Below are 71,562 nucleotides of genomic sequence, written 5' to 3' on the forward strand. Positions count from 1 at the left end.
CAACCTTCCAAACTTGCACTTCTCTGAATTTTGATATGCAGTTCTCTAACCAAATTACGAGGGGCGTTCATTAAAGATTTCCCCTGATGTACTTCCCGTGCACTGAGACAAATGAAACTGGGCACAGATATTAGTCCTTCTCTACATAGCTACCAGCAAGAATCAAACACTTCTCCCATTGCTTTATTTAGCTGCGGAAGCCTTGTCTGTAGAAGTCAGCAGTTTGCGTCAGAAGCCACAACTTGACCTCAGAAATCAGCATTTCATCATCTGGAAAAAGCTTGCCCTTCAAAAATAACTTCATCATTGGAAAAAGGTGGAAGTCCGATGGTGCAAGGTCAGGACAATAAGGGGGCTGAGGAAGGATTTCATGGCCACAGGACCGTGCTTCTGTCTGAGCAACATGCGAGTTGTGAACTGGGGCATTATCCTGCAGGAGGCAGGCACCTTTGGTCAGCATACCACGTCTCTTGATTCTGATGGCCTTCTGCAATTTCTGCAGCAGTGAAGCATAGTATGTCCTGGTAATTGTGGTGTCCTTTGCCAGGAAATCCATCATCACTACTCCATGCTGGTCACAAAAGACCATGAGCATGACCTTGCCCACTGACAGTTGGGCACGTGCCTACTTTGGAGGTGGTGAGGCAGATACATCAAAAATGAGAGGGCCATTTCAGACATTTGGGGGGTGCACAGAATGGGGCAAATATTTTTGGAACCTCGGTGCTGGCAACAGTTTCTCAGAAACCGCTAGATCATGGCTACCAATAGCATCTACCACTGTGCACTCTCCAACACAAGCCATTGGCTCCTGGGAACAAATGCTGTAGTGACACATAGTGTTGCTCATGTCTTAGGTGGTATTCTAAGAGGAACCACAAAATGTTTGGCAGTGTTGAAAACACAGAAACTGATGAAAACATTGGGCTGCTTTCACCTCCCAAATTCAAGTTGAAAGTTCTCCTCACTAACTTTCAGACTAAGCTGTGCTTCATTCAGAGCAAACATTATTCAGATGTCTGCCTGGCGTCACCTCACCAGGATTTCAGACAGGGATCCATCCCAACCTTAGATGGAGAAGCCATTGGGGACTGAACCTGGGACCTTCTGCATGCAAAGCATGGGGCACAACCCCTGAGTTCTGGCCCTTCCCCCTAAGTTTCCTTTTCCTCAAAGTTTCTTTAATGCACAAATCCAATTCCTGCAGCACTGGAATCAAGTAAAACACCAAGCATTGCTATTGGGAAGGCAGAAATCTGCTTTATACCAAGGAAAACCACAGGTCTTTCTTCCAGGTTAGTATTATCCACTGGAACTGCTCTCTCCAGGATTTCAGGAAGGAGCCTTTTGAAACCTTCCTTGGAAATTCTGGGGGCTGAACTTCAAACCATCTGTATGCAATGCTTTCTCACTGATCTATTATTTTCCTTGGGTAGCACTGCCCACAAAGGAGGCTACCTAATGTGAATATTTTTGCATCACTGCTAAAAGGTCTGGAATCAATCCAATTAGCAATCTCTTGCCTACCCTCAAGCACAAAGGGTTAACTTACAAAGATAGCCTAGATCCTAAACCAGAAACCTAAAAGCTCTGCCCTTCCTTCTCCCAATACTGATCTCTGAAAGGAAAGCACATTTTTCTTTGTAGGAGACCAAGCAGGGTGACCTTTTTCTGAGGTCTATTTTTAGAAGAGAGATGGTGCCAAGTCAAGATGTAGGTTACTATAACATATGAATCACCCTGCTCTTTGGGAAGGAGCAGGAAGGAGGACGTGGCCACACACGAAAGAAGCCTTGCCAACAGTCTTACAGATTGTAGTGAGGAGAGGAGAGCAGGCTCAGCATTAGTATTTAATATCTGAAAAAGGATAAAGATTAACTACAAAGGCCACATTAGGCTGGAATTCTAAGGAACACAAGACTTTGATCCTTTTCTGTTACAAAGTCAAATAACATTGTCTCACTCTGCTTTAATATTGAACTAATACTTTCTATTCAGGAGATGGTGGCTATTCTCTGCAAATATTGTCTGGCTGGGCAAGTACTGGGTGGAGAGTCAATAAAGATTTGGTACCCTGTATTGAGATTGGATGGTCATCACAAGGAGAGCTCTGCTGGCTTGCACAAATGGCCCAAATGGCCCAGAAGAAAGAAACCTTTTCTAGCATTTCCCAAAGACCCCAATCCAGTGGTGGGTGTGGCCTTGAGCTGGTAGTAGGAAGGCCCTCAACACATTCTTATGGTGCACAATGCACACAATGCACACAATACACAAGCATACACATAAACATACTGTTACAGGCCACCCCAGTGTCTGCCAAGTGGTAGCAAGATTCCAGGGGTCTTGTATTCCTCAGGAATGAGGCACAGTGGAAACTGTTAATGACTGCAATTGGACTTACAGGAAAAAGCTATCATGTATAATGAGATAAGAATCCAATATCCAATTCAGAGCAGGTCTCTCCGTGGTTTTAAGTTTAGTAATAAGTTGCAATTCAGCAGATAGGTTTACCACACCTATCAGCCAATCACCCATTCCCACTACCCTTCTGAGTAATACCCCTCCCCACCTTCTCACTATATATAAGGGTCTTGTGACTTCTTTTTCAGTGTATCTGAAGAAGTGTGGATGCACACGAAAGCTCATGCCAATAACAAACTTAGTTGGCCTCTAAAGTGCTACTGGAAGAAAGTTTTTATTTTGTTTCGACTATGGCAGACCAACACGGCTACCTACCTCTAATGGAAACTGTTGTGTCTTTATGAAATATGGTTCATTTTACACGTATTTATAACCTAAGGTTTGTTAGAGAGAGTGCAGAACATTACACCCCAAGAGCATCTCTCATAAATTATTATTACATTATAAATTATTATTACTGTATTACATGAATTATTGGTGGTGGTGTTGTTGCTACTGCTGCTGTTGTTGCTTATCTCATAACCTCAGCAAGCTTGGATCCAAAGCAACAGCCTACCAGGCCCCCTGGTTTGTTGTGTGCAGCCTCCTTCACGCAGCACCGCTTGTCCTAAGCCCCTCTCTTCTTCTTCCCCAAACCCCCTGTTCCAAAACCTATGTTTTAAAAGGAGACATTTTTCCTGTAGTGATGTCACACCCTCTGTTACCCCTGGCAACCTCCCCCTCTCAATTCTTCTGTTTCTGTCCACTTCTCAGCCTGCATGGTCAATTATTCTTAATGGACTGGTACTTGGCTCTTTTGTGTTCTTAATGGCATTACACCAAGCTGCAGAAGGCTAATCTAGTCCACCACCCCATTTTCAACAGTAACCAACCAGGTGCTTCTGTTGTTGTTTAGTCGTTTAGTCGTGTCCAACTCTTCGTGACCCCATGGACCAGAGAACGCCAGGCACCTCTGTCCTCTACTGCCTCCCGCAGTTTGGTCAAACTCATGCTGGTAGCCTCGAAAACACTATCCAACCATCTCGTCCTCTGTCGCCCCCTACTCCTTGTGCCCTCCATTTTTCCCAACATCAGGGTCTTCTCCAGGGAGTCTTCTCTTCTCATGAGGTGGCCAAAGTACTGGAGCCTCAGCTTCACAATCTGTCCTTCCAGTGAGCACTCAGGGTTGATTTCCTTCAGTATGGAGAGGTTTGATCTTCTTGTAGTCCATGGGACTCTCAAGAGTCTCCTCCAGCACCATAATTCAAAAGCATCAATTCTTCGGCGATCAGCCTTCTTTATGGTCCAGCTCTCACTTCCATACATCAATACTGGGAAAACCATAGCTTTAACTATACGAACCTTTGTTGGCAAGGTGATGTCTCTACTTCTCAAGATGCTGTCTAGGCCTGTCATTGCCCTTCTCCCAAGAAGCAGGCGTCTTTTAATTTCGTGGCTGCTGTCACCATCTGCAGTGATCATTGAGCCCAAGAAAGTAAAATCTCTCACTACCTCCATTTCTTCCCCTTCTATTTGCCAGGAGGTGATGGGACCAGTGGCCATGATCTTCGTTTTTTTGATGTTGAGCTTCAGACCATATTTTGCGCTCTCCTCTTTCACCCTCATTAAAAGGTTCTTTAATTCTCCTCACTTTCTGCCATCAAGGTTGTGTCATCTGCATATCTGAGGTTGTTGATATTTCTTCCGGCAATCTTAATTCCGGCTAGGGATTCATCCAGCCCAGCCTTTCGCATGATGAATTCTGCATATAAGTTAAATAAGCAGGGAGACAAAATACAGCCTTGTCGTACTCCTTTCCCAATTTTGAACCAATCAGTTGTTCCATATCCAGTTCTAACTGTAGCTTCTTGTCCCACATAGAGATTTCTCAGGAGACAGATGAGGTGATCTGGCACTCCCATTTCTTTAAGAACTTGCCATAGTTTGCCGTGGTCGACACAGTCAAAGGCTTTTGCATAGTCAATGAAGCAGAAGTAGATGTCTTTCTGGAACTCTCTAGCTTTCTCCATAATCCAGCGCATGTTTGCAATTTGGTCTCTGGTTCCTCTGCCTCTTCTAAATCCAGCTTGCACTTCTGGGAGTTCTCGGTCCACATACTGCTTGAGCCTTCCTTGTAGAATTTTAAGCATAACCTTGCCAGCGTGTGAAATGAGTGCAATTGTGCGGTAGTTGGAGCATTCTTTGGCACTGCCCTTCTTTGGGATTGGGATGTAGACTGATCTTCTCCAGTCTTCTGGCCACTGCTGAGTTTTCCAAACTTGCTGGCATATTGAGTGTAGCACCTTAACAGCATCATCTTTTAAAATTTTAAATAGTTCAGCTGGAATACCGTCACTTCCACTGGCCTTGTTATTTGCAGTGCTTTCTAAGGCCCATTTGACTTCACTCTCCAGGATGTCTGGCTCAAGGTCAGCAACCACACTACCTGGGGTATACGGGACATCCATTTCTTTCTGGTATAATTCCTCTGTGTATTCTTGCCACCTCTTCTTGATGTCTTCTGCTTCTGTTAGGTCCTTTCCACTTTTGTCCTTTATTATGGAAATCTTTGTACGAAATGTTCCTTTCATATCTCCAATTTTCTTGAACAGATCTCTGGTTCTTCCCATTCTATTGCTTTCCTCTATTTCTTTGCATTGCTCGTTTAAGAAGGTCTTCTTGTCTCTCCTTGCTATTCTTTGGAAATCTGCATTCAATTTCCTGTATCTTTCACCATCTCCCTCGCATTTTGCTTGCCTTCTCTCCCCCGCTATTTGTAAGGCCTCATTGGACAGCCATTTTGCTTTCTTGCATTTCCTTTTCATTGGGATGGTTTTCGTTGCTGCCTCCTGTATAATGTTACGAGCCTCCATCCATAGTTCTTCAGGCACTCTGTCCACCAAATCTAAATCCTTAAACCTGTTCCTCACTTCCACTGTGTATTCATAAGGGATTTGACTTAGATTGTATCTTACCGGCCCAGTGGTTTTTCCTACTTTCTTCAGTTTAAGCTTGAATTTTGCTATAAGAAGCTGATGATCTGAGCCACAGTCAGCTCCAGGTTTTGTTTTTGCTGACTGTATTGAGCTTCTCCATCTTTGGCTGCAGAGAATATAATCAATCTGATTTCGATGCTGCCCATCTGGCGATGTCCTTCTAGGAAGCCCCAAAAGCAGGGCCTAACTGGTACTTGGGAGGCCTACTGCTAATAGGCATCAATAGATATTTACATCTCCATAAATTTGTCTAATCCAGGGGTGGTGAACTTTTCTCTGCCTGAGGACCACATTCTCTCCTGGGCCACCTTCCAAGGACCACCTGCCGGTGGTTTGTGTGGCCAGGGGCAAATTACTGTAAGTGAAGCAATGAATATCATTTTACTTTTGTACAATAGGCTAGTTTCCACACACGCAACCTCCCTATCTTACATCTATTCAAGTAAGAGGCCATCAGTGGAGCCAGAATTCTTCTTTGGATCACATTTTAATCGAAGCCTGAGAGGAACTGAAGCTCATCACTCCTTTGAAGCATGTTTCCATGAGCACCTGAACTTCATTCCCAGACCTAGGCTCAGGGAACTTCACTGTCAGCCCGATTACAAAAACAATCATCTTTCCTACTGCTTGCTGGTGTAATGCTTAGGTCAGGGCTGTGGAATTTTTGGTCCTCCAGATATTGTTGGACTACAACTCCCATCTTCCCTGACCATGCTTGCTGAGGCTGAATGGAGTTTGAGTCCAACAATCCCTGCAGTGTTTCCCATCTCAAAACTAGGTAATTGCTCCCTAAATGGTCACAACTAGTTTGTCATGCATTCAGTTTCCCTGTGTTCTTCTCCTAAACGTTTTATTTTCATGAAGTGATTTAGTGTTCTGAGAGTGACAAGAATGTTTGTTGTCTTATTAATTAGGCTGGAAGCTGGAACAGAAGAAGCCATTTCAGCAATATAGTCACAAAGTGCTTTTGAAGTGTTTCAAGGGTGGAATAAAGAAGCAGCTTACTGAACAAAAGTGTTAATACTCAAAGGAATAAAAAAAGATTCAAACTGGGCATCATAAACCACATCCTCTGCAGTATTCTGAGAGTCTGGCTTAAGTGTACATAACTATGTCCTGTCTCCTCTAGTCCTCAAGATAAACCATTTCATATGATATTAGTAATAATGGCATTTGTATCCCACCCTTCCTCCCAAGTTACCAAGGACAACAAATGTGGAAGTGATGAAACAATGCCATTAAAAAATAAAATAAAAACATATTTAAAGCATCTAAAAACAATTAATTTTATTTTAAAAAATAAAATAAAAACATATTTAAAGCATCTAAAACAATTAATTTAATTTTAAATAAGTTTAGGCTGTCTGCTGGGGAAAGGTCCTCCTGAGGCAGCTTAAAACAGATAGAACACCACATTGTGTTCTTCCATTTTGGAAGGGTTTTAGGTGTTTCTAAATTTTAATTATTTTTATCTGTTTTAAAAATGTATTTTCTGTTGAATGTAATCATCTACCATACGTCAACATGGTGAAGAATGGAAAATATGCATTAACAAATAATTAGATATATAAGAACATAAGAGGAGCCTGCTGGTTCAGGCCAAGGGACTATCTAGTTCAGCTCCTGTTCTCACAGTGGCCAAGCAGATGCCTGTGGGAAACTAGCAAGAAGGATTCAAGCACAAGAGCCCCAGCGACTGGGATTCAGAATCATTGCTGCCTCCAGCTGTGGCAGCAGAGCACAGCCCTCATGGCTCGTAACCCTTGCTAGCCCTCTCTTCCATGAATTGGTCTTTTCCTCTTTTTAGCACTTCTGCACCTGCGCAATTTAGCACTTCTGCACCTGCTCGACCGCCGAAACCCGGAAGTAACCCGTTCCGGTACTTCCGGGTTTTTGCAGGTCCGTAACCTGAAAAAACGCAACCTGAAGCGTCTGTAACCTGAGGTATGACTGTCCTGGCAGTCTTATTTTAAATTGCTTCTGAAATAGTAGTGGTGGTGGTGGTGGTAATTGTTGCTCTTGTTCTTGTTTTTGTTCTTGTGTTTATATGCTGCCCAACTGACTGGGTTGCAAATCCTATATCAGGGTTGCCATGTTTCAAAATAATCCAGGACAAAGTGCCGCCTTTCGGAAATTCCTCCCAGACATCAGTTTCACCTTTGAAATCCTGGTAATGTCCAGGGAAATCCAAACGTATGGCAGCCCTACCTATATCTACTTCACACAGATGTCAATGCCACATCAGATATCTATCTCTATCTCTATCATCTCTATCTCTATCTCTATCTCTATATCTATATCATCTATATCAGCTATAGCTATCTGGCATGCACAGCTCAGTGAACATTCTAAATATTAACTGCCATTCTGAGGTCATTTTGAGATCTAATCACAAGAAGGCAGTGATAGAAGGCCTAGTCCCGGAACCATTAATAAATATCAGTCACAAAGTCCCCGGCTTTAAATTTTATGATCATGATTATTCACAGTGGATGCTTCTGCTGGGTTCCTCTGCCCATATATTATCTGCTTTGTGAACAGGTCACCATGCATATTAACAGCAGCTCCCAGAATTAGTTTGACCTTCCTATTTGGAGATTTTTGATGAGTCAGCAGATCACATTAAATAAGCCACATCAGTTTATATATATAAAGATGAAACGTGATCTCATGCTTTGTGGTGCTCCAAAATATAAGCAGGCCTTTCCAAAAGCAGAATATCAGTAGCTAGCTATTATTATGTTTTAACATCACAGCTTCTCAAGGATAGAGACAAGATCAATGGGTTCACTAAAGGACAAATGGTGGAATGGTTGCATTTTGCGTGCTCTGTGTATCATTTGCCAAAAACTAACAATAATGAAAAATCTGTGCAGAAATTCCAAATGTAGGGTATTTAAAGGTTTCCCTTCCTTTTAATTAATTAATTAATTAATTAACAGCCCTGCCCTGCTCACAGAGGTGCAGTTATTTCCACAGTTTCCCATCCAATGCAGAGGCAATGCAGATCAGGCAAGTCAGTTGCACTTCAGGACAATGCAGGAAACAGAACTACGATTGAACCCAGGTCTGCAATAAAGAAATTTAAACCATTTTAACTGCACAGCAGTTCCCCCACCTATTACAACTTCATCAGCTCAGAACTACATCAATATTTTGGTTTTGTTTCTTTGCTGAAATGTTTAAACAAAACTGTTGCAAGGTCAGATACCAGAATGGATGAAAAGCTGGCTAAATATCCCAGGGAAGGCCAGGCTGATACTAGTTAACTCACTCATAAGACAGAGGCCACATCCCAAAGAGAAAGGTCACAGCAAAGCAAATCTGGTCAAATCCCGTAGGCACAGCCATACCCCAAAGAGAGCAAAAAGGCAGCTTTTCAGCACCCTGGAGAGTTCACGGCAGCCAGTAGTTGCTACTAAGACTCACTAGCTGGTTACTTAGGGCAACAGCTTTTTCAGCCCAAGAGCCACATTCCAATGGTGGGTGGGGACAGAAGCAAAAGTGGGTGGAGCAATGAGTATAGATTTTACCTTAGTATAGTGGGTTAGTTTATACACACTATCCTCCCACCAGACAAACAAGAGGCAGTGACAGAATTCAAGAATACATTCCAGCCAGGCAAAGATATCCGGGGGGGGGGGGGACAGGGTCAGAGAGTGGTACGGCCTGAGGGGCAGGTAGAGAGGCTTGGAGCTTGAGGTTCCCCAGCCCTGACTTAGAGCAAGCTACAACTTTCTGAAGGCTGACTGGCCAGAACCTCCTCTTCGCCCCACCTCCTCCTGAAGAGCTGTCTGCTCTTGTAGAGGCTATTCCTTGGCATGAGGCCTGTGAGTGGGAGGGGAGCCCAGAGCTGGAGGGGTCCTGTAACACCATGTTGTCTGGCCTGGATGCTCTGTGTGTGTCATGAAGTGTTCTCTAAATTAGTCTGCTCCCCTCATGTGCATTGTCCTATATCCAGTGTTGAAAAGAACCTAAGAAGAGTCAGCTGGATCATGTCCAGCATCCCGTTCTGACCGTGACCAACCAAATGCCTATGGGCAACATGAAGGTAGGAACTGCACACAAGAGCACTATCTCCTCCTCTGGTTCATAGCAACTGGAATTCAGAAGCATCATGCATCCAGCAGTAGAGGGAGAACATAGCCATAATAGCTACCAGTCATGTTTTGGTCTAAACCCCTTTTAAAGCAACCTAAGTTGGTGGCTATCACTGCCTCTTGTGAGAGCAAATTTCACAGTTTAACTATGCTCTGTCTGAAGTTCTTACTTTTGTCTGTCCTGAACCTTCTAATATTGTCTCTCTGGGTGTTACGGGGGGGGGGGGGCTCTTCTCTATCCACTTTCCCCCTACCCCTTCCTTTGTTTTTTCTAGAAACTTTAATATTGTTTTTGAGAAAGATAATGTGAACAGTTACAGACTTTAAACTCAGGCTGCTATGTTTTTCTCCAGCAATCATTAACCAGCAGGGTTCTACTGCTTCTGTGTATCCATCACTGAAAAATACAGACTTTTGATCAAAGCAAATGCAGCAGTGTAGACAAATCAAAGTTTTGTCTTTGCATGTGTTTCAGAAGGCTACAAAAATGAATTATTTTGAGATGGTAGTTGGATCCCAATGAATACTTCAGGCTCCGTTATTTTCTTTATTCATCAAAAGATGCTGGTGTTTTATGACAGCAGAGGCACAGCACTCATCTTGCTGATTCATTCTCTTGCACAGACCTATATGAAGTCCTTAGGGTAGCAACTGCACAGGCAAAACAGGAGAGGTTAGTTTTGCTGGCAGAGACACAAACCAGCAGTGCTATGCTGAAATTTTCTTCCATTCTCTCCCCTCCCCACCCTGGCAGCCATTCTCTATCTATTCATGATGGGGGAAATGCAATTGAGAGCTTGAATTTGAGAGTTATCAAAGTGAAGAAAGCACTTTTAGTGAAATTCTCATGAGCAGGATCAGGGGTTTTGTCATTCTTTCTTTATGTTTGAGGTAGCCGATAATTTCATTCTGAAATCCATCTCACCTCAGTGGGCTGCATCCTGCAGCCTTCCCAGATGCTGCTACTTCAATCAAACCCCACATCCTGATTTGGTTTGGGATCCAGGCTTTGGCACAGCCCAAGTGCACAATTGTTACAAAGGGAAAGCAGAAGGCAAGAGGCTGGTTTTCCCAAGACCATGCTGTCTTTCAGGGACTTAAACTACCCATGCCCATGACAAATTTGCCCTCTGCTGAACCTCACTGACTTTTATGACATTTCGTCTTCATCAGTTTGGGAGGGGGTGTTGTATTCTCTCTTTTGTCTGCTTGTGTGCCTGAAGGGAACTTCTGATAGCCCCAGTGAAACCCCACTGAAATGAAAGGTGGTCTTTCAGCTGCAGACCCCATTGACTTTCTTCCCTAATCAATTAGCTCTTAAACTATGAGTTGCACAGATAACCCAATACAGTATAATATCTTGTGTAAAAAGCAAAAGAATTATTTTCTCTGAATTTTTCAGGAAGGGGTTATAAGCCCAGGAGACTTTCAGGCAGTGATGCAGTACCAGGGAAGCAGAATAACAGAACAGCAGATTTGCCAAGCTAGCTTGCAGCTACCAAGAAGAAAAAGAAAACCCTATTCTTTAAAAAGAATGATAAGATGGTTCTTCCATCTTGGGTCTATGGAAACTTCAGGGGAGGATTGCACAATGATGTTATAAAAATGCAAAGCAGAACAATGGGAATAGGGGAAAAAATTGGAAGTGTAGTTAACTGATCCTGGCACAGGCAAATAAGGATTTGTTTTCCCTTTTCCCAACAGAAAGTTCATGCAATTCTTTTGTCAGCCAAGTTTCCTTTGGCAAGTTATTTTTTAAAGTGTTGATATACAAATGTATTGGTTGGAAAAGAAATGGTGAGGAACAGTGATGGGGTAGTGTGCGCATGGAATTGATTCAGTTCATATTTAAAGGTCAATCTAACACTTCTCCAAATTTAGCAGGGCAGTTCTCCAGCCAAGCAATATGTTCAGAAACACATATGCTAATGTAAAGTGTGCATAGAAATGCACATGTTAGGGAAAAAATCACACACCAAATGCATTGTATTGGGAGAAAAATAAATATTAGGGAAAATACGTTTTGCAAATATTTGTATATTAGGCAAAACTGCATGCAAAAAATGTGTATGTTAGGAGAAATGCACACTAATCTATGTTTTTAGCAGTTCTTACTTGTATCTGTCACAGGTGGCGCTGTGAGTTAAACCACAGAGCCTAGGACTTGCCGATCAGAAGGTTGGCGGTTCAAATCCCTGCAATGGGATGAGCTCCCATTGCTCGGTCCCTGCTCCTGCCCACCTAGCAGTTTGAAAGTGCAAGTAGATAAATAGTTCCTGCTCTGGCGGGAAGGTAAACGGTGTTTCCGTGTGCTGCTCTGGTTCACCAGAAGCGGCTTAGTCATGCTGGCCACATGACCCAGAAGCTGTACGCTGGCTCCCTCGGCCAGTAGAGCGAGATGAGCACCACAACCCCAGAGTCGGCCACGACTGGACCTAATGGCAGGGGTCCCTTTACCCTTTACCTTTACTTGTATCTGTAAGCCACCTTGAGTCCCATCAGGGAAAAAGACATTGTATTTTTTTTGTGTGTGTGTGTAATAATTATTTTAAAATGCTGATGGATTTTCATGAGGACTTTTTAAAAACAATCATAGCTGATGTGGAAATGTGGATAAATGAACTTTAGAAAATATGAGAAACTGAGAGAAACCTAAATCAATACATTAGGTGTGGTATAGTGTTAAGAGCGGTAGACTCATAATCTGGGGAACCGGGTTTGCGTCTCCGCTCCTCCACATGCTGCTGCTGGGTGACCTTGGGCCAGTCACACTTCTCTGAAGTCTCTCAGCCCCACTCACCTCACAGAGTGTTTGTTGTGGGGAAGGGAGGGAAAAAAGATTGTTAGCCACTTTGAGACTCCTTAGGGTAGTGATAAAGCAGGATATCGAATCCAAACTCTTCTTCTTCTCCCTGTTGGGGAAGCAGTAGCTTGAGGTGTGGCAACTGGTGTGTTGGAGGGCAAAGTAACTGACAGCAGACGGAGCCAGGGATCAAGACAGCTGGCGCCAACTAATTCTGGTTATCTCCCCATCCCCAGCAAAGATGCTAAAGATACTTAAGCAATACAGTGAAACCAGCCTGTGCCAGAGGCATAGGCCGGGAGGGGCACAAAAATCACTATTGGAGATTGACTGGTAGAGATAGTGACAATAGACCCCTTTTGGATCCTGCAGCACCTGGCAGGACAGGGGAGAGAAGAGATTGCTGGGAGGCTGGAAGTGCCATTGCTCTCTCCCCATCCCTCCCTCCCCAGAGAAAGAGGGGGCAGGGGCAGGTGGGGGGCACCCTCATTTACACCCCACACCATTGGAGACTGCCACTCTCAATGCAAGAAGCACAGAGCCCGGCAGACAGGAAGCAAGCAAGAACAGAAGCCCCCAGAGGTCTTCCCTCTGCCTGCTCACATAAGAGGATCTCCTTCCCGCCATGGTTCTTAGATGATCATTTAAATCACTAATTACATTACAACAACATTTTTTGTTAAATTATATTTCCCAGGCAATATATCCCTGTATATCTATCTATAGTTAAAGAGCTAATTGGGAGATCTTGCACATTTCCTAAGGAGCTCTGAGGCTGTAAGCCTGTGCACACTTTGGCATGAGTAAAGGCCACAGAGTGCAACCAGGACTTCCTAAATCAGGGCTCAGAGACAGCAAGGAGCTATCCCACAAGCTTTGCTCCTTTGGAGGTTGGGGCATCTTGTGGCAATCTTAATCCCATTTATTAGGAAGTAAGACCCGCCCCCCTTTGAGTCAGCAGGACTTAGGCCTGAGTAGAGTTGCACAGTTACACAACAATCCTATACACTCAACCTGAGAATAAACTCTATTCAACTCCATGGGACTTCTTTTGTAAGTAGGCCTGCAGAGGATTGCACTGTTGGCTGATTTATTTGGCATAACTGGCGGAACCCTTTACAAGCTTTGTCTTGTATGAGTATTGACAACATGCCCAATATATAAAATGGGGAGTGTGGAAGGTATTACTTTGTAAGAATTTTGGACTGGCACTCACTGGAGCCTTTGCTTTTTAAAAAATAAATAAACCTCACCTCAAAATAGTTCAGTTACAAACGACCTGGCCTGTGCTCCAGTCTATGAGGCTTGAGAGTGTTTCAAGTACTTGGGCCGTGTAAAATGTAACAATTTCTCATGTCATTATTGTGGCAAAGTGATTTTTTTTCTGAGAGGGGCGCACCAATATAGCTCCCTCCCAAGGATACACCTCTTAATGCAGTACAACTGCTCCCATTTCCCCCTCTACTGCAAAACTGTCTGTGCTAATTGGCACTGACCCTACAAGATCTGAGGCCCAGGGCCCTTTCCAGTCTTACTACCTGTATCAGATGCTATTCCCAATGGTAAGTGTGATAGCTGTGGCTGGTGGGAGCCACCAGTCAACACTCCAGGGTAATCAAGGGCTGAAAGGAGAATTCTCACTCCTATTGGTAGCAGTCAGGTGCGGGGGGGGGGGAGAGGTTCAGCCCGCAGTGGGCAAGTGCTCTGTTGCTGAGTGGGTAGTAGCTCTCACTGATGTCAGTAGCCCAGCCACTGCACTCTCCCAGGGCTGACTGCAATGTCTTCTACCTTAGCTCCCAGTGGTTACCATTTAAGGTAGAAATTCCACGGCCCTTTTGCTCATGCAACAGTGGTGGCAAGCAGTTCCCACTATTGAACTGCTTCACTAACTTGCATTGTGTGTAGTCCAGCTCTTAGCTAACACAGCACAGAACTGACTATCTTGGAGGGTGATGGAGATTTTAAAGAAGATGCTGGTTGTACAGAGATGCTGTGGTTGTGGGTTTCTTGCACAGGTTGGCTTAATTGACCTTTCTGGTCCTTCCCATTCTATAGGTTATAGCAGGCATAGGCAAACCTGGCCCTCCAGATGTTTTGGGACTGCAACTCCCATCATACCTAGTTAACAGGACCAGTGGTCAGGGATGATGGGAATTGCAATCCCAAAGCATCTGGAGGGCTGAGTTTGCCTATGCCTGGTTTTTAGCCAACTGACTTCTACTCAGAGTAGACCTCTTGAAATGAATCAAGTTAGCCATGTCTGTTAACTTTATTGGGTCAACTCTGCGTGGGGGTAGCATTGTATTCCCCCCTACATTTCTTTCTATGGAAGAAGAGAAAGTTATTACTGCTTAACTCTTCACAATTATTTAGTTCAACGTTAGCATTAGTGCTATTGCCATGATGGGAACCTTGACAGTGTGATTCCTAGGAGTTTTTGGTCTCAAAATTCTTTCCACACTAGGAAAAAAAATGTTACATTACTTATCTAGATGCATTGCACAGTTTGGTAAATAAATGCAGTTTCTAAAAGTTTCTGAACTGTGAGCGACTAAAGAACTCCCACTGCAGGATATATACCATATAGATACCTTTCTTGCCCACCTCTGTTCCTACAAAGCATAATGATGCTCTCACTTGGTGAGTCAAGCCTTTCAGCGCCCAGTTAAATGCAGGAGTATATTGAGCTGTGAGCAGGAGTGGGTGGCAAATCAATTGATTTAATCTATAGTGGGAATGTCATAAGTGGAAAATGTGCAGAAAACTGGTGATGGTGGTTAGAATAAGTGAATAAGAAGACATGAGGAAGATGGTGTGTGTCCAACATTTGACTGAGAATGCACAAAGGTGATAAGGAGAACAGTGTCCTATCCCCAATGTGGAAGTAAGATTCAGTTGCCAATCAGATCAGTTTCTGTATATGGAAGGTGAAGGAGGCACCATCTTGCCCTTTGCCACAGGCAGAATGTCTTGGACTGGCTTGTAAGCTTGCGCACCTCCAAATGTTGGACTACAGTTCACATTGTCTATGACTATTGGTTATGTTAGCTGGGGCTGATGGGACTGAAGATTCACAACATCTGGGGGTCTACAGTTTACCTACCACTACATTACAGAAACACTTCAGTTGAGTTACCTGCGCGCGCGCTCTCTCTCTCTCTCTCTCTCTCTCTCTCTCTCTCTCTCTCTCTCTCTCGTGTGTGTGTGTTATTTTATATGAAAAACGTTTTTAAGCACAACTGTGCACTAAGGATTGTTGGGGGGGGGTTATATGGACTCTGGCTGATTGGTGCCACCCACAGGTGGCTTGTGCTACAAACTTTCAAGATGGTTGTTTTTCAATGCTTAGGATTACATCCACACTATACATATAAACTACATGGCTTTCTCCCAAAGAATCCTAGAAACTTTGCAGAACTACACTTCCCAACACTCTTAACAAACTACAGCTCCCATGATTGTTTGGGGAAGCCATGCTGTGGATGTGACCTAATTCTGGAGAGTAGGAGTTGAGTTGAGCTTCACAAGGGCATGCCAAGCTGCAGCCTGTCTTCTTGACCCCTTCCTTTCACTCTACCACTTGAAGATCTTTTGATTAAAGCCTGTTTTTACAAGTCACGCAAAGGAAAACTTAATAGCTCTACAAAATCCACTTTCCCCTTTTCATGTCTGAAACTGATAAAGAATTGGAATGCCAAGTGCAACTGAACTGATATTAAAATAGCACATGAGGCTATGCCAAGAAATGCATTACTGTGGTGATAACTCATTAACTCAGCACAAAGAGATACTACATTGTTAAAAAAAAGACATTTGCTGGGTTACCCATACAAATTACATTAATATCCTGCCTTTTCCCCAAAGCACATGTATACTCTGCTCATTTTATCCTCACAACAGCTCTTTGACTCAAAGGGAGGGAGGGAGGTATGTGGGATAAATTTGATTCAGTTCACATTTAGGCCAGCTTATATAATTTGCACTTTTTGAAATAATATGAGAACCAAAACACAACATCCTTTGAAATCGGCACATCTCCATTTTTGAAATGCATTACTTCCACCAAGCAATGTGTGGAAAAATGCATATTCTTAGGTGAATTGTGTATATAAATGAATGTATTAGTGAAACTAACATAAAAAATGCATTATATTGTGGGAGATTGCATCACATTTGCACTAAAATGCTGGTGAATTTTCACATCTATTTATTTTTTAATGCAAACTGATATGGAATTGTGAAGAATTGAACTTAAGACTGGAAAAGCGAGAAACTGAAATTGAAATATTCACCCATATTCATTGGTTACCAAGATTAACCAGTGAGCTTCATGGCTGATTTAAACCCAGGTCTGCCCAGTCCCACTACACCATGCCGAGCAATTGCTGCTGAGGACAAAGTAGGGGAGATTAGAGAATCCATGGGAGGATGGAAGCTTCATCACCCTGCATAGATGATTCAGGAATTCTGTCACCAGGTCTTCCAAAACCTGGAAATACTCCAAGATGTTTATGATATGACGTTTTGGAGAGCTTCCTTTCATTAATGAAAATCTATTTAGGACATTGGGGATTAGGCTTTTGGAAGAGAGCTTAGTATAGACTCCTAGATCACAAGCATTAAATGAGCAAGACGCCTGCATTAAGCAATTTTGCTCAGTGTCGAACAAAGATAAGAGAGCTATTTAAGAAAGAGTGGTTTGTCCCCGCTATTGAATGAAAAAGAAACAATGTTGAAACAACTCAATTTATCAACAAAGAACACATGCCACATCCATTATGAGACCCTGAACACTAAACAAAGGACTGTGGTTTCCCCATCCCCCTGAAGAACCAGTTGATCTGCCTGGCAGGAAATGGATATTAGGACCTTTTAATTGGATAAATAAAAATGCTCCTTCTTTCTGTGGGAGCAGTCAAGTCCAACATTTCCTGTTCCTGTTTGGACACAGAGAGGAAGGCACTCAAGGGGAGGTAGCTCCAAACAAGGAAGACTTCCTGTGGCCAGGTAGAAGGCGTGGCCCTAGCTGACCCAAATAAAAGGGCTGGACACACAGCCATCTTCCTCTTTTGGGATTTCTCTTTGGACCTTCTCTTTTGGCCAGATTTAGCTCCTGGCTCTTAGCCAGCACATGGCTCATCTGTAACAAAGGATGTAGGCCCGTGTTGTAAGTCTGAGACTTAGCTCAGACTTCTCTACACTTTAATCAACAACTGTACCTGTAATGGCAACTAAAGCCTGCCTTCAGATTGCTACTGAATGTGAGTAAACTTTATTCTTACTTTTCAAGAATACTGTATTGTTATTTTAAGAGGGAAGTAAAGGAGAAATTATCAGGAAGAATCCAGTGTGCACAAAGGGCATCCTGAATTGCTTAATTAAAAGACTGAAACCAGCTACTCAAGATGTTTCCTATTTATCTGCAAGCTCTGTGCTAGTGTGAGTAAGGAAGGATTATATGTAATTAGAAGGGATGATAGAAGCTGGACTCCTCCATTGTGGTGATGATGACATATGGGGACATGGGGTGAGGATAGCAAAGCCAAAAGGAGGACACTTGCTATTGAATTAGTTCTTATGCATAGCATGTATCAAAATATAAAACAAGTCAGAACCACATTTATGTCAAAACAATAATACAATATACAGGTGAAACTCGGAAAATTAGAATATCGTGGAAAAGTTCGTTTATTTCAGTAATTCAACTTAAAGGGTGAAACTAATATATGAGATAGACTCATGACATGCAAAGCAAGATATATCAAGCCTTTATTTGTTATAATTTTGATGATCATGGCGTACAGCTGATGAAAACCCCAAATTAACAATCTCAGAAAATTAGAATATTAAATGAAATCAGCAAAACAAGGACTGCAAATGGAGCAAATAAAGGCTTGACATATCTTGCTTTGCATGTCATGAGTCTATCTCATATTAGTTTTACCTTTTAGGTTGAATTACTGAAATAAATGAACTTTTCCACCATATTCTAATTATCCGAGTTTCACCTGTATATTGTATTATTGTTTTGACATAAATGTGGTTCTGACTTGTTTTATATTTTGATACATGCTATGCTTTGTTATGCTGAAGATTCCAAAATGTGCTCACTGGGTCATTTTCTGTTAGTTTCCCTTGGGAAGTTAAAACAGGATATAAGCAATTCATTAAAGGAAATCTGGAGAACCAAGGGAACCTAGGAAGCTGCTTTACACTGAGTCAGCCCAGGGCCATCTTTAGCATATGCGCCACCAGGGTGCAATGATCCGCCCAGTGGCCCCAAATTTAGTTTAGCTGCCCCCAAATTAACTTTTATTGAGCTTTTGGGGGAGGGGAAATCGCTCACCTGTAACAAGGATGCAGCAGAAAAAACTGCTTTTGTTTCCTGACTCGTCTGGAAAATTTGACGCTAAGGAGTAACAGAGCGACGGGTGGGTGGGTGGGGGGGACTTTCACTCCATTGCTTTTCACTGCCACCAATCGAGAGGGATCGGTATACAGTAGTATACATTTGGCACCCCCAGAATTTGGCACCCAGATCCCCACACACCTTGCATCCCTAATAAAGACTGCCCTGGTCAGGCCACTGGTCCATCCAGCAGGGGGTCTGCAGGGTTTCAGGCAGGGCACATCCCTGGCCCTCCTGGGACCTTCTGTATGCAAGCAGGTGTCCTATCCCTGAGCTATGACCCTTGCCCATCTCTGGTGTACATATGGATTGTACCTTTGAAGCCTATGATTCTACTGTATATAAGAGTGAGATCTGCTGGTTGAACCAGTAGATTACTGGAGATTATCCTGAAGACTTGGCAAAATGCCCAAATATCTTTCATTTTGATTGTGGAACTGTATTCTACTTATTTATTGCATTTTTACACTGTCCATCAAACAAAGTGAGTGGTTTACAAATTTACTTTAAAAACACAAAATAGAACCAGTGGGGGGGGGTCAGAAATAGTAGAAATCAGCTAAATGCAATTCAAAGTGCTGGTTCTGACCTATAAAGCCTTATGCAACTCAGGACCCCAATATCTCAAGGACCATTTCTCACCACAAGAACCAGTCCAGCCCCTTTTTCATGTGCCTCACCTGAGAGGTAGTGACAGTGACCACATGAGAACTGGTATTTTCAGTGGTGCCTCCCCCCCCCCCCCATTTTATAGAATCTTCTCTCCAGGGATAAATTTCACAAAATAAAAGTTAATTGGAGGAGACAAGATTGAAGGTATATTGGAACACAGTTCAAAGAAAAGGAAATAAAGAGAGAAGATGAAGCTGTTAAGAGATAGAGGGAAGTTAAGAAGAAGGAGGAGGAGGAAGAGGAGGAGGAGGAGAAGAGGAGGAGGAGGAGGAGGAGGAGGAGTTTGGATTTGATATCCCGCCTTTCACTCCCTTTAAGGAGTCTCAAAGCGGCTAACATTCTCCTTTCCCTTCCTCCCCCACAACAAACACTCTGGGAGGTGAGCGGGGCTGAGAGACTTCAGAGAAGTGTGACTGGCCCAAGGTCACTCAGCAGCTGCATGTGGAGGAGCGGAGACACGAACCCGGTTCCCCAGATTACGAGTCTATCGCTCTTAACCACTACACCAGATGATGTACATGTAGATGAATACGAATATGTATAGAAAGAAAAATAGATTATGTGTGTAACTGTAAAGGAAAAAGACACTGTAAGATCTGTAATTTTTAAAATTGCAATAATTAATTCTTTTTTATAAAAAAGTATCTTCTCTCCAGGGAAATGTGTCCTGGCACCACTCTTTTCAGTTTTTAGGTGTTCAAGACCTTTTCATTTACCCCGGCCTTGGGTGGTGAGGCTGGGTTCTACTGTGCTATTGTTTGTATGCCCACCAACCAATGCAATAAATCATTGTCATCAAAATCTCTGAACAATGACTACATTAAATAAATCAATCAATTCAACACATTCCTGCAACCCAGAAGCCCTTAAAAGCAACCACTGGCATCTGCAGTTGGCTTTGGCATAACGGGGAGCTGTTGTAGAAGAGGATTTACTTCCCCCCTTCCCCTTGCAGGGAAGATGTGATTCAAGCTGGCTGTGTGTGAAGAAACAGCAGTTGGGGAGAAAGCTGCAGAATGGAAACGGGCAGACTTCAGGCCCGGCAGATTTACTCTGATTGTCTACTAGAACGTCAGGATCAACCAAGCAGAGCCAGGTGCAGTCCCGGATTTACGTATAAGCTAAACAAGCTATATCTTAGGGCCCCACTCTCTTGGGGGCCCCAAAAAAAATTAAAGGGAAAAAACTAGATGTACATTTCCAAAATATAAGATAAAAAATAAAATAAAACCAACATACAGCAGCAGTGTTTTGTCTTGTGTAGGCTCCTATGATGTAAGTAGTGGGCATATATAGCATATATTCAACACAAAAAACAGCAACAATTTGTTGTTGACAAAGGACAGCTGGACATATAAAGGGCCCCATTACCTTCAGTAGCTTAGGGCCTCATCAAACCTATATCCGGCCCTGGCCAGGTGGAAAAGACATTAAATTAGAATGAAAGGATGGGCTACCTCTAAGCTAGGGGCGGCATGTACCATTTCACTGCCTGAGGTGAAATGGAAAAGTGCTGCCTACACACACACCGCTGAAGCCATATGCAGGAATACTCCCCCCCCCCAAAAAAAAAAATCATCACATGAACAGCAATCCATGTGTTATGTACTGAAGTTCTCACCCTGGGCCAGCAGGGGGATACTGTAGATAGTTATGCAAATAAGGGATCGAAAGTGACGTTCAGTGATTGGATAGTTTTAGAAAATTGTTTCAGTTACGTTGTACTGGAGCTCTATATAAGCAGGCTGACTGAACCCTTCAGTTCTGTTCTGGCCTGTGAATAAACAAGAGCTGTTTGAAGAATCGCTGTGTCGTCTGATATGTTCACCCACAACACCATGAAAATCATAGGAAAATTATAGCACACAACCAAGTAAACAGGGTTGCAAACCTCTTTTAAAAAGGTAAGTAATTAACATGGAAATGAACATTAGACTTCTACTACATTGTGTTAGATTTCCAGAAGTGTATTTTACATTATGTGAAACATCAAAAAAATGTGAAAATTAACAGAGAAGAAAATGTGAGGAAAATGGAATAAAGTGCTGTCTGAATATAGTCACTAGGTGGAACTTTTAAAGGTGCAAGTTATGCAGATCATAGAATCATAGAATTGTAGAGCTGTAAGGGATCACGAGGGTCGTCTAGTCCAACGCCCTCCAATGCAGGATCAAAGTGATCAAATAAGTATGTATATGTTAAATAATTGGGAGCCAGGAACTCTTGCAGATCTTTGGCAAATCACTCAGAGGTCTACTAGTAGATTGTGGTCTACCTTCTGCCCACCCCGGCATAGAGAGACAGGGTGACATTTTTGTTTGGGCTCTGGAAGTAGGTTGTTTCCCTAAAGATCTGATTTGAAAGCAGTGGCATGTTTATAGCTGTGAACCTTCCCCTATGTTCAACCTCAATGCTAGTTCCAAGGACTGAAGGGAGAAAGGGCAAGAACCCTCCATGGGCCCCTGTTTCCTCAGTGATTCTATACCCTCCATGCTATTATTGCCAGCTGCTTCTCTTCTCCATTTGCTGTGTGCAAAAAATCAATGAGCAAACAGTCCGTGGCTCCTGCTTCTACAGCCCTTCCTCCAAACCACCTGGCCAGAGTGAGAGTCGGGTGAACAAGCACATTGCAGTGGTGGAAGAGCGGGTCCAGGGGCCCTTGTCAGTAGACCCCTGGATGGTGCATGGGATCACAGCAATTGCCCACCTACCCCAGCTGTTGACACAGACTCTGCTCTGCCTGCACATTTGCAAATAAGTGCAACTATTACAAAGCACAGAGAAAATGCAGAGAAAATAAGGAATCAAATGTGATTGATAAAAGGACTGGACAATCCAGAAACTTTTATACAGTGTGGCAAAACATTATTACATTAAAAAATCAAACAACATTAGATTATTCTCCATCGCAAGCTAGTCTCCAGGTATGGACCTTTTAAGCAACATCACTGGTAGGAATCTTTCATTTTTTATAGGTCGATATTGTCATGAGATTTCCTCTTTGATTGATCTTCCTGTAAAAGACAGACAGACAAATTTAACTTGATTAGCAGGAGAATGCTGGTAGATAAATACCCTTTAACATTTGATGAACATGCTTGAGAATTCCATGTCATGTGTTTTGTGCTCTGTTGTTTTCAAGACAATCTTGGTGTGGCAGAAACTATTTCAAAATGCCATATGAGTGATCTCCTTCCAAAGAAGCATACCTCTTTTTAATACCATTTTAAATACTGAATTTTAAATTGTAGCCCTGGGACTTACTGGTGAAGTACAGGCAATAAATGTAACAACCACAAAAAGCATGCTGCACCCCTGGAATTCTTGGTATTCAGAGAACTGGGATGAATATAACAATATCTGAGGTTTTTTTCTATTTCCAAACACAGTTCTTTCACTTTTAATGTATCTTGTCAACTGCAGATGTTGAAGCTCATAGGAGAAAATAGTTACTGAATAGTCATGCAAACAAGCTATCATCTCAAGCAAAACTTTCATTGCAGTCACATTATATGTAGTTAGGATATCAAGCTGGACAAGTCAAGTGTAGTCTTATTTGGAATACTACCAGTCAGCCCCCATTTTCAAATGGGCCAGTGGCTGCTAAAATGTTAAAGGAAAATACCAGTTTACCATCTTCTATCAGATCAGCCTTCTGCTCTCTCTCAGTGGCCGTGTTTTCCTTGCCCAGTGCAAGAAAGAAGTGCACCAAGCAAGGCAGATTCCCTTAAAAATGAATGCTGATTAGGAGAGTTTTGAATCTATTGGCATTGGCAAATGGATGAATGACATCATGCATTACACAACTGAGGTGAATAGCAGGATAAAACCATATCCAAAGCAATTTCACATGGTCTCTCACCTCTAACTACTTTCCTGTAAAATAAGTCTAACTTCAGTGATGATTATCTGGAAAGTGCCTTCACACATTTTGCTAAGATTCACCCGGTTTTGCAAGCTACAATAATTATGCAATCATGTCATGGCAGTTAAAGTTAAGACAGAGATAGAACAGAGAAAAGAGCACTTAACTTTAAACCTCACAAGGCATTCTTAAGCATCAAACACTGAGGTTTTTAATCGTCATAGTGAAATGAATTTTCTTCTGTAATTAGTGGAGCTGCACATCTATTTCAGTCACTCCAAACCCTTCCCATCCACCAACCAGGTATTATATTTCAACAAAGCAATTTTCAAGGGAAAGATGGCCAGTATGCTAAAAACAAGAGCAATGATTTAAAATTACCCCCACACACACACTTTCTTCCTTTGTAAGCCATTTTTTAAAAAACAAGCACCCAGTCTTCATTCATTCTATCATAGAATGTTGTGTATACACAGCATAAGTATCAGGAGTGAGAAGCAACTGCTGTCCTTTCCAGCTGTGCCCCAGATTGCATATAATTCAATGGAGGCCACTGAGATCCAAACCAGCCCCTCTTCCCATAGTCTTTCCCTTATTTTCCTGTACAGGTCATGTTCTTATAGTTTGTAATCCATGAGATCTGGGTGGATTACAAATTCAATTCCCTTGTATTTCCAGAATGTATTAATTTGGAAAGAAAATACTCATTTCCCATCAAAACCCTGAAATGACCCCATGTAAAAAATAAAGACATTTGCACCCACTGTATTAATGCTGCAAGGGACTTTTTAATGTGTGGTTATGACTTACTGTTGGCGGAAGGAGCGAGCCGCATTCCGGTGAGTGAGCCTGTCCTTGGCTGTGATGCTGGCTTTAGCCCTCTCACTGGTCGGAGCTGAAGGAGCTCATGGGCAGAGGGATTGGGAGAGGGAGGCTGGGGAAGATGAAACAGGTTTGAAAAGGCAACTGAAACCAGTTTAGGTTAGATTGCTTTTCAAAACCATTGGGAATTTTTTTTTTAAATGAAGGGATTTCACTCATTTTTTTTAAAATGAAGGGATTTCACTCTGCTGAAATTCATCGTTTACAACTTTAAAAAGGGACACAGGTGATTTTCATCTGTGATCTCTGCTGTGGTTGATTTCAAATACTGTGCACATATATCTTAGTCGGGTATTTGTCCCTAAAAAGTGTTAGGAGAAGCATTAAATTTTAAACTAAAAGGAAACTGAAGAAAAATAGAAGATCAAAAAAGACTTAATCCTACTAACACAGGGACAGTAAATTGTAGACTGATGATGGACTTTGAGAAAGTCCCCCAAAAAGAGTTTAGGCAAACCAAATTTAAACTGAAAACTGAAAAAAAATTCCAAGATGGAGATTTTAAAGAGAACCAGGAAAATTAAAAATACTGGACTGGAAAAGCCAAGAGAAAATAAAGATAAATGAAGGTATGTGAAGCGGGGAATCAAATTTTATTTACCTTTCAAACTAATGAGTATTTGGATGAAAAGAAGGAGCACATGAAAGGATACATGGATATGAAGTCTGCTTAAAGCAGTGGGGAATGAGTAGGGAAAATAGAAGGCTTTTCTTTTAAAAAGCCAACTAGAGAAGTCGTTTCATGAATGGAAAGTTTGGGTTTTTGGTTGTTGAAGCTATAAATGTGTGTGTGTGTGTGTGTGTGTGTGTGTGTGTGTGTGTGTGTAGAGAAAAAAGAGCAAAGAAGACAGGAAGGAGACAAAACCCTTCCTTCTGATTTCATGTTTGCTCAGGTTGCCTTGGAAGTAGAGAAAGACAGGTAAGTTAAAAACTTGCTGAATAGGCAAATAAAGCATTTTGAGGATGAATCTGGTGATGGTGACTGGAGAGTGACTGCTCAGGGACATAGTAAGTCCAGGATCCTGTGGAAAAGTGCTTCCTCTGAGGGAAGTTCCTGAGAGTGGCTAGAGTGGTGGATTAGTATCTGGAGACCAGAGTTCAAATCCTCCCTCTGCCATGAAGCTCTCTGTCTCTCAGCCTAACCTACCTCACAGGGTTCTTGTGAGGATCAAATGAGGAAGCAGACGAGAACATCAACTCCACTAAACCTTTCCAGCAGAACCTGCAAGATTACAAAAAGATATGGGAAATGGAGCTCAAATGGTAACTATGGAACAGGCCAGGCAAAATTACCCCTGATGTGTAACGTGATTATCTAGTGGTAATAACCAAGGATTTTGGATTTTATTTTATTTTCGCTAAGCATCTTCTAGGAACAGCTATTTAGCTCATTGCTGAGACAACACAAAGCGTTGACTCTATACAAAAAACTTGGATCCTCTATCACTGAAGGTAATATATTTAAAATACCAATTTAAAAACCAGATCTAGCAGTCAGCTTCCTTTGCCAGTAACTTCCCATCTGGAAACTAGCACTGCAGTTGAAGGAAGGTAACTTTTAAATACTCTTGATTTGTCAGAAGTGGTGACAGGTGCAAATACCTATCAAGTAAACTTGAAATGCTACATCACAATTAAAGTAACAATGCAGTTTCATGCATTCTGACTGAAGGGCTTCTAGGTGAGTATCTCGTGCTTGGCTGGAGCGAAAATCTCTTTTCCACCTGCAGTTCTTGTGCTAAGACACTTTAAAGTCTTAACGTTTTATTTACCTTACAAGCTAATTAGTCTTTGGATGAAGACTACTCAGTGATCTTTTTCAATGCAATGCTTTTGTACTGGTCTCTCCTTTCTGTATATTCCCATCCTAAAATGGAGCCTTAAACTCTGGAATATGTCTCCAGTGTGTCTTGCAAGTGGAGGATTCCAGTGGAGGGAGAATGAATGCTTGAGAAGCGTTGTAGTGAGTAGAGCTGTACTGAAATGACTGGTCTTTCCAGCAGCAATGGCAAGATTACATAATCAATGGGAAACGGACGTCAAAAGGTAACTATACAACAGGGCAGGCAAAACTATCACCAATAGGTAACGTGGCTGTGGTAGTAATAACTCTAAATGGCCTATGATTTCACTGACAAATGCATTAAAGGGGTGGATTGTGCTGTATCCATCACTGCTCCATGTGCATCCCTCCCGAAGTGGCGCACTCGGTGGAAGAGGACGACCATCCCAGATTGGAGGAGTGTACCATTCTTCGGTCAAGGGTATACGAGAGCTGCACTCCCCTGCTATTGTGTTCCATCTGCAACTCTTTGTGCTAAGACTCTTTCAGGTTGCAGTGACTGAGACGTAAGAAAAGGCCCTATTCCGTGTCACTACAATGAAGCTCACCTGCAGGTAGGAGAACACGTCTTCTTTTGCTCTAGCTCCTCTTTTCTTCAGGCTTCCCAGAGTTCACTGTACCTGAAGCAGATCTGTTCAGTTGATGAGAAAGATGCAATGTGCGTAAGAGCTCTTGATAGATCAAGAAAAACTCTGCAGTGAGAGTCACCAGCACTAGGACAGTGCTGATTTAGGTAGATTCACGTTGCACCATTCAGTATTTTTTTCCAGGGCAATGTTTTTTGTCTCCTTTTTCCCATTTTCTTTTCTGATGGTCTTTTCGCAGTTCTCTCCAAAGATCCTGCAACACTCAAATGAAGCCAGCTCTTCCGGCTGAGTCCCAGAAGTCACAGTGGTAAGAATTAAAAAAAAAAAAAACACAAAACTTATTTTCTGCAGGATTGGTGGAAGGGGGCTGGGGACAAACTAGTGACTCTAGATTGTAACCCAACTGAAGGTGCTTGCAGACACATGAAGTCACACCTCAAATGGACAAAGGAAAGGGTGAGCATTGAGCAATCTTTCCTCTTTCCACACCAAGCTTAATGGCAGAGATTTAAGTGTGAATCACATCTCTCTGTTCTGCCCCTCTAGATTAATGGCTTATCTAGCTTCAGTCAAAAATGGCGGTCAAAATGGTATTCCAGGATTGAAGGACATTTAGGTGAGTATCCCTTGCTTGGCTAGGGAGAAAATCTCTGTTGTGTTCCATCTGCAACTCTTTGTGCTAAGACTCTTTCAGGTTGCGGTGACTGAGTCGTCAGAAGAGGCCCTGTTCCGTGTCACCACAGTGAGACTCACCTGCAGGTAGGAGAACACGTCTTCTTTTGTTCCAGCCCTTCTTTCCTTTTGTTCCAGCTCCTCCTTTCTTCAGGCTTCCCAGAGCTCACTGTACCTGAAGCAGACGAGAAAGACACAATGTGAGTGCTCTTGCTCTTGATACTTCAAGAAAAACCCTGCAGTGAGTCACCAGCATTAGGACAGTGCTGCTTTGGTTGAAATGGTATTCCATGATTGACATACATTTAGGTGAGTATCCCTTGCTTGGCTAGGGAGGAAATCTGTATTGTGTTCTGTATGAAACTGTTTGTGCTATGGCTCTTTCAGGTTGCCGTGACTGAGTCGTCAGAAGTGGAAGCCTTTTGCAGCAGATTACTTCGTAACTCTTAAGTTTGTTTTTTTCCTGAGAGAACATTCTATTTTGTATGACTCAGTAGGGTAGCAATCATTTTAAAAAGTGCATACATATACAGCATTTGCAAATTAGTCTCCTTTTTTATTTTTAAAGGCATGTGTCAGTGGTCACTATACACAAAGAGGCCAATTTCTGCAATTTGGACACTGAGGGGAGGTCAGAAGGAGAAGATTGAGAGGAGGATCTGGATGCTGAAGGGGCAACAAAGTTTCGGGAGCAGGAAGAACCTGTGCAAGGGAGCAGTTCAGACTCCAAGGCTGAAGCAGAGGAGGGGGACAAGAGACTGCTGAGGAATCCAGGGAGTCTCCCTCTCCTGCTGCGACAATCTCCCCTCCAGCCTTGTCTCCAAGAATACACAGAATAATGAGGAGAGTGGAACAGAGGCCAAAGATGCTCAGATGCTGTTTGAGACTGCTGGGGAGAGGAGAAGCCCTAGAAGGCAGGGACCGTCAGTCCTGACAACTGCTGTACAGGGACAAGACCTACTGGGAAGCGTTGCTGAGTTGTATGTTCATTTCCTTGAATAAAAAGTTGAGTGAGCACTGAAAACTGGATTTGCTTCTTCATGCTGACCTGCCTCCCTGACAGCCTGGCCCTTTGTGTTTCCCCTGATTGTGGGAAGTGCAGCTTGACCCTAACTTTACTTAGGAAGGAGAGAGTGTTGGTCAAAGGCGTCCTGGTAGTTGCCCCCCCCCTTAAAGGCTGTAGCTCAGTGGCAGAGCACATGGTTAGTATTTAGAAGGACCCGGGTTCAGTTTCTGGCATCTCCAGGTACAGGTGGGCCCAACTCACAATCCTCTTTGATATGATCACCTGTTCAAAACTTGGCATATTGGAGAGATGGCAAAATGGATGGAACTGTTAAAAGATACAAATTTAGAGTATTTTAAGGAAGACTGGAAACCCTTTCTAGTTTAAGTAAAAGGTTATTATTTCCCATATGTGAAGATCACAGTGGATCATCAGTGGATGATCATAGACATATCTCAGCCTGACTTAACCTCACAAGGCTGCTGGGGTGAGGTAGAATGTGAGCTCCTTGGAGGAAGGGCATAATAAAATCAAAATGTAAACCTTGGTCTCTAATCGTTAACTGCCATCTTTTCTTCCTCCACAAGGAAGTGGGAATAGAACCAAGAGAACTCAAGAAGCTTGGGTTGGGCAGTGCAGAGAGGGACAAGGAGGCGAGGCCATTGTCTCACTGCAGTAGTCATCCCAGGGTGCTCCCGTTTATTTCAGTAGTGTTGGTGTCGGGAACCTTTGGGCTGCCAGATGTTGCTAAACTTCAGTCGCCATCATCACTGGTCACTGCACATACTGGGGCTGATGGGAGCTGTACTTCAGCAACACGAAGCAGGTCAAGGCAGGAGATGTTTAGGATCAGAGTTTTCCTTCTCTTAGATGGACTACCTTCCTAGGTGGATGAGCCCCTCCTGCCTCTCACTGCCCTCTACAGCACATGCAGAAACCGCCTTTTTGATGGTTGGACCCACTCTCGGTCTCGTCTGCTCAATCAGCCAGCCAGAGCCTACCTTCGCGTGCAGGGGAAGTCTCTAACTGACAGAGGGTTTGAGACCCAGGGTTTGGTTTAGCCAGCCAGTCAAAGCCGTTCCTGGGATGTGGTCTCTGTCACATGCTGGCAGCTTCTAGGAGCCACAGGTGAGAGGACAAAAAGGTGGACAAAATACCCCCAGAAGGAGCACAATGTGTTCCCCACTAGAGGGACAACCCAGTGGTGTAGCAAGGTCAGGTGGTACCCAGTGCGGAAAATTCTTGTCACACTCACACACACACACACTGAATTTTATTTCATTTTTGCCTGCAAAAATGGTTTGACTTTATTTCTTATTTTCTTACAAAGGAATGTGGATTCTGGGCCTCTGATATCAAGTAGATGACTGTGGACAGATACTTAAATCTACAGGCTGGATTGTGTTTTGTATTGTTTTATTTATATTTATTGTTTATTAAAACCTTCAAAGTGGTTTACCAAAACAAAAAACAAAAAAGCACCACAGCGGTAAAATCAAGAAAAATTAACAACCCTAATTTAAAACATATAAAAGCTAAAATATAAAAATAGATTAAATTTACTTCAACTTCCTAAGCATCTGGGTATGCTTGCCTAAAGAAGAATGTTTTAGCAGGTGCCCGAAAAGAGTCTAGCAAAGGCATGTGCTTTGTTGCAAGAGGCGGGGAGTTCCAAAGTGCAGGTGCTGTCGCAGTAAACAATGCAGTACAGATATTATGTGGAACCTGCAGTAGTGCTTGAAACTACTGAAGGGGGAGGGTTATTTATTGTGATTTCACCATGCTCTGTATTATCTGAAAAGGAAAACATTCCTTTAAAAAATAGGACTGCACAGCAGCAATCTAGTCTCATCATGATCAGTGGGACTTATTCCTGAGCCGACGGTGCATAAGATGGACTGCACTCCTATGCACCCCTCACATCCAGTTTGTACCTAAAACTCTGCACAGGCCTGCACCAGAGAATTGTAGAGTTGGAAGGGACCCCTGAGGGTCATCTAGCCAAACCCCTGGGGCAATGCAGGAATCTCAACTAGACCATCCCTGACCGATGGTCATCTGTCTTCTGTTTTCCCCCTCAGCCAGGACACCCAATAAGGGAGACTGGAGGTGGGGGAAAAGGTAAATTTTGGCAATGGGGCAGATTTGTCAGGCGTGCGCAGGAACAGCTTGAAGACTTTACACAGAGAGGAACCCCACACGGGTTTCCCCACATGTAAGGTAACAGGCAGGGAGCCAGCTCAGATAGAGGGAAAAACATTGGGGGAGGGGAGGGGGAAAGAGTGCCCAAGTCTGCCCATCTGATCCTCTTTGGGATGGGGGCACTAGGGCTCTGGGACCACCCTCCCCAAAATATTTACTTGTCTTCAATGTATTGTTACCACTGTTCTTCTATAGTACAGAACATCTTTAATTTAAACACTTTCTCTAATATTAAAATGGCAGAAGTAATCAGCAGCATAGATATCAAAGGCGAGAGAATAGTTCCTAATAGATACAAGGGAGACCCAGATACACTGCAAGCACACGGAAGTCAATAACCCAAGAGTGGCTTCTAAGGGGGGGTTGGCTGAGGACAGGGTTGGACGGAAACATGTGGAGCTTTGCAGAGGTGAGACAGAAAGGGTTTGTCAGAGGGAAACTCACTTTCCCTTTTTAAGCACTGGCCAAAATCCCTTCCAGGTTTGCAGCGCCACCCCTGAAGTGACCCTTTAAATCCACTTGGTAGTCCAGCTGTAGGCGCTCGTCTTCCAGGCACACCCACTGCTTCCTTCCTCTCCCCTTCCCGCCCCCTCCGTTGTTTCCTCACCTGCCTCCTTCCCGTCCTTTCTCCTGCCTGCCTGCCTCCTCCAGCCAGGAGTGTGCTCCCAATTTCCCAAGCCTGCAGCAAATGTCACCCCCCCTTGGGATGACACGGGGGGACTGCCCCCACTGCCCCCACCTTGCTCTGCCACTGCTTGGAGTTGCTGAGGGTTGAACCTGGGATCTTCTGCATGCCTGGCAGGTGTTCTGCCATTGAGCTATGGCCCTTCCCCAGCCCTTCAGCCCTTGGCAATCCTCTCATCTACAGGCTCTGTCTTTTCTGCCCCAGCAGAAAGAGAGATTCAGTTCTGCAGCATCATTGCCAAGTGGCAGACAGTCCTCTCTCCACAAATCAATTAGACACATCCCCGGGAAGTGCAATTAACCCAGATACAAATGAGACTTGAAGCAGCAAATGTTTCCTCTTCCCTGTGTCTTCCTTGCAGAAACACTATATTTCTACAGGGATCTGCACTCCAGTTTTATCTCTCTGGCAAAGGCAAGTCGATAAAAGGAAAAGTCAAATGCTCCAAGGAAGACACAGATTTGTGGGTGGCTGGGTGGGGGTCACATTACCTACTGAATAATGAATATAGCAGAGCAAAGCAAACAAAAAAGTTTGGTACTGAATGTTTCATTGATCACTTGAGTAGCATATGCTGCTTAAATTATCTGTCGCCACCTCCCGTCAAATCTGGCAAGTTGAGTACAAAAAAAGGAGGCTGTACTGAAATTAGAGTTGAGATCAATTTGGGGAAAGAAGGGGGTTTTCCCAAGCAAATTCAGATTTGCTCAGAAAATTTCACACCTACCCACCCAATGTTATATATTTGTTAGAGGTGGGCATGCTTTCCAAGGCTTCACTTGGATTGTCTTGGAAATTACACAATTTCCCCAAAGAGGGGGGGGGGGGATAGAGAAATCATACAATTTTTCACAGAATCAGCCAATCCAAAGGGCTCTCCCTGACTGCTTCCTTGACCCATGACACTCCCCCTTAGCAACACAGGAAGCTGCCTTATACTGAGCAAAATCATTGATCTATCCAGGTCAGTACTGTCCACAATGGGGGCGCCTTTTGCATGGTTGTGTGCAGCCCCCCAGGTCCCAGTGTGGCCCCTGGTAGTTTGGGCTGGCTTCATCCTCCCCAGGCTGGATACCTGGAGGTCTCCACCTAGAATCATAGAGTTGGAAGAGACCACAAGGGCCATCGAGTCCAGCCCCCTGCCAAGCAGGAAACACCATCAGAGCACTCCTGACATATGGTTGTCAAGCCTCTGCTTAAAGACCTCCAAAGAAGGAGACTCCACCACACTCCTTGGCAGCAAATTCCACTGTCGAACAGCTCTTACTGTCAGGAAGTTCTTCCTAATGTTTAGGTGGAATCTTCTTTCTTGTAGTTTGGATCCATTGCTTCTCTGGAGCAGCAGAAAACAACCTTTCTCCTTCCTCTATGTGCAGGGGCGCCGACTTATAAAAAATATTGGGGGGGCCCATACCAACTTATAAAAAATATTGGGGGGGCCCAAGACCTCCAAACCGCTGCTGCTGGGGGAATGAAAGGGGCGAGCCCCGGGCTGCCAACCTTAAGTGAACCTGTGAGGGCCCGCCCTTTGCGGCAGCCGTTTGGCTGCCGCCGTGGGCGGTGAATATTAATGATGTATCATTTTTGTGCTTCATGCTGTGGCCACAGACATGTGATCTGATGGTGAATTTGGGGTGACCCAATGCAAAGATCCTGAGGATCCCTGTGGATCCATGTTTTGTAACCACGTTTTTGCACCATTGCAGCCCCAGGCAACAGTGGGTGCGTGATTTTTGGGGGGCAGGCTGTAGCCATGGACATGCTATGTGATCTGATGGTGAATTTGGGGTGACCCAATGCAAAGATCCTGAGGATCCCTGTGGATCCATGTTTTGTAACCACGTTTTTGCACCATTGCAGCCCCAGGCAACAGTGGGTGCGTGATTTTTGGGGGGCAGGCTGTAGCCATGGACATGCTATGTGATCTGTTGGTGAATTTGGGGTGACCCAATGCAAAGATCCTGAGGATCCATGTGGATCCATGCTTTTAAACCACATTTTAAGTGGGGAGGGAAGGAAAAACACAGAACGGACAAGGAGCACGAGAGGGGTGTGCAGAGAAGCAGCTGGCTAAGAATGCAGGGGAGGGGTATAACGGCAAGGAGGAAAGGAAGGCAAAAGTTTTCCCTCACCTACCCACCCAAGCCAGCCAGCTCGCACGCGCTCTCTCTCTCTCTCTCTCTCCCTCCTGCCTGCTTGCCTGGAGGGGAGGGGCTTTCCCTGCTCTTTGTTCCGTTTGAGCAAACACAGCAAGGAAACAGAGGAGGGTGGGCAGTAAGACCCTGAGGCAGAATGCAGGAAAGCAGCCGCTTCCTCTTTTTGAGGGAAAAATACGGTAATAATTTTCTTAAATTATTGGGGGGGCCGAGCCCCCCCAAACGAATTTTTGAGGGGGCTCGGGCCCCCTCAGGCCCCATGGAGTCGGCGCCTATGTCTATGTGACATCCTTTTATATATTTGAACATGGCTATCATATCACCCCTTAACCTCCTCTTCTCCAGGCTAAACATGCCCAGCTCCCTTAGCCGTTCCTCACAAGGCATCGTTTCCAGGCCTTTGACCATTTTGGTTGCCCTCCTCTGGACACGTTCCAGTTTGTCAGTGTCCTTCTTGAACTGTGGTGCCCAGAACTGGACACAGTACTCCAGGTAGGTCTGACCAGAGCAGAATACAGTGGCACTATTACTTCCCTTGATCTAGATGTTATACTCCTATTGATGCAGCCCAGAATTGCATTGGCTTTTTTAACTGCCGTGTCACACTGTTGGCTCATGTCAAGTTTGTGGTCAACCAAGACTCCTAGATCCTTTTCACATGTACTGCTCTCAAGCCAGGTGTCACCCATCTTGTATATGTGCCTCTCATTTTTTTTGCCCAAGTGCAATACTTTACATTTCTTCATGTTAAAATTCATCTTGTTTGTTTTGGCCCAGTTCTCTAATCTGTCAAGGTCATTTTGAAGTGTGATCCTGTCTCTGGGGTGTTAGCCACCCCTCCCAGTTTGGTGTCATCTGCAAATTTGATCAGGATGCCCTTGAGTCCATCATCCAAGTCATTGATAAAGATGTTGAATAAGACCGGGCCCAAGACAGAACCCTGTGGCACCCCACTAGTCACTCTTCTCCAGGATGAAGAGGAACCATTGATGAGCACCCTTTGGGTTCGGTCAGTCAGCCAGTTTCAAATCCACTGAGTGGTAGCATAGTAAAGACCACATTTTACCAGCTTCTTTACAAGAATATCATGGGGCACCCTGTCAAATGCCTTGCTGAGATCAAGGTAGACTACATCCACTGCGTTCCCTTCATCTACCAGGGTTGTAATTCTGTCAAAAAACGAGATCAGGTTAGTCTGACATGACTTATTTTTCAGAAATCCATGCTGACTATTGGTGATCACAGCATTCCTTTCTAGGTGCCCACAGACTGTTTGCTTAATGATCTGCTCCAGAATCTTCCCTGGTATTGATGTCAGACTGACTGGGCGGTAATTATTTGGGTCCTCTCTTTTCCCCTTTTTGAAAATAGGGACAACATTTGTCCTCCTCCAGTCTGCTGGGACTTCACCTGTTCTCCAGGAATTCTCAAAGATGACTGCCAGTGGTTCTGAGACCTACCTCTGCCAATCGCCCAATCCCGCCTGGGGAGGCATTGCCAGGGGATTGGCCAGGTAAGGGGAGGGACCGTCCTGCCCACACAACAGAAGATGAATCTTACCTGTGAAGTGGCAGTTGGCTCCAGAGCTTCTCCCACCCTCCCCTCCCTCCACAGGTACGCAGGCTCTGCTATGTCAGGGTCGCTGTTGAAGGGCTGGAAAGGAATTTTCCTGCATTGGTAGGTTTTGCCTTCCCCGTAGCAAAATGTCACAACTTTGGAGGTTTCTGGCCTTGGGCGGAATCCTTTAGTCTAGCTTCCTAAATGGGGGGCAGGGCATGAAGCAGTGCCCCATGCCCCCTTGCGGCGGTGATACCAGAGTTGCCCATTAAAGGGGTCTTGAGGGGAGGCATTGGCCATATGCCGAGAGGTTGTCATTGCTCTCCCCTCCAATGGCGCAAAAAGGGGGGGCAGGCTCTCTGCTTGAACATATGTTCTCTAGAGCCAGCCCAATCCCCACACATTTTGGATAACCCTGAAGTCTCCCAGATCCACGGCTGGGGACTGGGAAGGATAAACGCCCAGTGCCTGAGCCAAGGTCTCCCTACATCTGAAACTTAATAAAGTTGTGGCCAATTTTAATCCCGGAGCACGTTGTCTTGAGTCATTATTCCGCTCAGGGGACACCTAGGGTTGGGGGGGACTCCACCTGTCCATGCAATGTCCGGCAGCAGCTCTCTGGGGTTTCAGATGGAGAACATTCCCACCTGAATAAACTTATTTACATTAAAAGTAACACTCCTTCAACTAAAATCTGTGTTGTACGTGAATAACACCTGCAACCTTCATCTGCTCTGACTGGTAGCAATACCTCCAAATCATAAAAATCATAAAAATAAAAAACCACATACAAGGGCACAGGTCTATAGAGCAACCACAACAAAGTGCTGAAAGACACGTGACTGTCACAACAGTGTATTGATAATGCGAAGAAGTCTACAACAAAACAGACAAAATGTGCAAAGGGCACATTTCATCAAGACTTACAAAGAACCACATAGCAAAAAAATAATTAAGAGGGTTTTGGACCCTTGCAGTGGTTATTATCCTCTTGGAATTGAGTAACTTCTCTGGAGGGATAAACATTCCCAGAGTCCTCCATGTTGGGAAAACTGGAATCAGAGCCTTGAAACGTTTGTGAGGTGTTGTCATCTGGACAAGATCTTTGAAACAGGACCTTATCCGGAAGCTGAAACATAAAGAACAGCTGCCCTTTGGCAGAACACTGCCCCATCAAAGAAGTGAGTTGTGCCAGTATGGGATCTTATGGTGCTCCAGCAATAATTTCCAGAGTATTAAATTGGCATTGTCCAATGGCATAGCACTAGGAAGGGTGAGAGCAGTCAAGAAGTGGCAATTCACCTGCAAAATGTCTTCAAATAGCTGAAGGCCTGACACAGCAAAGATGGCAGGGACTAGGAAGGATTAGACGCAATGGGTAAAAAAATGCAAGGAAACAGATTACAGCTCTACTTTCAGGAAAGCATCCTGTTGGTAAGAGGTGTTTGACACTGGGAAAGACTGCTTCAGAAAGCAGTGGGCTCCCCTTTGCTCCAGGTATCCTAAGCAGAGGATGGACAGGGATTTATCAGGGATGCTGTAGTTGTACTAACACTGGGTGAGGGGTCGGACTAGATGACCTCAAAGGTACTGTCCAATTTTGATATTCTATTACCACCTGTCTCATGCAGGCAACTAAACCAGCAGAAGCACATTTTCAGGTGTATTTCAAATGACACCTCTCCACTAAACTTGAGGCAGCAAAACTCTCATATTCTAGCCAGAGAATAGCACAAAAATAAATTGCAGTTGCAAGTGATAGGCAGACCCTATTGTGCAGGCACATCCAACAGGTAGATCACTGCCAGTCTTTAACTCTGTGAGTAGATCGCAGTTTCTTGGGAGTTGGCCACCCCTGCTATTGTGGAACCATAAGAATAATCCTGGAGCCAATCTAGGCAGCAACCAGATCCAGAATGGCTTAGCTTCAGGAAGGTGGCTCCATCACACTCATTCAACAGACATGTGGCATCCTTGGACAGCTGCCAGGCCTCCAGCACACCTGCCCTGGAGCTCCTGCCCTGAGTGGCTAGGTTTAAATTTCCACAATGTCCCTCATTTAGTGTTGCATCAGGGCATTATGGGGAATTCAAATGGGAGCACAGCTGTCAGGCAGTGGTGGGTGGTGCATATTGGGACTGGTGGGACAGGCTGAGGGACCATCAGTAAGTAGAACCAGAGCCAATGAGAGGCAGATCCAACTAATTCTAGTCTTCTCTCCTTCCTCCCTGCTGAGATCTACAAGGACAAGATGGACAGGCAGTGGTTGTAAGGAAGAAGGCAAGAAGGTGGGGTGATTGGCTGAGGGTAGATATTCTCATCACCATTTCCACCCCCTGCTCCTCCTCTTCATCATGGTTGCTACCAGCTGCTTGCTTGCCGGTAGTGGCCAGAACAAGCGCTTGTGGTTGAAGCAAGCAGGTCACAAGTGGCTCTTCTCAGTGTCTCCCGCCCCTGGCCCTCAGAAGAGACCCAACCAAGTCCACCACTGATACCAGCCCAGCCCTTGGGTCAGACTATTTGTCCATTTGGCCAGTACTGTCTGCTCTGACTGGTAGCGACTCTCCAAATTCTCCAGAAGAGATCTTTTACATCACCTGCTGCTGCGTTCTTTTGACTGCAAATGCTTGGGATTTACTTGGGAACTTCTGAATGCAAAGCATAGGTTGCTTCTCTGCATTATGTTCTCTTCCTTCTCTTGCTCAGCTTAAACAAGAAAGTGGCATTGGTTTTCTACTGCCTCCTCATTAAGAAGTTTTGTTGGTGAAGCAGAATGAAAATTATGCAACCCATTTTCTCTGCATAGCTGACCTTTTCCAAAGCAAGCCTTTATTTTAGAGAGGTGGGCATGGGGTGGGGGATTTGTAGACCTGAACTCCTGGACTCTGCTGCTGGACTCCAGCTGCCATCAGCCCCATGCAGTTTCATCAGGAATGATGGGAGCTTTGGAATGTAAGAGATTCTTCTGCTTGGAATTGTGTTTTTTGATGGGAAGGGGATCTTCTTAAAAATAAGCTTTAGGGTTAAAAACCTATGAAGGCTATAAGACATGGTAAGAAGTTCCAATAAAATAACAGTCATCTTCCAAATATGTGTATTTTGCCTTAAGTAGAAGTTGTGCCAGAACTGCAAAATATACTTGCTGCAATCCCACATGCAGTTAGTTGGGTATATGCAGTCAAATTGAATGCAGAATTGCAGCCACTGAGGTTGCAGCTGAACTGGCTTCTTTAAAAGTTTTTGCAAACAGCCCACCAATTTATTTAACCTTCATATCACCTTCATAAAAATATTTGGAAAGTAATATTGTACAGTCACACATTTATGGTCTGGAGTTCATGTTATAAGAGCAATAAATCATTGGAAATGAAAATCTTGCATTTAAAAATATCTGAAATAGATATAGAATTTTTTGCATAAATATACACTCATTTCTCCAGTATGCTATAATTCACTTAATCTGAAGCAACCTTATTGCCTTTAATGACACCACTCTGAAGAATGTGGGTTAGGAAATAGCAGCCACAGATCCTTTCAAATAATGACATTATCAGAAGAATTATATGGGCTATGAAAATAACTGCACTGAAATCATGAGACAAGTAGAGTTTTCAGAATTTTAAAAATTCAGTAAATATGCCAAGCTGAGTAAGCATTCATTGTGGTAGATGGACTTACAAGTAATCCATACATCAGAAGGAAGGAAGGAATAGTTGGTTGTGAAATCAAGCTACAGCTTAGGTACTTTTTTGCAGTGTCATCTTGCATCATAGCATTGGATTGTAGCCAACTAAGTCCTACTCAGAGAAGAACCATTGAAAACCATGAACCTAAGTAACTTATGTCCATTAACTTCAGTGTAAGACAAGTCTGGGATACAACCAACCTCCTTACAAAGTATAAGATTATTCTTTTCTTTTGAAATTGTAACCTATCAGTCAATTGTTTGATATATTGGATATATATGGGGCTTTTTAGAAGATGGAACTCACTGTAACTCAGTTCCAGCACCTCTCAGGTGGGTGCCATTGCCATTATTAGAGAACAAGGGAGGCGTTCATGGTGAGTTCCGGCACCTCTTTTTCTAGAAAAATAGCACTGGAGATGATAGAGATGATAGATGATAGATAGATAGATAGATAGATAGATAGATAGATAGATAGATAGATAGATAGATGATAGATAGATAGATAGATAGATAGATAGATGATAGATAGATAGATAGATAGATAGATAGATAGATAGATAGATAGATAGATAGACAGACAGAACATAACCTTAAGCCAGCTTGGCACATATTTCCTCCCTTTGCTCTATTTTTATTTTGCCTTTCCAGAAACTTAAGAGCCTCATTCACAGTCTAGCTAATCTGAACTATTTGGATTCATGCCAGTTTAGCCTACCATGATCAAGAACACATCATCAGAAGTTACACTGAAATCCTTGTCACTTACTTCCAAGTAAATTCCATGCAGAAGCCACATTATGTCCCTTCATTCCCTTAAATGGTTTGACATTCTTATAGCCCCTCCCACCACCATGATCCCATGCATGCTTATTTAGAAGGAAGGCTATTGACTTCAGGAATGCTTTCACCTAAATAAGTGTGCAGATGGTTGCAGCTGTCTAGTTGCAGCTGTCCAGCTGTCCCCTACCCCCACCCTCATCCCGAAGTCCTCCTGCATTCAATGGAAATAGGATTGCAAATGTTCACAATGCCTAGTGTGTGCCTTGCAAAAAGTAAATATTGGTTTTGCTGTAAATTGAATTTCTTCTTGTACAACCCAAAGAATTTCTTCTTGTACAACCCAAAGAATTATATCCTGCCCACATGCTGTCTTCCTTCCCCACCCCCCACTAGGACTAGCACTTTAAAAAGCTTTGCTGCACCATTCAGACATCGATTTCTGCCTTCATCTACTACCCCTTCTCTTCCCAGTGCTAACTAAGCAGATTGCTTCACCCCTCAGCATCTTGGGAAATATCTCAGTATTACAGTGATTCAAGCAGCACAGTCCTACCCATCTCTACTCAGGAGTCAGTCCCATTATTTCAATGGGGCTTGTTCCCTAGCATGTTTGCAGTCTTAATATACACAGGATGCAAGCTGTGATAAAAATGGCACCTTTGGGTCACATATGGTCAGAAGAATATTAAAAAGAGTCCATCTAACAAGCTGTCTGTGCAAATGCAACTCTGCAAATGTCCCAGAGAAGCCTGCTTCAGTCTCTTTCTCCGCTGACTGCAGTGCTGCAGTTCTATGACAACACCATATTAATGAGCCAGCAGCAGTGTGGACTTCCGGATGGCTTTCAAAGTTGATCTTCCAACTTTGGGTAATAGTGGCACCATGAATAACCTCTCTTACACAAACAAGAATGCAAAAATAGCCTCTCTATCTATCTATCTCTCACAAACACACACACACAGGACTTATAACTAGCCAAGCCTAGAATCATTTCGCAGGTGCCTCCTTAGAAATCTGCATGCATGTTCTGAACCCTGCAAAGGCAAGAGCTGTAAAACAAGTCTGAATGAGGCTCCACACCTACATGGAAGGAGTTCCATTTCATGAAGTGGGACTTACTTCTAAGAAAAAGTCCTTCAGGCATGCCTGTGTTTCATCATTTGCCATGGGATACACACAGAGAAGTCTTCCCTCAGTTTAGAAATGAATTCTCACTCACTTATTCAATTCGGGTTTTTTTAAAAAAAACATTTTTAAACTGCTTGTTTTATTTTATTTTATTATTTTAAAAACACCGTGCCACACCAATTCCATTGAGTGTGGAATGATCCGGTTCATGAACAACTTACTCTAGAGTTGTTTCACTAGATTCAGTGTGGCCCTTGTGAAATAAGTGGAGTGTGGGATGAGCACCTGCTGCTGCAATGAAATTGCAAGCTGTGCAGCCCAATTTTATGAATGTCTTCAGTAAAGTAAATCCCACTTAGTTCCATGGAAACTCACTTTCTTCAGATGTGAAGAGCCTCATAGGTTTCAGAAATGAAACAGGGGAGTTGCCATGTAAGTCTATTGCAGCAAACAATATGTGTATTTTTAATATATAAAATAATAGCTCACTGCAGGTGTGTAATGAATAGAAGGATAGATAGACAGATGGGACAGCTATTAAGAATGTGACAATGCCGGTTTTAAAAAGGATAGACTTGGTGAATGCTATATCACTCATACAATGGTTAAAGGCTGGACTGTAAGGTAGCCTTCCCAGCTCTTAACTACTTTAGACATCTCTTCCTTTTAAATCTCTCTTCTCGCCCCAATCAGCCACCGCCCTGGGCTGTCTGACCTTTCAATGTCAAGCCCTTGATAGGTACTTTAACTACTGATCCTTTGATTACCGCGATTCCTTTTAATGAGTATCTGTCATATTTTAATAGAAAAGTCTTGTTTGTTTTTCAGGAAAGAGAAATTCTTTGTTGGGAAATCGAAAGGGTTAGGAAGGGACTCTTCCTGCCGCTCTGCATTGCAGATGGGGAATCAACTCCACATTTAGATCTTTGCAGAAAAGCGGCAGGACGGCCGAGCTTTGCTATGTCAGTTTAGAAGCAAAAATTCAGGCACCAAACACACACACGCACGCCGGTACTGGGGAGGTTTATTCAGCAGCGAAACGCTTCCTTCTTAGGCCGCCCACGGCCCGTTTCTCCCTGCGGCGCTGGCCTTGGTGCTGAAGCCGCCATGACTGACACAGACAAGACACCCGCGCCCGCGCCTTACCTGAAAACCCACCGCGGCAGATCGCCCCACCCCCACCAACCCAGCGTACGATGCTTGCCTGGATCTCCTAGAAAGGGATCCAGTAGCCACTCACGCCGCCCCCCTGCCACTGTCACCACCCTGCCCGATGTGGGCCAGGCGGCGGCTCGTTGGGTGACTGCTCCACAGGGGGCCGCTGCAGCGACGTCTGGAGCCGGGGCAGGAAATGGGGGGGGGGGACTTGGGAGGAGACGGGGGGGAGGGGAGGATTGGATGAAATAAGAATAAGGAGGTAGAAATGTGGGTGAGGAGCGGGTTACCATGGGGAGGAGAGAGAATGTGCACCATTGCACTCCTATATGCACACTTAAGCCCCACTGAACATTGTGAGACTCACCTCGCAGAAAAAAGTGCACCAGAACCGTAAGTGAACGTTCACATTCCGTTCAGAAGGCGCGCAGTGGGGTGTGGAGGGGGGAAGTAGCCAAGGAAGGAAGGAGTTTATGAAAGGACAGTCTGGCATTCGGGTGCCTCTTTCCAGGGGAGAATCTGAAGGAAAGGGTGTGGCTTACTCTCAAGGGGCGGGGCTTCCGTCCCTTGGCCCCGCCTCTCCTCGCTACCTCATACCGGCCGGCATGTCCCCTTCTGAGGCAACGTGCGTCTCCGGTATATAAGGCGCTGCCTTCTGCCGAGTCCCCGCTGCCCTGAACTCAGCGCCGAGCGCCTCTCACCAAGTCTTCCAAGATGAGCTACACGCTGGAGCCTCTAAGCAACCCGTCTTACCGGCGGGTGGCCGACAGCCGGACCACCTTCAGCCGGGCCAGCATGTCGCCTTCCAGCGGCTTCAGGTCCCAGTCGTGGTCGCGGAGCTCCCCCAGCACCGTCTCTTCGTCCTACAAGCGCAACCTGGGCGCGGCGCGGGCTTCCTACGGCTCGACGGTGCTGAGCTCTTCCGAGAGCCTGGAGCTGAGCCAGTCGTCGCTCTTCAACGGCGGCGGCGGCGGAGGCAGCGGCGAGCTGAAGCTGAGCCGCTCCAACGAGAAGGAGCAGCTGCAGGGCCTCAACGACCGCTTCGCCGGCTACATCGAGAAAGTGCACTCGCTGGAGCAGCAGAACAAGGAGCTGGAGAACGAGATCGCGGCGCTGCGGCAGAAGCAGGCGGGCCGCTCTCAGCTGGGCGACGCCTTCGAGCAGGAGCTGCGGGAGCTGCGCTGCGCCCTCGAGCAAGTCAACCACGAGAAGGCGGCGCTGCAGCTCGACTCGGAGCACCTGGAGGAGGACATCCAGCGCCTCAAGGAGCGCTTCGAGGACGAGGCGCGCCTCCGGGACGACACCGAGGCCATCATCCGCGCGCTGCGCAAGGACATCGAGGAGTCGTCCATGGTCAAGGTCGAGCTGGACAAGAAGGTGCAGTCCTTGCAGGACGAGGTGGCTTTCCTCCGCGGCAACCACGAGGAGGAGGTGGCCGACCTCCTAGCCCAGATCCAGGCCTCGCACGTCACCGTCGAGCGCAAGGACTACCTGAAGACAGACCTGTCGTCCGCCCTGAAGGAGATCCGCTCCCAGCTCGAGTGCCACTCCGACCAGAACATGGTCCAGGCCGAGGAGTGGTTCAAGTGCCGCTACGCCAAGCTCACCGAGGCCGCCGAGCAGAACAAGGAAGCCATCCGCTCGGCCAAGGAGGAGATCTCCGAGTACCGACGGCAGCTCCAGGCTAAGAGCATCGAGCTCGAATCCGTCCGCGGCACCAAGGAGTCCCTGGAGCGCCAACTCACCGACATCGAGGAGCGCCATAACCACGATCTCTCCACCTACCAGGTAGGCGCGGGGAGGGGGCTCTGGTGGTGGGCGTGGCTTGGGGAGGGGGCAGTGATGCTCTCCACCTGCCATCTGCGGCTGCCTACATTTGTTTCCATGCAAAATGCAATGGGGGCGGACAGGAGACGGTGCGTCTCAAGGGGCGGGGCAAGCCCCCCGCCCGTAAGTAGTTCTACCCCGCCCCTCCCAGCTGCAGGAGCCCTGCAGTTACTTGAAGGAAGGGCACTTTCCAAGGAAATTCCAACTGAATCAAAAACTGAGCTTCAAAATAAGACTTGCTCAAAACCTAACTCCATTGGAATCGATAACTTCGGGAAAGGCATTCATGATCGGCACCTTAATGTGAAAAAAAATACTCATTACTCTTTCAGAAATATGAAATGTGATTTGACCCTTCTGTGCCCCAATACGTGCCATTGAACGTGAAAAGGGGAGTCTTTTAACATTTGAGCCACAGCACACCCTCAAAATGAAGCACATTTCAGAGAGTAGGTGATCCATGGACGTAGCCAGGATTTACCTTAGGGGGCAAGCTTCATGTTAGGGGGGCAAAATACCCCCATGGTGGGATCCCAACTGACTCTATGCAAAATGAATGGAAGGGCCAGGAAATGTTCTTCAGCTTCTTGTCTTTTACCAAAGGGGGAGGGCCATAGCTCAGGGACAAAGCTTCACCTTTGCCTCGTGTTTAATCTCCAGGGTGGGAATGTCCCCTTGTTTCAAGTGTCACCCCTAGTCAGTGAGACAGTGCTAAGCAAGATGAATCAGCATAAGGCAGCTTCCTATGTACTTCAGCCCTAAGGGATACCTTGATTGCATTGGCGAATGTGTGTTAGTTGGAATGGGGAAATGATGCTACAAAATACATAATGGAAATATTTATTTTGGTTTTTTTTTTAAAGTGGATAATAAGTTTTTTTTTTCTTGCCAGCAAAGTGCAACTCCAGGAAGAGGAAGGGATGGGTGGGGGGAGCCATCCCACAACTTGCTCTAAGCTCCACTCCTCTAAATGGCAGAGCAGAGATGGGAAAGATTCTGCCTGGCTAGTCCCATACAAAATGCAGCTCCCCAAATGAGAAAGGAGGGGTCCCACTTGCTTCCATGCAGGATGGAATCATCCACTTCCAAACAGCTCTCTGGTAAAAAATAAAATAAAGCATTTTCTAGGAGTGTAGAAAGTATTGTGCCCTAAGGCAAGACTGACTTTGGAATGAAGGATGCTAAACTTAGCCTGAAAGAAGTGTCACTTTGGAAGTTCTTGTGATAGCTCTGGAACTCCATTCACCAATCATAAGCATCCCTGATGCAGAACATCCCATAACTGATGCACTGCAGAACTACCACAGGAAGAAGTGAAAAAAATATGCATATGCTGCTTCCCAAAGTTGTTAGTAGTACCAATAAAAAATGAATGCGTTGTGGCAATGCAGTTTAAAAATTGATCCTTCGATGACAACCTGAGCTGCAAAGCATGACCTTTACAGTAGTTCTTTCTGATCCAGTGGTACTGGATATAATTTAATGTTCCAAAGCATAGTAACTGACTAAAAGCAGCAACAACGTCCTGGGGAAAATTGCTATCAAGAACTGCTGGCTGTTATTATTACAGTATTAGCATTTCTGAAAATTTAAATAAAATGCAACTCACAATAAAGTGTGTATGAAGAAATTCAATAAAGAATAGGAATTCTGATCAACAGCATTGTGTAAAATCAAACTAGGCTCACATAATTTCTGCAACAAAAACTCAATGAATTTGAAACAATATTTTATTGGTATTTATTTTTATTAATAATCATTATTTGACAAGGAACCTTTTCTCATAGCATGGGGAATCTGTGGGAATCCAGATGGACTTTTGCAGAATGATTCATCATAAAATTTAGAGAAGGCTCACACAGCAGTGGGGCGCTGTGTTTTGTATGCCAATAATTAAAGGTTATATTTGCTGCAAAATGCAAGCCCCACTGCAGCCACCATTCTGCATCAGTGTCTGCTGAACTTCAGCAATGCAGAAGCTAAAAGTGCTGAGCAGATTTTCTGATAGAGCTGATCAGTGCAAAAGGCAAATCCCAGAGTGCCTGCTTTGGGATAGGAAGATGGATTCTGAGCTTGAATTCTATACTCTATAGACTATATGTGAACACAATTCCATTACCCCCAACTGGGCAAATCACAATGCTTAAAGTGGCTTTGGCTAACATGATTGCAGTGAGGACCAGTACTTGCATTGAATTAACTGCCAAGGAGGTGACTATGGATAAAAATAAGATGAGCAAGCAACAAAAAGCAATCTGAGATGGATCTCTCTGCCAAGTGCACCCCAAACTTCTGCAATGCAGAACTTGATGGCACCAGGGAAGTCATAAAACCACCCTTCCAGGGCAAGAGGCAGCCCTCAAAGATTTCCACTGATAAAGGAACTTGCGCACTGCAGAATGACGTTGGACAGAGCATCTGAAAAATACTTGAATCCCTCTAAAATAAATATTAGTTAGGGAAAAAGCAAATCAATAAACAGACTAAGTAGACCTTATTTTTATGGTGCAAAATGAGGCAATGCAGAATTGCATAATGTGATCAAAGTCCAGATATGAAAGCGAGCTTGTACTGCCTTCTATCTCAGCCTATTTCTGATGCCCCACATATAGCAAAAGCTCTGGTGACTTATCCATTTGATTGCAATGTGCTTTTTGTCCAGTATAGGATTCAGATATGTAAATAACATAGCAAAAATGTATCTTGCAGCGCAAACTTGAAACCAACATTGGCTATTATCCCAAGACAACAGAGTGGTTTTGTTTCTAGATATTTAACAATTTATCCACCAAATACTTATTGCTATGAACAATGTTGTAGAAAATACGACCTTAGGCTGCACATCCCTCATCCATAAAAAATAATGCTTCCGGTGCGACAAAACTGCACTGAACTCCATGAGATTTCATTCTAATGTAATTGTTTGGATGGAAACAGCCATTGCCAGCCATGTCTGAGTCAAAGGAGCCCTTCTCCACCCATGCAAGGGAGGGGGTTGCATGCGGTTCTCCCCTCTCCAGCTGCAGCCCCTGAGGGCACACCCTGAAAAACTGCTTCAGACCCCTAGAAGTGACTTTGTAGGAGGGCTGCAGGAACTTCCACCACAAGGGGAATAGAACAGTCTCTCACATAAGCAACCTTACTGCTTGCTAAAGTCAATAGGCTTAGAAGTGAACTAGTGATGTGCAATTTTAGTCTTAAGAGACAAATACTGGCAACATTTCCCATCAATTTTCCTATAGATATTGCTTTCTAAGTAGAGTAGTATCTAGAGCAATCGACCCACATAAGCATTTTGGCATCAGATTGCTGCAGATCTAGTTAACTCAATGGATTTAGACTCTGGGCTTTTAAATCAATTGCATAGTTAGACTCAAGTAAATTACTATATTTTGCTGCTGGCCTCAAATATTGGAGCTGAGCCCAAATTTCTCAAATTATTTTTTTATTGAGAAAACTTTTGAGAGTTTACTTTTTCTCATTTCTCCACTAGAAAAAGATCACTTTACATAATTTTCTCCACTTGAACACCATCCTTTAATTTACTTATATACTGCCCTGAAAATTAATAAATAAACTGTCCTAATGGTGAGCCCCAACCCTAATAAATTGTTGTGATCTTTTCTTCTTCCTCTGGAGAAATTGAGAGAACTGCCTGCCCTCACCATTTCTCATCCCACAAATAAAGTGAAGAATTTCAAGTTGCCATTTCTACACAGCTTTAACAAATACACAATTTTACCCAAACTTTAAAATAATTATATTGTTCTGTTTAACAGAGGTGTGGATAGTAAAGGACACTAGAGTAGGCTGCTAGGCTGCAGTGTTCCTTCCACTGACTTTGGAGCTAATTTCCATAATACAGAAGTTGCATTTTGAAGCACAAGGATTGCATGTTTTTTGTGGGAACTACAGCTATTTGGGAAATTAATTTTTTCTTCTCATAGGTCAGTGTGATTCACAGCTTGGTGAAGCAAAATAGAGAAATACAAACTGATGAAGTCCAATTTCCAAAACTGACTTACATTTAAGTATATTGTCTTAACCAGGTTCCAATTTTTACCTAGTAATTTTAAGAGGCAATCTTAAATAAATTATAACAATAGCAAACTGAAATATTGATGTTGTGTAGAATGTGCTTCTGGTTTTCAGATTGTAAGCAAGAATAGGCTACTGGTGTCCTTCAGGACTTTGCTCCAGATTTCTCTCTTAGAAGTTAATCCAAAACAGAATTTCTCACAGCATAGATATTTCTAGTTTTGATTACTTTAGTCTATAGGAATGGTTGATATGGAGATTGAAGGGGAGAATTTTCATCAACTTTTCAGTAATCCCATAAAGTTCCTCTCAGTATTTCACACAAGAATAGCAATTTACTACCAATCTTCCCAGACCAGTGGTCTCTGGAACTTAGTTTTCTGGGGGCTCACAACCTATGAGCTTTTTATTGCTGTAAGAAAAGAGATCTTTAGGTCATTGGATCTCATCTAGTATTGGCTGGTCAAGTTGAGGAGATAGAGACCATCACAACCTAGGCCACTTCTTCAGGAGTTGAGGAGCACAATTCAAGCTTCACAAGCATCTCTCACAGTTCAATCACTCTTCCATCCATGTCCTCCTCATAAATATTGAAAACTTTTGTATGCTGTCAGGTATATGCTGGTAATTAAGAAAATACTCTTCTGTAACAGTTTCTCTCTCTCTCTCTCTCTCTCTCTCACACACACACACACACAAACACAAACACACACACTGTATGGCTTTATGTATTCTTATTGTGAACTGCTCTAATATTTCTTTCTGAATAGCAGTAGATATATAGTTTAATAAATAAATAAAGTGCTTTATTCACCACTGCACTCCTATTTACATTTTGCTTGTAACTATCCTAAATAACTGCCTGTGTCTTGGTTGCAGGATACGATTCAACAACTGGAAAATGAATTGAGAGGCACAAAATGGGAGATGGCTCGTCATTTGAGGGAATACCAGGATCTCCTCAATGTCAAGATGGCTCTTGATATTGAAATTGCCGCATACAGGTATAGTGAACAGAATGCCGACGTGGCTGATTTAGGAATTGCACTGCAGATGTTTTTAGTTCCAGTAGCAGCAGCAGCAACAACAAAATCCCACAGGGCTAATCTTTGAATCCCACAAGGCATTGTTGACAAATAAGCAAGGCATTTTGCCAGATTCTTAGCACAATTTGAAACCTGGGCAATAACGTTCTGCTTTGTGCTGTAGAGTTTCAGCAGAAAAGACGTTAGCAGGGTAACATACCAAAGATCAGTGGACAAATTGATAGGGGAATTGATGGTGATTATTATGGTTAGTAATGGTGGTGATAAATAAACAAACCACTTAATGCCAAAACAAACAAAAAACCCCTGGTCTTCACTTGGTGCCGATAAGACTATGGCATGGGTGCTGGACACACCTTTTCGGGGAGAATATTCCATAACTGGGGTGCTGCCATGTAGGTGAGGGGTCCTTTATCCTTTTCTTCTTCAGCATTTCCCCCCTTAAAATTGACAGTCAATAATACAAGCAAGAATGTGACTGGCTAGCTGCATCACAGCCACAATAGTACTCCTCATCCAGAACACTGCATAGTTTTGGAAGCAGCATTGTCTGCTGTGTTCATAGGGATATAGAAAGCTGTCAAACCATCAGACCATCTAACTCAGTATTGTCTGCACTGACTGGCAGAGGCTCTCCAGGGTTCCAGGCAGGGTCCTCTCCCAGACCTACCTGGAGATTGAACCTGGGACCTTCTGCATACAAGGTGGATGTTCTACCACTGAGCTATGTTCCTTCCCCAGAGGACACTTCAGATTTAATATTGATATGCAAAAATGCTAAATATTGAAACAACACAATTTAGATTGACGGAGTATAGTTCTTCTATAGTTGCCCATATCTCTTACAAATATTTTATTGCTATGTGCAGTCCTGGATTTAGATAATGCTGGGGGGGGGGCAATACGTTCAAACAAAGTAAATATTAGTCCTGAGATTTAAACAATCACTTGAATTTTTTCTGTTGTTGTTTTTCCTTTGTTTCACTGTCCAGGAACATGTGTGTGTGTGCGCGCGCATGCGCATGCGCGCGCTAGTTGTCCACAGGACAGAAAGCAGCTATCTAAAGGCAGTATTAATTCGTCCTTAGGTTATATACTGAAATATAGATATATAAGATAAACTTTAAGCACTCACTCACTGAAATCAATGAAATATGAAAGTTAAGCCCATGGTTAAATTTCTCTCATTGAAATTAATGGAGCTTAAATTTGGCATTATCATGTCCCATGTATGTGAACAACCCTTTGAAGTAAATATAGAGAATTTGTAATCTTATATGCAATGGCCCTTTAAAAAGCAGCACAAATATTTATCCCTCAGTAGGCAATCGTAGAATTTTAGAAAGAGAGCACTATTTGTGGACGATGCTCTACAAGTTATGCATAGCTAGAAAAATGTCCATCTAATGATGGAATGTGTATGAAGAAGCTTAGCTGATCATTGTTCACATTGATGCTTTCCTTCCAAATTTGCTACTCTTGTCCCTTAGTTGCTAGGCAGGCGATTGGTCTGAGAGGAGAGAGAGTATTCGTGTGGCAGTTGATGATGTTACAGAAGCATTGATAGGCCCCTAAAGAAGGTCCAATATGAAAGGGCCATTTTCTCCTAAATGAAAGTCTGCAACTTCCCCCAAACACAATGTATTTTCTCCCCATTCCTCTAGGTCAGGGTTGGGGAACCTTTGACTCTCCAGATGTTTCTGAACTACAACTCCCATAAGCTCCAGTAAGCATAGCCAATGGCCAAGGATGATGGAAGCTGTAGTTCAATACCATTTGATGACCACAGGTTCCCCATCACTTATCTGGGTTTTGTGTTGGTACCTTTTCCATTTATATCAGCAATTTAGTTCAGAAGGAGAAGATGGGTTGACAGGTTTGCAGGGTGTGGGATGCTATTTGATAGTTTAACAAGCTAGAAGCAATTTCCAGTTACTCAAAATAGCTTTTTAAATCTATCATAGCTACTTACAGAGGTGCTTGTTCATTCAAAAATTCATCTTGAAATGTTAGAGATGGATGTTAATTCCTCCCTCTTCTTTCCCTAGGAAACTTCTTGAGGGTGAAGAAACAAGATTCAGTGCCTTCTCTGGAAGCATCACTGGTCCAACATTTACACATAGGCAACCTTCAGTAACAATATCATCTTCCAAAATCCAAAAATCCAAAGTTGAACCTCCAAAGCTAAAGGTCCAGCACAAATTTGTAGAAGAAATTATTGAAGAGACAAAAGTTGAGGATGAGAAGTCTGAACTGGATGAGGCCCTTGCAGCTATGGCTGAAGAACTGGCTGCTGGAACAGCACCGGAAGAACAGGAAGAGGAGGAGGAAGCTGTAGAGGAAGAAATTATAGCCAAGGAAGAGGCCAGAGTTGAAGCAGCAGCTCCAGAAGCTGAGGAAGGAGAAGGAGAAGAGGAGGGTGAGGAGGAGGGCGGTGAGGAAGATGAAGGTGCAAAGTCTGATGAGGCAGAAGAAGGAGGCTCTGAAAAAGAAGAAGAAAAGAGTGAAAAGGAAGAGGGTGAGGAAGAAGCAGAGGAGGAGGAGGAAGCAGGGGAGGGAGAAGCTGGAGCTGAAAGCAAGGAAGAAAAAGAAGCAGAGGAAGAAGGTGAAGAGGTGGAAGAAACCATTGCACCAGAGAAAGTAGAAAAGACCAAAGCATCTCCTCCTAAATCTCCTGCAGCAGAAGAAGCAGAGGATGATAAAGAAGCTGAAAGTGAAGAGCAAAAGGAGGAGGAGCAGGAAGGTGAAGAAGAGGAGAAGTCCACCTCCCCAGCAAAGGCAGGTTCTCCTGAGAAAGCAGGGACACCAGAGAAAGCATCTCCAGAGAAAGCTGGGACACCCGAGAAAGGGTCTCCTGAAAAACCAGCAACTCCAGAGAAAGCAGGGACTCCAGAGAAAGGGTCTCCTGAAAAACCAGCAACTCCAGAGAAAGCAGGGACTCCGGAGAAAGCAGCATCTCCAGAAAAAGCAGGGACTCCAGAGAAAGCAGCATCTCCAGAAAAAGCAGGGACTCCGGAGAAAGCAGCATCTCCAGAAAAAGCAGGGACTCCGGAGAAAGCAGCATCTCCAGAAAAAGCAGGGACTCCGGAGAAAGCTGGGACTCCAGAAAAAGCAGGGACTCCAGAAAAAGCTGGGACTCCAGAAAAAGCAGGGACTCCAGAAAAAGCTGGGACTCCAGAAAAAGCTTCATCTCCAGAAAAAACAGGGTCCCCTGTGAAGGAAGTGGAAGAGACCATCTCAGTCACTAAGGCAGCAAAAGTTGGTACAGAGGAGGATTCCAAAGAAGAGAAGACAGAAACAAGTGAGAAAGCATCAAAAGAGTCCACCAAAGAAGACATAGCAGTGAATGGAGAGGTTGACGAGAAGAGTGAAGAAAAAGAAGACTCCAAGGCAAAACAAGTAGAGGAGGAAGACAAAGGGGTGGTGACCAATGGCCTAGACATAAGCCCCTCTGAGGAAGAGGAGAAGAAAGGGAAGAGTGAAGAGAAAGTCATGGTAACCAAAAAAGTTGAGAAATTCACTAGTGAAGGGGATGACGGGACGACCACATACATCACAAAGTCTGTGACTGTCACCAAGAAGACAGAAGAGCATGAGGGGACGGTTGCAGAGAAGTTGGTGTCCACTAAGAAGGTAGAGAAGGTCACTTCTTCACATGCTGTATTGAAAGAAGTTAAGGAGAGTGACTAAAATAATCATTTTCTCCCTCTTCTTGGGTCGGTGCAAAAGGTTAAGCCATATGACAGCTGCAAAATGCATGTAAGTGACGGCTTCGAAGCAGAACGGGTTCTCTCGTGGAGTCTCCAGATCCACTTTTTCATTTCTGATTTTATTTTTGTGCAATACCCAGGGATGTCAGGGGGAATGCATGCAAGCCCAATGTGCTCCCTCTGCAGAAATTAGAGAATTTTTTAAAAAATGCATGAGCTGTTATTCTTACAGAGGAAGTTGCTGAATTTCCTAAGCTGCTGATGGGACGCTTCTGAGGAACGTCTTAAGATGTATTATGCAAAGAATCAACTGAGCCAAATACAAACAAACAATAACAAACGAATGAATGAGTAATAATAATATTAATCATACCCAGAACTCTCCTAGCCTTAAGCTATTTAATCATTATGTTTACCTCACTGGTGCAATTAAGATGGACTTTTGTTCATGGGAGAACCTGCCTTGACATGCACAGTATGCAACCTTTTGTTGTTTGATGTAAGCAGTCACAGCAATTTGTGCTCAATAAAGGTCATATTGGAAATGTGCCTGGCTTTGCCTGGATTTCTCATATAGCTCCACAGTTTTATAAATTATTCAGTCTTTGCAGCAAACTAGGAACATGCTTCTGATAGAAGGTATATGCTGGGCTGCATTAAAATCTAATAAACATTATTGCTTGTAGCCATAGGCTATTGCAAATATAGTAAAATGCCTTCTAGCACAGTCATAAACCAGGATAAATATGCACTCTATTTAAAATGCAATCAAAATTACATTAAACCTTGCATGCTCAAACTAATGAGTCAGCTTTACAAACCACAGGCATTTGGTTCAAGATCCTCATTTGGATTGCCTTTGTTGCAGCTGCAAACAGTGCAAGTTGATAGGAGATCAAGTAAATGACTTTATTCTGCATTGGTCACCTAGTACAGTGTGACACAGGATAAGGTAACAATTCCTGTGCTGTTTTCCAACTTCCACTTCTGACCCTTTGATTCCAGAAAGTATTGAGTTTCATACAACCATGTCATGGTGACCTCTGGTGTTAGGCCTGCAAGGCCACACTCAGTCCAATTATCACATGAGTTCCCATTGGGCACACTTGAGTGAGCCAGCTCAGAATCTGCAATTCAGAAGGAATGGAACAAAGTCAACAATGAAATATAGACAACATAATGCAAGCTTTGAACACAATTCCTAAGCACTATGAATCAGTAATGAGTTTCCTTGTTTTACCTTCTGTGAGAAGAGTCCATGAAGGCTAAGGGGGCATCCAGATAAGCTTAAGAACTTGTTTCTGGGAGTATGCTCTGGATTTTCCTTTCCAGGGAAATGTGCTTAGAATTACAGCCCTGGACAGCTCCTGATCTCGATTTTGACATCAATGGTATAAAAGTTAACTGCTCATTCTACTTCAGTGGTTTTAAACTTTCTACATAAAGGGAAATCATTCTAAGGTGAAGCTGTGTGCAACTGGCCTCTCAAAATTCTCCATCCTATTTGCAGCAGTTCTCTAGTAAGCAAACTTTTTCAGCAGGGGGCCGGTCCACTGTCCCTCAGACCTTGTGGGGGGCCGGACAATATTTTGAAAAAAAAAATATGAACAAATTCCCAAGCCCCACAAATAATCCAGAGATGATTTTAAATAAAAGGACACAGTCTACTCATGTAAAAACACACTGATTCCCAGACCATCCGCAGGCCAGATTTAGAAGGCGATTGGGCCGGATCCGGCCCCCAGGCCTGAGTTTGCCTACCCATGCTCTAGGGCTTCAGCCCGAGTTTTTCTCCATCACTCAGTACAATTAGGTTACAATCCTATGCATGTTTACCCACAGCAAAGACAGTGGGAATTGCTTCTCAGCAAACATGCCCACTAAGTTCTACTCAGAATACAGTGGTACCTCTAGTTACAAACTTAATTTGTTCTGGAGGTCCATTCTTAACCTGAAGCTGTTCTTAACTAGAGGCGTGCTTTCGCCAGTGGGGCCTCTTGCTGCCATTGTGCCGCCGGCACACGATTTCTGTTCTCATCCTGGGGCAAAGTTCTCAACAAGAGGTAACTCTTCTGGGTTAGCAGAGTTTGTAACATACAGACTGGGAGTAAAGCTGCAGCCCAAGGCTTAAGAGGTTCTAGAACAGAGGTAGGCAAATTTCAGGACTGCTTGATGTCCATCGGTCACAATCAGAAGCAAAACGATGCCTCAGAGTAGGGAGCCAGTTACTGGTAGCAGCCCATAAGTCATTCACTGATTAACCTGCAGATATCCACAAACATAAACACAAATCACATCTAATACAAAACTTGAAAACAGACCACCCATGCTGAGCAAACTTGGTCAATCAATTAATATTGATATTTTACAGCTGAGGGACGCGGGTGGCGCTGTGGGTTAAACCACAGAGCCTAGGGCTTGCTGATCAGAAGGTCGGTGGTTCGAATCCCCATGACGGGGTGAGCTCCCATTGCTCGGTCCCTGTTCCTGCCAACCTAGCAGTTCGAAAGCATGTCAAAGTGCAAGTAGATAAATAGGTACCACTCCGGCGGGAAGGTAAACGGCATTTCCGTGCGCTGCTCTGGTTCGCCAGAAGCTGCTTAGTCATGCTGGCCACATGACCCGGAAGCTGTACGCCGGCTCCTTCAGCCAATAAAACGAGATGAGCGCTGCAACCCCAGAGTCGTCCGCGACTGGACCTAATGGTCAGGGGTCCCTTTACCTTTAATACTGAAGTTGAGAGATAAGCATAATATTTTGATTTTTTTTAAAAAAAAAAAAAAGATTAATTGTACACTATTGACTACTAGAAATCCTTGCTGATCTACTGCATATCTTTTTCAGTAGATTCTGATCTAAGTTGTGCCCCCCCCCCATCCTCATACATTTATGTGCTGCTTCCATGCATTGGAATCGAAAAGGCTGCTGAGCACCTGAAGACAAGATACATACCCCTTATGAAGTATATGGTTCTGGAAAAGAAACTACCAAACTCCACACTATTATGCAGTCAGTTATCTCAATTTAAAGAGGAAATAAATAAATGTAAAACCACATCATCCCAATTTGCTATCTGTCTGCAGGCAATTTAATGCCCCAAACTCTAGCTTTCATAGAGGTGAATGCAAAAACAGCCACTCTCTGGGTTACATTTCTACCTCCATTAAAAAGACCTGTCATTTCATTGTGCAACTTCTTCAATACACTCTTTTGCACTCACTCTTGATCTTGCTCTCAGGAAGGCTATACCTGTGGAGGAGACCGTACATACTGGACCTGCCCCTGATATTGCCTGCCTGCCCCATACATCTGTATGTCCAGTGCAACTTTGGTAACAGCTGTTTATGTGCATACAGCTGTACACATAGCACCTAACACACAGCTGGTAAGGAAGGCAGGGGGGCTGGTTGGTGAACAAAGCTCCTTCAGGCATGGTCCTCCTCCCCTGCCATGTATTTGGTCTATGCATAGAAGTAAACATGAATGTGTGTGCGTGCATGTGTGTCTATCCTTCTCTCCCACTCATGCATACAAGCACAAAGGACTAAATTGCTAAGGGCCCCAAGTTACCCAGTTGGCTTTGTGGCTGGGCAGGATTTACATCCACTGCCAGGGTCTCTATGGTATAAGTCCTCTACCCAGGCCTGTGGTCTCCAAATATGTAGCTGGATGTCAAGTCTCATCAGCCACAGACAGCATGCCCAGTGGTCAGGGATGATGGGAGCTGGAGACTTCTGGTGGACAAGTTACCCATCCCTGATCTAGCTGTTATGCTATGCTGGATCTTGGTTATCAAGATCTGTCATTGAATTCCAGGGAACAAGGTCTTGCATATTCTTCTGCAAGACACTCCCTTTCCACCCATGGGTCAAAGCTGTAACTCCAGCATCCTTTTGTAGATTCAGCATTAGTACTTTTTTATCTACAGCTGCAGTGTGTGTGTGAATGTGCAGAACAAGCCAATTTGAGTGTTTCCCCCAAATACATTTATGCATCTAAAATGCCCAGTGGAGTTGCCATTTCAAAATATTTATAAATAGGAGAGTTTAATTCTGATGAATATTTCATTTTGCCATGAGGTTTCATCTGCTGACATATAACATCATACAGAGAAGTGCGAGCATTTTCTCTTTTGTCCAATCTGCACTAATACTTCTCTCTCTCTCTCTCTCTCTCTCTCTCTCTCTCTCTCTCTCTCTCTCTCTGTGTGTGTGTGTGTGTGTGTGTGTGTGTGTGTGTTAAACACAGTGTAAACTTCTGATGGGAATAATTGATTCAGAAACCCTCAGAAGATTGTTAATCCTTCAGAATGCCTGTGCAGATTCTGTTTAATTGTGGGGGAGAATTTAGAGCAGATGCATAGATATAGATCAGATCTAGCAATGGAGGGTGGTCCTTTAGGGCTAGTGGGGCACTGCCCCACCAACCTCAATTTGCCCTCAGCCAACTCCTGCCTGCCTGCCTTTTTACTTACAACCAGTTATGGGGTGGCTCTTGCTGTCATCTTCCTCCTCCTCCTCAGTCTCAGTGTTGCCCTTGTGGAACTCAGCAGGGATGAGGATGGGGATAAAACTAGAATGAGACAGGCTCTGCCTGTCATTGTCTCTGAGGCTCCCTGCTGTTGGGCTCCCTGCTTTCCGTCCCATCAGTCCCAATGGACACCAGTCATCACTGAGATGGAGATGAAGACATCATGCCGTGACTACCCAAAGAGCCCTCACATTTCACAACCAGAAAAAGATGTCAATTGTTACACTAAAGTGCCACTTCGTTTCAACAGAATTTATCATTTTGCGAACATTTTCCTGCAAGGCCACTTAGTCCAAGGTTATAAAGGTAAAGGTAAAGGGACCCCTGACCATTAGGTCCAGTCGTGGCTGACTCGGGGTTGTGGCGCTCATCTCGCTTTATTGGCTGAGGGAGCCGGCGTACAGCTTCTGGGTCATGTGGCCAGCATGACTAAGCTGCTTCTGGCGAACCAGAGCAGCACATGGAAACGCCATTTACCTTCCCGCCAGAGTGGTACCTATTTATCTACTTGCACTTGACGTGCTTTCGAACTGCTAGGTTGGCAGGAGCAGGGACCGAGCAACGGGAGCTCACCCCGTTGCAGGGATTCGAACCGCCGATCTTCTGATCAGCAAGCCCTAGGCTCTGTGGTTTAACCCACAGCGCCACTCGCGTCCCTAGTCCAAGGTTATACACACCCTTAATTGTGCCCTGTCTTCCCCCACAAAGTATTCCTTAGTATTTGAACTGTCTGGGGATGAAGGGAGTGCCTGGGTATAATAAAAATCAGTCATGGAATATGATTTAATGCAAAGGCTAAGCCTCAACGGGCGTGAAGTAATTCTACAAATAAGGGCACCGCTACACATGAGCAGAGTGCATTTCTTTCTGTTGCCCTGGAAAAACTAGTCTGCCCCCAGAAAATATCTCCACAGTTTGGAAAACCTACTAAAGGGGTAAAATGATACCTATTTCTTTTCTGGCTGCAAGGCTCCAACAAAAACAAGCCCCCTTTAATTCAGCTGGAGTTACTTTGTCTGTCTCTGTATCTCTGTCTTTGCCGGGCAGGATGTAAAGCGCCAGCAAAAGTTGTCTCGGTTCTTTTCTTTTCTCCCCCCCCCCCACCTCCTCCGCCCTCCAATTTGCCTGGTACGCGGCTCTCCTTTACTGCAATGCGTCAAAGCGAAGCTCCGAGATTGAGCCACGAGACCGACGAGGTGACTGTTCCTAGCGAAACCAGCAGGGACGTCCCACGGAGACGCAGGCTTGCCAAAGGAGCGGCGGCGGTGCTCTGTGGCTGCTGGATTTCCCTGAGCTTCGGAAAGTAAGCCCTCTCCCCCCCCCCCCAATTGTCTGCTGGAGCGCAGTCTGTATTCATGAGCAGCTTAGGGACTCTACCGCAGCCCATCAGAACTTCAGTCATTTTTCCTTTAGGAAACAAAAACCCGACCGGCAAGGACAAAAGAACTTTCGCTCTTTCTAACACACTTTTATTGATTTACTTAACAGCCTTTCTAAACCAGTTTGTATTTTTTTAAAAAAAAGCTATTAAGCGGTATGCAGCAATATCCCATAAAAAAATCAGTAAAACTGGATTAAAATGCAGGTATTTATTAATAACAGGATGCAATTTTATGGGTCATAGAAAGCCTTGACCAAAAGATGTGGGTTGCATCCAGTGCTAGGTCCGTTTAGAGCAGACTCATTGAAATTATTGACCGTGACTAACTTATGTCTAATAGAGTATGGGTCTACTCTAAGTAATCGTTAATTGGATACAGTTCTGTGTTTTACAAGATGTTTGAAGCAAGTGATGGTGGAACAATGCCCCCCCCATCCCTTTAGATCCCTTGATTTTTACTTCCATTTGGAATAGTGATGGCTTCATTGAACAATTCACAGAGATCTAGCAGCATATACAGTAAAAGCACCCAAGATACTGCAGGCAAAATATTGGAGAAGTCATCCCTACTAGAATAGATGGGATGTGGAGCTGAGCTCAGCATTTATGGCAAAATTAATGAATTCTGCAAGGGCTAAGAGGTGGGGAGAGAAAGCAAAACTTGAATAATTTTAATGCAAATTGGATGTCATTTATTGATTTCTGTAGAATCAATTGTTTATAGCCCAAGGCTAACCTCTGTTTCTCAATCTTTTAAAGTTAATGTTAAATTCAAAAGTTTATGTGTTCTGTATTAATTTGTTTATAACCACCATCCTAAACGTTACCTTATTCTTGGGATATTTAATGACTTAGGCTGCGGTCGTAACCCTACTTTCTAAAACCCTAGAGTCATTTGCTGATATATGTTTCTCTTGTACTTTTACTGTTTCTTTAAACCAGGCATGTCCAAAGTCCATTTCGGGGGCCTAATCTGGCCCACTGGTCAGTTAAATCCAGCCCCCATGGCAGTTCATTTCCTGGGGTGAAATCCTAAAAAATCCTGAACAACTTTAACCCTAAAGAAAAGGTCAACAACTTTGGTCGGCCCTTTGCCTTTGGCCCTTCACTTCATCAAATCTGGCCCTCTTTGAAAAAAGTTTGGACACCACTGCTTCTAAACCAAAAAAAATCTGAGCAGGATCCAGTGGGAAAGTTAGTCTGTCTGTTGCAGCAAAAATAACAGTGAGTCCTGCAGTACCTTAAAGATTAACAAATCTAAAACTTATGCATAAGCTTTCATGCTTTTGATGAAGTAGACTTGACATACACAAAAGCTTATGCCACCTCAAATTTATTTAAAGTGCCATAAAGTTGAAGTTTTTGAACAAGATGTGTTCCCATTAGATAATCAGAGGTTTTATTATAGCACTCTCATTTCTTTCCCTGCTGTTTATTTGTACATTTCACCTTGACTTTTCCACTCACTTAAAGGAGAACAGTTTTGCAGGCCTCCATTCCAAGCAGTCCATGGTCTTCCTGGCTGTAACACCAGCATCATTAGAAGTTGATTTAGGTGCACCAGTTATGTCTATATCAATCACCCTTTACTCAGAATGAGGCAGTAACACTAAGGAGGTAGAATTCTGCTCAGTGCTTGAAAGTGAGGGATCATGCTTCTCCCACCCAACATGATAAATTAATTACCATAACAATTTGGTCCTATGCTGATGTACTGCATGGTGGAAAGTGTTTTTCAGATGTACAGCAGAATGCATATGTGTGCGTGACTCACACACAGTAAAGTGAACGACTCTGGGGTTACAGCTCTCATCTCGCTTTACTGGCCGAGGGGACCGACGTTTGTCCGCAGAGTTTTCTGGCGAAACCAGAGCAGTGCATGGAAATGCTTTTTACCTTCCTGCCGGAGTGGTACCTATTTATCTACTTGCACTTTGACATGCTTTCAAACTGCTAGTTTGGCAGGAGCTGGGACTGAGCAAGAGCTCACCCCGTCGCAGGGATTTGAACCGCCGACCTTGCAATTGGCAAGCCCAAGGCTCAGTGGTTTACACCACAGCGACCTAAATTGGTTTTATTATTTATTTTTGAAAAAATGAGCAAGGAAACCCCTAAATTGGTGTCTTAATCAAGGGCATAGCCAGGTGGGTGGGTGGGGGGAGCTGCCCCCCAAAATCAAATAAGTAGAAATAACCAACTGCTCAACTGTGTTGCAGATAACTTGGTTTTGCCCCCCTAATGCCTACCCCCCTAAAATAAATCCTGGCTATGCTCATGGTATTACTATTCCAACAAAATGAGTGACTAGGCATGTGCAGAGTGCCTTTCTTTCAAATTCCTGCTCTGAGTGCTTGCACACACATTAATATACCCTTGGCATAAATCCAACCACCTATTTCAAAAGTTAACACAAGTGTGATTAATCTGTGGCCCTAGGAGTAGGGTTTCATGCAGCCTAGTTTTCTGCATGAAAAAAGGCCTCTGCAACAAGCAATTTAAACATCTGGCAAAACAAACAGTGCAGTCCAGTGCAGTGAAAGAGAGAGAGACCCCACCCATAATTAATAAGTGAGCCCTGGTAGCTTGCCCTCTGAGGGACTGTGGCTCTCACCAGCTATAAACAGCAACAACAGTTCCCTACATGTGGGTGGAGACACTGCTCTTCAGCTAGTGGATTGGGACCTCTAGGAGGATTTGCAGTCAAATCACAAATGCATGATTGCTAGATAGTCATATACAGGGGACTCTAAGATCCCATATGCCCAAACTTGCGTGGTGGAAATGGAAACAATAGAAACTTAACCTTTACTTCTTCATCCTGTCACCGCACTCTTCTTACCTGCAATGGGGTAGGATGTCTGCTAAGCTTGAAAAAGGATTTAGAAATATGGTCAAATTTGAAGCTATCATTGCTAGGCCGAATTGCTGTGATAAAAATGAATGTACTGCCAAGGATGCTGTCAGGGTTTCAGGGAGAGAAGAGCAGATGGGGGAGGAGACAGAGAGCGAGGGGGAAGAATCCCAGAGAGATGAGGAGGAGGATGACGATGCCCAAAGGTTCTCCATGAGTCTGACCAGTGAGTCAGAGGATTCCCAAAAGGGGGCTCCCCTGGTCAGACCGAAAGGGGGACAAGGGGGAAACAGTGAGGAGCAGGGGAGAGAAGGGAGAAGCCCCAGTGGGGGTCGGAGGCAGGAGCCGGCTGCTCAGCCGGAACGGAGTGAAGGGGGTGGAGTTACAAGTGTGTCAGAGGGAGCAGAGCAGGAGAGAGACAGGGGAAGGAGATCGGAGCAGGGCGCTCAGCCGGAAGGGGTGGAGAGCAGCACCGAGAGCAGTGTAGCGGTCAAGAGAAAGGTCAGGAGCAACGTACGCGCGCCAAGTTCAAAGGTAGAGGCGCGCGGAAGTGAGGAGAGCCCTGGGGAGGAGCCCGGCCCTAAAGCGAGAAGGAGGGGGGCAGAGGCGTCAGAGGATTCAGCCTCGGGCGAGTCCCGGAGAGGGGGAACTCAGGGGGGCAGAAAGACCCTGCGGAAAAGGAAGGAGAGGAAGAGGTGGTCCAGGGCTAGCCTCTTAAATTGGTGCCGAGGCGGGACAGATTCAGAGGGGACTTCAACAATCTAACGGTACAGATGTAGAGTCACAGAGATGGAGTGTAAATGCAACCATGATCTTCAATAAAGACTTTCTGTAAATAAACCGGATCGGAGTTGGGTCTCTTGTGAGCTGGGACCAAACGGGTGACTCTGACAGTAAGTCCCCTCACCAGAACGCAAAAAAATTTTTTTTTGCAAAGCTCACCACCGGGAGCAGCCATGAGCGCGGAGGAACAGCTGATCACGCTGCGGAATCAAGTTACCGAGCTCACAGCTGCAGTCATTGCATCGCAGAAGAAGAATGACGAACTGGACAAGGCTTGCCAGGACCTGCGAACAAGGTGGGAGCAAGCGGCCAGGGCAGGGGTCCCGGGGTCCAGATCGGAGGGCGTTGCACTTGGACGGCGGGGGGCGCCCTAGTTACGCACTTTAATGGCAACCTTCAAGATTACCCTAACTTCAGGGCGGACATCGTGTATGCACTGCATTTACTCCGTCATGATTTTAAGGATGAGGAGGAGAGAGTGGGGTTCATAATTTCGCATCTGCATGGGGAGGCCAGAGCTTGGCTGCGCAATTTGTGGCGCGAAGATGGCCCTGCCCGCCGCAGTTCTGATGAATTTATTAAAGCGATGGATGCTTGTTTCCAGTCCTCTGTGGATGTGGATATTGCACGGAGACAGATGCACGGACTGCGACAAGGCAAAGCCACTGTGCGTCAATATCACTCCAAGTTCTTTGCATTGCTAACTGCGTTGGGCTGGGAGAAGGATAGTAAACCAGTCAGAGATCTTTTCTGGGAGGGGCTTAGCCCCCCCGTCAAGGATGAGATCGCCAGGGGGGATAGACCCCAGACCCTGGAAGACGTCGTGCATCGGGCTTTGGCTATTGGAATCCGACATGAGGGACGCCCGTGGCACGAGGGGGAGGGACCCCAGGCGCGTGCACCAGCGAGAACCCCCCCTTTTGTCCCCAGGGACTTCAACCAGTCGCACCCCTCGCCCTTGGGGAGGCAAGGTGAAGAGCCGATGGAAATAGGTGGTGCTAGGGCTCAGACACCATCCAGAGCCCCTGTTTCCGGTGCAGTGAAGGCGAAGCCGCCTAGAGGGACCAGGAAATGTTACATCTGTGACAGTGCACACCATATGGCGAAAGAGTGCCCCCAGAGGCTCCAGAAGCACACTGCAGCTCTAGCAACAGTGTCAGCGGAAGTGGTGCAAACGGAGCAGCCTCAGGGAAACGACAGTGCCTGGCTGGAGGCGGAGCTACTGGGGCTCAGCCAGGCGGATCTGTAGATCAGTCCCCAGCACCCTTGCAACGCACAGACCCTTTACCCCCCAAGCCAGCAGTGCAACTCACTGCAACCCTTCAGCTGCCAAATGGACATTCCCTGGAAGTTCCGATCACGGTTGATTCAGGAAGCAACGCGGATTTTGTGGGAATGCAATTTGTCAAGCAGCATGGCATAGCGCTCCTGCCTGCGACGACCCCCCTGAACGTGGTCACAGTGGACGGCAGGAAATTGCTGGGAGGGCAAGTTGTGCAGCAGACGCCTCCCATGGTGATGCAGATTGGAAATCATCGGGAAGTCATTAGCTTCAATGTCACCCACCTGTCAGACACACCCATTGTGTTGGGCATGAGTTGGCTGGAGAGACATAGTCCCGCTGTAGCGTGGTACCAGCGGCAGATCACCTTCTGCTCATCGTATTGTGCTCAGCATTGCATCCAACCCAATCAGGAGGAAGGAGCTGAGCAGCAACTGCACCTGGGCATGGTGCAGGCAGTGCCTCACAAGTACGAGGGATTCTTGGAGGTTTTCTGCGAGAAAGAAGCTGACAAGTTGCCGCCTCACAGGCCTTACGACTGTGCGATCGACCTGGTGCCAGGGGCGCAGCTGCCAACTGCAAAGCTGTATTCCATGTCTGAGGACGAGATGCAAGAGCTCAGAGAGTTCATAGAGCATAATCTAAAGCGCGGGTTCATCCAGGAATCCAAGGCAGTGGGAGGCAGTCCTGTTTTCTTTGTGAAGAAAAAAGACACGCCCCAAAAAAGACTCGTGGTGGATTACAGGTTCATAAACAGACTGACTAAGCCCAAGGCCTTTCCCATGCCCAAGATTGACGACCTCCTAGCGACCGTTAGGAAGGGTAAGATCTTCACCAAGTTGGATTTGCGTGGAGCGTACAATCTCATCCGCATCCGCAAGGGCGATGAGTGGAAGACTGCCATGTTCACGCCTCTAGGCACGTATGAATACAGAGTTATGCCGTTTGGTCTCCAAAATGGCAGCCACGTTTTCCAAGCATTTATGCATCACGTGCTGGCGGGACTCCTCTACAAGAAGTGTGTATGTTTTCTCGACGATATCCTGATTTTCTCGGAATCGCCAGAAGCTCACGAGAAGGATGTAAAGGAGGTCCTACAGAGGTTGAAGGAGCACAGGCTGTACGCCAAGTTGGAGAAGTGCCAGTTTGATGTGACGGAGGTGGATTTTCTTGGCTACAAGCTTTCCGACGAGGGGCTGGCCATGGACAGAATCAAGGTACAAGCGGTGTTGGACTGGAAGAGCCCACGCAATCGGAAGGAGGTCCAGAGATTCATCGGATTTGCCAATTTTTATCGCAAATTCATCAAAGGTTTTGCCAATGAGACGGCAGCAATCACGGACACCCTCAGTTCCAAAAAGAAGAGGTTCGCTTGGACGGAACAGGCAGAGCGCTCTTTTCGGAAGCTTAAAAGCCTCTTCGCCTCCGAGGAACAGCTACTGCACGTGAATCCCGGCAGACCCATGCGAGTGGAAACCGATGCGTCCGACAGAGCGGTTGGAGCCGTCCTTCTGCAGGAGGATCCGCAAGGCAATTGGAGGCCGGGTGCCTTCTACTCACGGAAGCTCAGCAAGACGGAGCGGAACTACACCATATGGGACAGGGAGCTGTTGGCCATTCATGCAGCTTTCAAAGCGTGGCGGCACTTCCTCATAGGAGCCAAGCACACAGTGCAAGTCCGCACGGATCACAAGAACTTAGAGTATTGGCGAACGGCAAAGCTGCAGACCCAAAGACACATGCGCTGGGCAGAATTCTTTGCAGATTTCGACTTCAAGATAGAATACATCCCGGGGACTCCAATGTTATAGCAGACGCACTCTCCAGGAAACCGCAATACCTGGAGGAGACGACACCAATTGCAGCGAAGCACATTTTCGCACCGCAGGCGTGGGCGTGCGCGGCTATCGCAGTCGACCTGGACGCGGTGCGACGAGCGTTGCAAGCGGATCAATTTGCACAGTCCAAAATGGAGGAGCTCCGCAGCGGGTCGCAAAGAGACAATGAGTTCCAGTTGCGGGACGGACTCTTAACTCGCAAGGGTGCCCTCTACGTGCCTAATGACGAACTTCGCGCAAAGGTTCTGCAGCAATTGCACGACGCTCCCAGTGCGGGACATTTCGGCAAGGAGAAGACGATAGAACTAGTGGCCAGGGACTTTTGGTGGCCCCAGATGCGGGGAGAGGTGGCGGATTACGTCGCCAGGTGTGACACCTGTCAGAGGTCCAAACCAGTACACCAGAAACCGGCGGGATTGTTGGAACCGCTGGAAACGCCGCAGCAACCGTGGGAAAGGGTAGCACTGGACTTTGTTACTGACCTGCCCAGCTCCAGGGGCAAGACGGCGGTGCTGGTGGTTGTGGACTTGTTCACCAAGATGGCGCACTTCATTCCTTGTGCCAAGGTGGCGACGGCAGAACAGACCGCCAAACTCTTCATCGACCACGTGTTTAGAGTGCATGGACTACCGCAGTCCGTCCTGTCCGACAGGGGGCGCCAATTTGTTTCCAACTTCTGGAAGAAGCTTCTGGGTATCCTGCACGTCAAGATCGACCTAGCGTCGGCGAGACATCCGCAGACCAACGGCCAAGCAGAGAGGGTCAACGCGATCATGCAGCAGTACCTGAGGTGTTACGCCAATCAGCGACCAGCAGCGTGGGTGGACTACCTGCCGATGGCTGAGTTTGCCTACAACAACACGAAGCACGCATCGACCGGGGTGACACCGTTCTTCGCGAACAATGGCCGTCATCCCAGAACCTTTCCGAGGCTTATAGCGCCAGGAGAGGGGGTGCCTCAAGAAGCCGACCAGTTCGCAGCAGAGTTGCAAGAGGTGCACGAGGAGCTGCGGAGACATTTAGAGCTGGCCAAGCAGGCCTATAAGGTGCAGGCGGACAAGCACAGAAGGGCGGGAGAAGACATCCAGGTGGGGGACTGGGTATGGTTAGCAGCCCAAGCTATGCCAGCCAAATCGTTAGCCAAGAAGAAGCTAGGACACAGGCAGCTAGGACCATACCAAGTTGAGGCTAGGATCAATCCAGTAGTATTTCGCCTGGCCCTTCCGGAAGGCTCCAGAGTGCACCCGGTCTTTCATAGGTCGGTGCTCACTCCCTACAAGGCCCCGCACAGGTTTCAGGAGTCAGAAACAGTACCAGACCCACGCAAGGGGGCACCAAAGAAGGGGAGGTCGCCTAGAGCCGAACCCCTTAACGAGGTCACAGAGATACTGGACTCGAGATGGGGGGAGGAGGGGGTTGAATACTTTCTCGCCAGGGAGGGCACACCAGCCACTGCTAATAGTTGGGTGCCAGGCTACGAGTTAGACGAACCCCTTTTGAAAGAAGAGTTCCATGCACTTTTCCCACATAGACCCATGCCAGCTGAGTACTTTGATGACTGGCTTTTCACACCCACATTGTCAGATAGCACGTTCAGGGGTTTCTCTTCCCCCGAGGAAAGAACACCAGAATCAAGCCCGCCCAGGGGATCGTGCTCGGGGGTGGACACGGAAACCCCTTATTGGTGGGAGGAGCAGCCAGAGGAGGAATGGCGTAAGAGGTGGCTGATAGGTCCTTGGCGGGCAGCACCGGAGGAAGTAGCGATGGAAGCAGAGACTGAGAAGCATTTGGGGGAAGAACCCGAGTTTGAATACACATACACAGAACTGCCAGCAGAGAACATTGACGTAGACGACCTGTATCCTGAGCCTACCCCCGAAGAGCCGCAGTTTCCACAACCGGCCCCCGGCGAGCGGGAGGGGGGAAGGGGGGGCTTCGAGGGGGGGATGGATGTCAGGGTTTCAGGGAGAGAAGAGCAGATGGGGGAGGAGACAGAGAGCGAGGGGGAAGAATCCCAGAGAGATGAGGAGGAGGATGACGATGCCCAAAGGTTCTCCATGAGTCTGACCAGTGAGTCAGAGGATTCCCAAAAGGGGGCTCCCCTGGTCAGACCGAAAGGGGGACAAGGGGGAAACAGTGAGGAGCAGGGGAGAGAAGGGAGAAGCCCCAGTGGGGGTCGGAGGCAGGAGCCGGCTGCTCAGCCGGAACGGAGTGAAGGGGGTGGAGTTACAAGTGTGTCAGAGGGAGCAGAGCAGGAGAGAGACAGGGGAAGGAGATCGGAGCAGGGCGCTCAGCCGGAAGGGGTGGAGAGCAGCACCGAGAGCAGTGTAGCGGTCAAGAGAAAGGTCAGGAGCAACGTACGCGCGCCAAGTTCAAAGGTAGAGGCGCGCGGAAGTGAGGAGAGCCCTGGGGAGGAGCCCGGCCCTAAAGCGAGAAGGAGGGGGGCAGAGGCGTCAGAGGATTCAGCCTCGGGCGAGTCCCGGAGAGGGGGAACTCAGGGGGGCAGAAAGACCCTGCGGAAAAGGAAGGAGAGGAAGAGGTGGTCCAGGGCTAGCCTCTTAAATTGGTGCCGAGGCGGGACAGATTCAGAGGGGACTTCAACGATCTAACGGTACAGATGTAGAGTCACAGAGATGGAGTGTAAATGCAACCATGATCTTCAATAAAGACTTTCTGTAAATAAACCGGATCGGAGTTGGGTCTCTTGTGAGCTGGGACCAAACGGGTGACTCTGACAGATGCTGTTTTTGTTTCAAACATTGCACATTTTGGATAAAATGGATTGTTTCAAGAAGTGACAGAGAGATATTTCCAGATTTGTCTGGCAGGGCAAGAAACCTCGAATAAAATTTAAGATATTAACTGATGCTAAAGAAAGAGGTGGATTTGCCCTGCCAGACTTTAAACTTTATTATGAATCAGCCACTTTTTGCTGGCTGAGAGAATGGCTGCTTCGTGAAAACACTGACGTGCTGGACCTAGAAGGTTTCAACAATGTATTTGGGTGGCATGCATATTTGTGGTATGATAAGGTCAAAGCACATAAAGCGTTTAAAAACCATATTGTCAGAAAAGCACTGTTTAATGTCTGGATAAGATATAAGGACTTGCTTGATAATAAAACCCCAAGGTGGTTGTCACCAATTGAAGCGAAGGCTCAGAAAAAGCTCAATATGGAGGCCAAATGGCCGAAATATTAGGAAATTTTGGAACAAGAGGGAGACAGATTAAAACTACAGAGTTTTGAAAAACTAAAAAATAGAGTGCGAGACTGGCTCCATTATTACCAAATAATGGAGGCATATAATTTGGACAAAAAAAATTGGCTTCCAGGTGGAAAAATCAAAACTGGAAACAGAACTGTTAGATCCCAAAATTAAGAACTTGTCAAGAATGTATAACTTGCTGTTGAAATGGAACACTCAGGATGAAACGGTGAAATCAGCTATGATTAAATGGGCACAAGATGTTGGACATAATATTATGATGGCTGACTGGGAACAGTTATGGACCACAGGTATGAAGTTCACGGCATGTAATGCCTTAAGAGAGAATATAATGAAAATGATCTACAGGTGGTACATGACACCAGTCAAGCTCACAAAAATTTATCATTTGCCCAATAAGAAATGTTGGAAATGTAAAGAGACTGAAGGTACATTCTTTCACCTTTGGTGGACATGCCCAAGGATTAAGACTTTCTGGGAGATGATCTATAACGAAATGAAAAAGGTATTTAAATATACCTTTCTGAAGAAACCAGAGGCCTTTCTCCTTGGCATGGTCAGCCAATTGGTGCCAAAGAAGGATAGAACTTTCTTTATGTATGAAACAACAGCAGCAAGAATACTTATTGCAAAGTACTGGAAGACACAAGATCTACCCAGGGAAGAATGGCAGATGATGGACTACATGGAACTGGCGGAAATGACTGGCAGAATCCGAGACCAGGGAGAAGAGTCGGTGGAAGAAGATTGGAAGAAATTTAAAGTTTATTTACAGAAACATTGTAAAATTAAGGAATGTTAGAAGGATGTTGAAATGAAGTTATGTGGTTTCTATTTCTATTTTTCTGTTTTTTTTCTTTTTGTTTTTTTTCTTTTTCCTTATTGCGATGTGTTGTCTTGTTTTTGCTTAATTTGGTGTTTTCTCTTTTTTCTTGTTGTAACCTTAAAAACTTTAATAAATATTACTTTTTTTTAAAAAAGGATGTCTGCTAAGCTCTCCGGGGAGTGCACTCCATTTGGAACTGGACTATGGACTTTTGTAACTTTTAAGAATTATTGCCTGTCTGATTTTCATCGCTGTAACTGTTGAATCTGAGCAAAACTGTGATGTGAGTAAACCTTGTATTTTTCCTGTTTACTTAAAAAGTCTGAGTAATTTCTTTGTTAAGAGGGAGAAGATGATCCAAGTCTGCCTAAGCATCCTTGGATATCATAATTGTTGTAGAAAGTTATGCAACCCAAATAGCTTCTAAATATAAGCTATACACAGTGGTGATTTTTAACTCTGCTGAATTTCTGTAGGTCCTTGCATTCTCACACATGTGAAAAGAGAAAGGATTATTAATAAAATATCCTCTCCTTCTCAGTAAAATCTATCCAACCCACTTACTGGATCACAACCTGAACCAAGCTGGGCTGCAACAGGAGAATGACCACCATACAAGCAGATGGTAAAAGATTAAGAAATGGGTCCCCAAATGGATGTTTGGGTGGAAAGTGGGTCCTGGATCTGAAAAGATTGGAGATACCTGGTTTCATATACCTTTATCAGACTACATCAAATTAACCCAAGTGTTGGGCACTTTTGGCCCTCCAGATGCTGATGAATCACAGTTCCTATCATCCATGGCCATTGGCCACACTTCTTGGGGCTGATGGGAGTTGTAGTTCAGCAACATCTGGAGGGTCAAATGTTCTCCATGTCTTGGCTACTACAAGACTACGAAGGAGGTAATTAGTTTTTTTGTGGGGTGGGGTAAAGGTAAAGGTACCCCTGCCCGTACGGCCAGTCTTGACAGACTCTAGGGTTGTGCGCTCATCTCACTCTAGAGGCCGGGAGCCAGCGCTGTCCGCAGACACTTCTGGGTCACGTGGCCAGCATGACGAAGCTGCTCTGGTGAGCCAGCACCAGAGCAGCACACGGAAACGCCATTTACCTTCCCGCTATAAAGCGGTACCTATTTATCTACTTGCACTTAAGGGTGCTTTCAAACTGCTAGGTGGGCAGGCGCTGGGACCGAACGACGGGAGCGCACCCCGCTGCAGGGATTCAAACCGCTGACCATGCGATCGGCAAGTCCTAGGCGCTGAGGTTTTACCCACAGCGCCACCCGCGTCCCATACGTGGGGTGGGGTAGTCTCCCCTTAACCATAAATTTAGTAAAGGGGTAGAATTTAGCTGATTTTTGGAGCATGAAAGGAAGATACCAGGCCAGTGCAAAATACAGGCTGGACCAGTTCTCCTGTTCAGGAGATCACTGATAGTGATACCATTAGCAACACAAGGAACACTAAGTACTGAGCCATGCAAATACTCTCCTTCCCCTGGCTTGTGGAAGTGGACAAAAGTAGAAGAATTGAGAAGGGGGTGGCCAGGGGTAACACAGTGGTGTGTTGTTACCACATGAAGAAAGGTGTCCTTTTGAAACAGGACTGGTTTTCTGCAAGTGCTACTGGGAAGGGGGGGGGAGTGGGAGGAATTCCATGTGGGGACTGAAGGGCAGCTGCCATGCTGGCTGGCTGGAGCAGTCTATTATACAGACACAGGGGTGGTGCTTAGGGTGCCTCTGAATCCACTGTTGTGCTGCTGGGAAGACAAGCCCCTCTTGGGATGCAAATGCTGTGAAATTTCAGCACAGCACTAGTAGTTTTGCAACTCTAGTTTTGCAACCCAGTCCAGACGCTGCCCCTTTGTTTCATTTCAGTGTGCAACTCACTCCTTCTCTGTATCCTGTGGCGCCACTCTTTACAGTGAAATTTACAATGCATCAGGTGATGTGGGCCATTCTTCTGCCACAATTACTGTTAGCTTGAAAGATACCACAAGATGCTGTTTGTGATGGGCCAAGATTAACCCATTTAATTTACATGATCCATTTAACTGGGAATTACACGGGCTGTGCTAGTGAACGGTTCCTTAGATGTTAAGGAGGGATATGACCCTCCAGATGTTGTTGGACTCCCATAAGCTCCAGCAATCAGCAAAGTCAATGGTTAGGAATAATGGTAGTCCAACAATGTTTGGAGAGCTACAAGTCCCCCACTCTTGAGTTGAAGGGTGTTATGTCCTTCACATCTGATTGGGATTATTCCAGGGGAAATGTGTGATGATTTCCTGCCTGCCTATTCTTAATGAGGACACCAGAGGTGGGTGTGATTTCCCTTTTCACTATTCTATTCTACTCTGCAAAGCTTTTGAGAGGAATCACTTTCAGTGTTATCCCAACACATCCTCTTCACACTCTTTTTGTTTCATTATCTTGGCTCCAACAATTATTTCCCACCAGAGGCAGGCTTAAAGTTGCTCACTGTTGCATGTGGAAGCTCTTCAGGCAATAAATGAGATGCTCAAGCAAAGCTTCTCACAGCCTTGCTTCCTGAAGATGCCCAGGAGCATACCGGGTGGGGTTGCCATCACTGAAATGGATGGATTTCACCATTCAGCATTGGTTTCTTCACCATC

The 71,562-nt window shown here is 45.0% G+C and overlaps 1 protein-coding gene and 3 long non-coding RNA genes across 8 annotated transcripts; 3 read left to right on the top strand and 1 right to left on the bottom strand.

The window, feature by feature from the left end:
- Positions 1-22,191: 22,191 nt before the first annotated feature.
- LOC309358281 lies at positions 22,192-42,042 on the bottom strand. Its single transcript, XR_014163403.1, has 3 exons — positions 41,954-42,042; positions 38,828-38,933; positions 22,192-22,394 (listed from the first exon to the last, which is right to left on the bottom strand). It is a non-coding gene; the product is annotated as an uncharacterized lncRNA (long non-coding RNA).
- LOC309358260 lies at positions 24,167-27,412 on the top strand. 5 transcript variants are annotated; one of them, XR_014163367.1, is made up of 4 exons: positions 24,301-24,925; positions 24,958-26,703; positions 26,909-27,173; positions 27,368-27,412. It is a non-coding gene; the product is annotated as an uncharacterized lncRNA (long non-coding RNA). The 5 variants fall into 5 exon arrangements; XR_014163365.1 differs by lacking the exon at positions 24,301-24,925 and adding an exon at positions 24,167-24,226 and having other exon boundaries at positions 25,021-26,703; positions 26,909-27,406; XR_014163366.1 differs by having other exon boundaries at positions 24,295-24,353; positions 25,021-26,703; positions 26,909-27,406.
- On the top strand, positions 27,441-28,253 carry LOC309358275. Its single transcript, XR_014163394.1, has 2 exons — positions 27,441-27,538; positions 27,798-28,253. It is a non-coding gene; the product is annotated as an uncharacterized lncRNA (long non-coding RNA).
- A 149-nt stretch (positions 42,043-42,191) lies between the features above and the next one.
- On the top strand, positions 42,192-52,754 carry NEFM (neurofilament medium chain). Its single transcript, XM_081890878.1, has 3 exons — positions 42,192-43,374; positions 48,331-48,455; positions 50,546-52,754. Exons 1-3 carry the CDS (start codon positions 42,301-42,303, stop codon positions 52,185-52,187), a joined length of 2,841 nt encoding a protein of 946 aa, XP_081747004.1. The 5' UTR covers positions 42,192-42,300; the 3' UTR covers positions 52,188-52,754.
- The last annotated feature ends 18,808 nt before the right edge of the window (positions 52,755-71,562 follow it).

This window comes from Podarcis melisellensis (genome assembly GCF_964234715.1).
Source record: "Podarcis melisellensis genome assembly, chromosome: 15".
Taxonomy (NCBI): domain Eukaryota; kingdom Metazoa; phylum Chordata; class Lepidosauria; order Squamata; family Lacertidae; genus Podarcis; species Podarcis melisellensis.

Excerpts from the sequence above, each read along its gene's own strand:
- NEFM (XM_081890878.1), top strand. The coding sequence starts at position 42,301 with ATGAGCTACACGCTGGAGCCTCTAAGCAACCCGTCTTACCGGCGGGTG. Across the intron at positions 43,375-48,330 it reads ACGATCTCTCCACCTACCAG|GATACGATTCAACAACTGGA; the intron begins GTAGGCGCGGGG and ends TCTTGGTTGCAG. Across the intron at positions 48,456-50,545 it reads ATTGAAATTGCCGCATACAG|GAAACTTCTTGAGGGTGAAG; the intron begins GTATAGTGAACA and ends TTCTTTCCCTAG.